We start from the raw sequence: 72,089 nt of genomic DNA on the forward strand, positions 1-72,089 counted from the left end.
CAGCAGACATACACACACGTATACACACAGTCAGGCATACACGTGCACACACTGTCCAGAACACACACATGTGCACATACTGTCCAGCACACACATATATGCACACATTGTCCACCACACACACACTGTCCAACACACACATGCATGCACACTATCCAGTGTGCACATGTTCAATGAACTCTGTGCTGCCGTCTCCTTTCCTATTTGCTCTGTCCTCATTTGCACTGTTTTCCCATTTTTGTGCCTTTACTATAACTTTGAGCAGTGGTTAAGGAGGCATCAGAGATAAATGGTCATGTTACATCCACCAAATTTAATTTTCACACAGAGTAACCATTTTCAAAAGTGGGGTGAGCTTTCATGTCAGCTCCAAGGGTGTGGCTGATAGGGGCTTGGCTTGCCATCAGGCTCCTCTTCCCACCAAGCAATTCCTTCGATCTCTCCCAGTGTCAGTCTCACGTCCTTAAAGCAGCAGGACGGCCCTTGGAAGGTACCTGAGAGGAGGGAATGAGCTGATCCATGGTGACTTCTGCCCAGGGCCTCACACATATTGAGCACTCAATAAGATCAACTGCTTTTATTTTTATAATTCCTTGTGCTACTATTTTAAAGACTGTTGAATTGAGTGAAGAAGCTTCTAGGCAAAAAGATCCTCATGCTGGTGGTGGTGATGATAGCGTTCTGGGTGGAGACCAGCAGAGGCCACAGTGGAATGGTGTGGCTTTTCCATCCTGACACAGTGTGGAGGTGCCTTTGGCTCTTTGAATTGCTCAGAAACCATCCTGTGGCTCTGCACTGGGGTCACCTGCTTAAGATGTTGTCCACATTCACACCTACTGTCCCATCAGTCATCGATGCTGATGCACACTCTGCTCCTGAGAGCATGCTGACTTGCGCCAAGGTCACACATCAAATAACACACATTTTCCTAAAGTTCTAACCAGGTTTACATTTCTTCAAAACAAATTCATCTCCAAGGAAACTTTATATTTTGTGCTTAGTGATTTTCATGCTCATATGTCTTTCTCAAAAAAGGGAAAGGGGGAAGAGAATTTCTTTGTAATTGTTAAATTTAGTAGGTTTTTCTGAGTGGAAGTTAGTATGAGCTGTGCAGAAGGAAGGTGAGAGAGGATATTTACATCAGTGATTAATGTTCTAACGGTCTGTATTCCAGACACTCAGAGTTGTGATTGACCTCGGAGAGATAATTTCCATATGTGGGCAATCTGGGAAGAGTTTTCTGGAGAAATCCACACCCAATTGATCCAGATCTTTTGGACACATGTTAGTATCATGTGAATGATTGAAAATAAACTTTTTCCTCTCCATGTATGAAGAAACACTCCCTAATTTTGGTAGCTTTAGAGAATCAAGACTTGTGTGAGTACAATAAATTATAAAATCTAAAGGATCATGATAACACGATTGTGATGAAGAGTAAGGGCTTGTGGCAGATCATTATGTTAAGATTATGGACCTTCCACTTGTCTTGGCAAATTTTCTCAGTGTCTTAATCTATAAAACAGGGACCTGGTTCTTCAGGTTATGTGGAGATGGATGAGATTACTTAACATATTGGTTGACATATAGCAAGCATTGAATAAAGGCTTCTTTTGATTCTTCTGTTTTCTCTCACTGCCATAGGAGGACTTGGAAATTCTATTAAAAAAATAGTTTCATTTAATACCAACTAACATTTTTTCACTTATCTCAGAGTGGACTATCCCCTGAGTCACTTCAAGCTCCTTTTTTTCCCACTTTTCTTTGTTGTGATCACTTTTCATTTATCTACTCAATTGAGCATCACCCAGGTGGAAGGGGTGTCCCTCACCTGTATGCTACAAAAAAACAAAAACAAACAAACAAAAACATGTTTTATCAGGGTCATTTCCTCAGGTGGGAGCAAAAGAAAGGATCAAAGTTTTCCAGATTCCTATCAATTGTTTTCTAAAGCCACAAAACAGAAATGGAAGACCCATCATTGTCATTGCCCGAATTAACATGAGGTATCTGTTCAGAGAAGGCATAGATCACTGTGCCTTTGACAACGCTTGAGTAATTTCTGTCGAATTTGGAGGGTGTGTCGGGAAAGTATATTCATGCTTGTCCTTGCACAGGAGCCACAGGAAATTCTGTGTGGATGGCAAGACTGTGCCCTGGAGAGAGAGACTTCCACGTTCAAAGGGGAGCTGAGAGGCTGCTGTGAAGTATACATAAAAATATTGGGGTCAGGAAAAGAAATTACTTTTTTGCAACTATTTTAAAAGAGTGTAAAAATTTGGGATTCAAGATTAAAATTTGAGGGATACATGGGCTTAAAAATATTTTCTTTTTTTAAGATTTATTTATTTGAGAGAGAACATGTGCATGTGAGTGTGTGGTGGAGGGACAGAAGGGAAGGGAGAGAGAGAATCCCAAGGTGACTCCCCACTGAGTGCAGAGCCCATGCGAGGCTCAATCTCAGGACCCTAAGATCATGACCTGAACCACAACCAAGAGTTGGACCCTTAACTAACTGAGCCACCCAGACGCCCCTCATGGAGGTATTTGAGCAAATTTTTTGAAGACCAGTGGCCTGGGTGAAAATGACTCAGGCTCTATTTTGAACTTCTCAGTTGAATTTGTGTGTCAAGAAGATTTGACATTTTACCAGGAGGATGACCAAAGGAGTGGCTACTTTGGGTACCCTGTTCCTTGAACCACTAAAGTTTTTCTTGAAGTTGACTAATGTAGCAGTGACCCATGTGCAAGGGGTGGATGGAGACAGAAAGCTGCCTAGGGCAGAAGAGCGCCCAGCCCTCCTCATGACTGATGTTTAAGTGGGGACCACTGTTGTGTACCAGTGTGCTCATTAAGCACACGATGCATTGCAGGCATGCAATAACAATAAACAAACAGTGCTGATAAAAAACATCAGGGCCGGGACACCTGGGGGCTCAGTGGTCAAGTGTCTGCCTTCGGCTCAGGTCATGACCCCAGGGTCCTAGGATCGAGTCCCGCATCAGGCTCCCCACAGGGGGCCTACTTCTCCCTCTGCCTATGTCTCTGCTTCTGTCTGTATCTCTCATAAATAAATAAATAAATAAATAAATAAATAAATAAATAAATACAATCTTAAAAAAAAAAAAAACAAACTACATCACATCCAGGGAGACATTTGCTGGTTTAAAACTGGTCTTGAAGGGCTCACTGTGTAGACCCAATGGCTCCTGGACTCAACTCCAGGTGTTGGAATGAAAGACAATGGCCTCCTAGGTTTCATTTTCCAGAAGGAGAAACTATGAAGATAGTTATTATTTATATTATTTAATGATGTCCTGAGCAATGCTGTGAGGGCCAGGGAGTTGTTTAATAAGTTGGATTTCATGAGAACTTCACAAATTTTTCTACAATTTAAGATCCCAGAGGTGAGGTGGGGGTATCTGTGGAATTTATATGTTCGATAATTGTGCAGAAGGATAAGAAAAGTGTGAACAACTTCTGGTCACCATACCAAAACTAATTAATAATGATGGATAGAAAGGACACAACATTGGGGGCAGGGAATGCTAGTTTTGCCCTCCATTCAAATTGGGACCATTTTCTAAACTACTGTGTGAAATGCATCTTGCTTTGTGAGAACCAGTCCTGCGAGGTGGTGGGATGGTCACAAATGTTGGGATATCTCGCCATCCGGGTCCCTGTAGGAACAACAGTGGCAAATCCCATTCCTTCGCTGGGTAAGGGCACGTCCACACAATGCACACGGCCCTGCGCCATTGGGTAATGAAGTGAAGAGCAGAGGCTGGAGAAAATGTGTGTGCATTCAAACCCACAACAGAAAACAAAAATGAAGTGATGCTGGTGTGAACAGGGTCCTAGTTGGAGCACACCCACACACAGACACACACAAGTCAGTACAAAATTTAATTTTTCAGTACACAATAAAGGTATTCATTGCAGGACCCCATCAGGCAGTCATCCCTATTCCCCCAACCTCAAACAGTACCAGATCAAAAGTACCTGTTCTCTTCCACAAGGTCTTTAACTCCTTTCAACCATTTTCTAAAAATCTTTACAGGGACACAAGAAAATATGAAAATTTATGGCAGAGAAAAGAACAGCCAAAAAGTCAATTTTTTCCCTGAAAGAGGCATTTGAAATCACATTTTCTATTTCTGGCTTTATACACACAATGACAATGAATATAGCAGAAAACACTTGAGAATATCACCGTGGGAGTTTTTACTAGGATTAACCATGTTATTGGTTATTTTGTCCCACTTTTCCATTTATCTCCTATCACTTTTATGTTGATTTTTCACCACTTATGATTAGTCTCAACAGATGTTGACATCCATGTAGAGAGACATTAATCTAACAAACGTAGCACCTGCTGAGTTAGATGTACCCCAGGCACCCCTGGAGAGATAGTAAGTCCTCTGAAACTTTGACAAAGAGACCGTTGTAGGAGAAAAGGAGGCCAATGAAATAAGGAGGCCATTTGGTTTATCCATAATCAAAGAGTATGCATGGTCTGGGAGAGAGCTTCCTGGCTCAGCTTCTAGGAGTCACTGAAGACTTATTTGCAGCCTGTCCCCATCTCCACCCTCCGAGACAGATTAATCCACAGTTTAAAGAGTTCTGAGGCACTCGCCAGCTTCTAAGGCAAAACATCATAAAACTCAAGAAAAGCCGAAAGAAGGAAAGAAAGAAAGAAGAAAGAAAGAAAGGAAAGAAAGAAAGAAAGAAAGAAAGAAAGAAAGAAAGAAAGAAAGAAGAAAGAAAGAAAGAAAAGAAAGAAAGAAAGAAAGAAAAGAAAGAAAGAAAGAAAGAAAGAAAGAAAGAAAGAAAGAAAGAAAGAAAGAAAGAAAGAAAGAAAGAAAGAAAGAAAAAGAAAACAAATGTGGGCTGGCAGCTGGGACAACCTGGTGATAAAAGGCATATTTCTGAAAAGTGTGCAGCCTGGCGTACCCACGTGGTGGCTCGCAGGCTTGATTTTCTCATCTAATGAGAAACCCTTCAGGATGGAGTTTATAAGAGATTAGAGAAATCTGTGTTATTTGTAGTTTATATTTCTGTGCTCATTTATTTATTTGCTCAACAAACATTCGCTAATTACCCACCGTGTGCCTTGTGGATATTTGACACCATCACGTCTGACCAATTGTCACCTACCTTGAGGTTTCCAGAAATTACCCACTTGAAATGACGCTGTGGGGTCCTCCTCTGTGTCAACAGGAGGTTTTGATTCCACGGCAGGCTGTAGGATCCCAAATCCATTCTTTGCAACAGAAGATGGCAGTCCCTTAATACAGGTGCACATTTCAGAGGTGGTTAAAGAAGAAAGGTACATAAAACCTTCCTTTCTGAGTCCTGTTTTACCTTTTTCTTGACTGTGCCTTTTCTGGAGTCTGTATGTGAAGTGTTTGTTGGGGTCCCATGAATCTCAGGCCAGGGCTCTGACTATGACCTGTTTAAAAGACACTGTTGTCTTCTGCTACATCCTCATGAAATAAACATCTTCAATATTGTTCAAAGGGCTGCAGAAACACGATTTGGGAAAAGTTAAAACACCTGATGCCCCCAAAGCACTACAAAGTAAATTTGAAATGATTCTTAAGAATTAGAAAGGTTTCAGAGGAGACTCACAATCTCTTAGTGGCCTCGTACTTACCACTGAACACACAAGACCTAGAACAAGCCCTAAATACACAAATAACTGGGTGCTTTAGCTTTCTGGCTCCCAGGGAAGCTGTATTTAGCATATTCCTCTATATGATTCAGCAAAACTTTATGAAGACAGGAAACTTTACATGTCAATGTTCATGACAAATATGTTCTGAAGTCAACACCCTCCATCCCGCACCTGAATTTTGCCAACTTCCAGCTCTGATCCTCTTGCTTTTGGGAGAAGATCAAAGCATAGTTGCGATTCCTAGTCTTGATGCCACAGGATGACAGCTTCAGCGGGAGACAGATCACTTCAAACGTATGTGCAAAACTTGGATGCATCTGATGAACCTGCTCTGGGTGGCAGAATCATGCCCCCTGCCCCCTGGACTCGGTGTCTAGAAGTCGGTGGAGTAAGATGGTCACACAAGCCAGAGCAGGGCAGTTAGAGCTATGTTCACTTCCATTTCTGCAACATAACACATTGCAGTTTATGGCCACACGGCTGCCTAACTGCCTATCTGAATTTTGCCATGATTAGAAATGTAAACACCTAGAGGAAAAAAGAAAAGAAAATCAGACTAACCTGCTTTCACCGGTGGGAGCATGGCTGGCGCTGGCTGGTCACCGAGTTAATCACAATTGTCCTCATTTAGAAGAGACATCGCCCTGGTCAGCAGTGGGTTCCTTCAGCTGGTCTCTCCGACAGAGTCTGTCTTAGAAATTCAGGAAATTGGGGCCACTGGGTGGCTCTATCGGTGAAGTGTTGGCCTTCGGCTCAGATCATGATCTCAGGATCCCGGGATTGAGCCTCGCATCAGGCTCCCTGCTCAGTGGGGAGTCTACTTCTCCCTCTCCTCCATGATAATCTCTCTCTCTCTCTCTCTCTCTCTCAAATAAACAAATCTGAAAAAAAAAAAAAGAAATTCAGGGAATTAATTACTATAGAATACACACGTGTCTTCATAATCTGAGTAGTTTGAGCAAAAGCAGCCCAAACGTAGGAAAGTAATCTGGTTATCGTGCGTTCAAAGTGCTGGAGGACCTTGTCCTGGCAATGCCAGTGCTAGATGCAAATTATTGGAAGTATGAAGTTAAACTATGTACTTGGTTAAAAAAGGAAATTTAAGCAGCAGCGTGCCGTCGAGCATTCCCTCATGCCTGTATTTATGGAAACGTTGCTTATGAGGTGTGAGGGCACAGAGGACGCTGCAACGTCTGTCCAGGTTCAGAGTTGTGATCAAAATACATGCTTGGCACATGAACTCAGGCTCTGGGAGGACAGGGGCTCCAGGCATCCTCCCTGCCGTCTTGGAATAATGGTCTTGAATACCCAGGAGTCAGGGCAGCGGCCAGGGTTCCCTTGGAAACTTTGGACATCCTGGGTTTCGTCTCTTTACGTACATGGACAAATATTATGAATACGCAGTTCCCAGGACCACATCAGGCCCCCTTCTGAACCTGCCTGGGGGGACGGGTGCACACACACGTTACAGCAGACCGGGGCAGGTGCTGCCGCCCACATCACGCGGGGTGGGCACTGGGCCTCCTGCCTGGCACCCTTGGATCTGTGTGCTGCCCGATGTCTGTGAGCCTGGGGTGTGAGCACCAGGATCCCAGTGCCCAGAGCCGGTCCCCCGCTCAACTGGGGTCAGCCCCCCCACTCTGTGCCATCACACGAGCCCTGGGTCCTCCGGCCACAGTATAGCTCTGCAGTCACCATGCAGCTGGGTGCAGCCGTCCCCGGCACTGCCTGTAGGTGACTAACACCTGCTGTCCAGTGGGTGGCTGGTGTGGGGGTCTCATCTTCTACCGTCTGCTGCTATTCCAGGTGGGATAACGCTCCCTTCCCAGCAGGATGAATGTGGGATGTGGTAACAACTCCTCGTAAGAACAGGAAGGAAAAAGTCCGAAGACCCAGTCTTCGGGGTTCTGGTCCCTTCATGTTCCCATCCTAACTTTTCCAGGATGTTTTGAAGACCCTTGACTTCTTTCTCAGACACCACCGTTCCTCAAACCAATTCTCAGGATAGTGTGGACACCATCCTTAGCCCTCTGTCTCCTTCAAAAAATACCCACATTTTCCAGAAAGGGTGCAGGTAGTGAGTTCCAGAGCATTTTTACCTGTGGGTCACAAGCCATTGGCCAAAACTGAAGCTAGTCTTCAGGGTTCACAAGTGGGAAAGAATGAAACACAGAAAAGCCTCCTTTGCACACACCCTGGCATTTCTAGGACAGGGTTCATTCTCTCACAGATAGCTAGCCATTCAAAGAAGGTCCCCAGGTCACCCCAACCACCATGGATGGTCAGACTCATTAAGGGTGAGGGGAAGTTTAACTCACGTGCAAACGCATTCAAATTCCATCCCCTCTTGGAACAGAACTCCATCTCTTCCTCAGAGTGAGCTCTTTGTCTTTTTCCGGAAAGAAATGTTGGTGCTATTTCATCCACCATTTCACTGTTTCTCCTCTTGGCTTTATGTAGCTCCTATTCTCTGCAGCCCTGTCACTGGAGCCCCTCTCACCTGCTTCCCTGTCCACACCTCCTGCCAAGCCAGGCTTCGGGAGTTCAATCACACAGACTCTTCCCCAGCTGGCTACTGCGGCAATCCTCGAAGCTCGTGTAATTCCCCACATCGCAAACCACTGCATGCACCTTCTGCCGAGAGATGCACACGTAGAATCGGGGGTCAAAGCAGCTCAGGAGGTATAGCACGAGTCCCAGAGACAGGGCGATGACAGGCGCGGTAGTCCTCTGGAGGCTGCTGGGGCCCAAAAGGCCAAGAGAAATGGTTTTTATTACAGCAGGAGGACAAGACCCCTGGGCAGAAAGAGCTGCTGCCTGGGCTTGTAAGGAGCCACTGAATACAGACTTTGGGGTTGGGGGTAGTAAAGATGAGGGAAGTTTCCCAAAAGGACTTGCATATGCTAAGAAGACTCAGGGATCCTGGAGGCCTGGCTATTGTCAAGCTGATGTGGTTTTTCCCTCTAGCAAGGCATTCACTTTAAGACAGTTGGGAGTTTCCTAGAGGAATTTATACCTGGACCTTGAATTTGGTGTACATTTCCTTCTGCCTTTGTTCTCAGCATCACAGGTACCCCTGTGGCACATGAACTCATCCACCCCCAGCATGCTTCCATCACCCCGAAAAGAAGCCTCATATCCACTCTGTGTGCCTCGTCCTCCTCCCTACTGCTGGCTTCCTCCCTAGCTCTCTGGCACCAATGCTCTGCTCTGCTTTCCATCACCAAGGATTTGCCTCTTCTGGACGTTTCATATAAAGGGAACCAAACAATATGTGGCCTTGTGAGTGTAGCTGTTTTTCACTCAGTGTCGGGCCTTCAAAGCCAATCCACACTGGAGCATGGATCAGAGTTCCACATCTTGCTTATGGCTCGAGAGGCACATTTTACTTGGTCTCCAGCCACTCAGAGCTCAGGCTTGAGGGGGCTGCCGACATTATCCGAGTGGGGTCTGTGAGCCCTCTTCCCCAGGAGGTGGGGGGGGAGGCTTGCGTCTGCTGTAGGGGGGCCGTTAGTGTCTGCTGTGGGGCCCATCCACTGTTCCTACAGGACTCCGATGTGGGCACATTCAATAAATTTCTTCAGGCTTTGAATCAATAACTGGACTTTTTCTCTTAATAAGGCCACTTTGAATAATTTCTGTTTTTAGATAGAGCACTAATAGTGAATTACACATTGAGATTGTCCTTTCTATTTGCAGGAGTTACAGTAAGATTGGAGATCATGCTTTGCTTTCAGCCTCATGGGAAGTGCCCTGGACTGACAGGTTATCGCTGCCCTGGTCCAGCTGACCCCTTTCGAGCCATGACCTCCTGCGGGTTGCGTAGGACTACGAGCAGGTCCCTTTACAAGTTGGCATTTCGTTTTCCTTATCTGCAAAGCGGGGATGGGGCAGCAGCGGCTGGAGCTGAAACAGGCTCAGGGTGGTGAGATCTGTCCATGGCCATGGTTGTACCTGTTCACTTTGGGTTTGTTGAAAGTTCCGTGATACAGAGACTGAGAAATAATGGAGTGAACCAATAATGCGTAACAGACTTAGAACAGATTTGTCAGCCCAGCACTCCTGGCAGTTTGAACCCGTGGTTCCTGGCCAGGTGGCATCGTGGGGGCTGTCCTGTACCTGACAGGAGGCTTAGCTGTATCTCTGACCAATAGCACGCCCTCCCTGAAGCTGTGACGATCAGAAATGTCTCCAGACATTGTCCACTGTCCTCGGGGGAGTAAAATCGCCCCCCGTCGGAACCTCTGAGTTAGGTCATTCCACCCTCTCCTGGAAACCCGGCTCTTTCCCATGCTGTTCCCCACCTACGGTGTCTTCTACGCATCACAGCCTGGCACCTGAGACTTGTCCAGAGCATCAGTGTTTCATATCTCACGTTGCAGACATGGCTGTATTCCTTTTTGTGTTTATCCCAAAGCCTGTATTATATTATAATTTGTTTGATCTTATTGTTTTTCAGGTCCTGCTAGACTGTATCAGTAAATGGGCCATATTATGTCCTTAGGTACGTGAATGTTACCTTTCCCAAGAAGTCAGGTGTTACCTTTAAAGTGAGAATGATTATAAAACGATCCTAAAAAGTTACCTCTTGAAATTTGTTATGAACATGAAATTATGAATTTGGTAATAAAAATTGGTGATATTTATTTATAGCTTTTTATATGACACAAACTATGTGCTAAGCATGTTATATAAATAATCTTTCACTTTAGTTATGATCTTTTGATAGATAGGCTAACCTTATAGAGACAAAGTAACTTTTATCTAAAGTGATAATGCTCAGGCCTTCATTGTGGAAATGGGATTTGAATCAAGGGAGTGAAAGCTATCTGCTCTAAACCCAACCTGAGGTACTCATTTCACATGATTTAAAGACATTGTTAAGTGTTTAAACATAATGATTGAGTTCAAGACAGATGAGGAATGTGGACATTGCCCTTTCCTCTTTCACCAAATCTTATCTTAATCTTCCAATGGGAAGTTAATAATAATGACTGTATATAATACATACATAAAATGATAGTCTACCTCCCTCTGCCCATCTCCATGTGTGTCTCTTTCTATCCAAATTTCCCTTTGGTAAAGACGCTAGCCATATTGGAATAGGGTCCCTTGTGACCTCATTTTAACTTGATTACCTCTATAAAGCCCTTATCTCAAAATGAGGTCACATCTTCAGGTATTAAGGGCTAGGACTCACACGTGCCTTCTTAGAGGGAAACAATTCAATCCACAACAGAAATTTTCTTTTTTTTTTTTTTTAAGGTTTTATTTATTTATTCATGAGAGACACACACACACAGAGAGGCAGAGACACAGGCAGAGGGAGAAGCAGGCTCCATGCAGGGAACCCGATGTGGGACTCAATCCCGGGTCTCCAAGGATCACACCCCAGGCTGCAAGCGGCACTAAACCACTGCACCACCAGGGCTGCCCCACAACAGAAATTTTCATAAAACAAATGCAGTTATGAAATGCCCATTCAATTAGCTCCCCTAAATATTTTACTTTCATTTATTTCTATTTTTCTCCATTCCCAAAGGTAAAGTGTTTTTATGATTTTTTTTCAAATGTAGCCTTTATGAGAACTTACAATAAAACAGTGGTTAGGAATTTATTAAAAGCATGTCTTTGCGGCTGATCTGAAGACAGAAGGACATTTACCAAAGGCAGCCACGCAAGAGGAGAAATATTTACAGTATACTGAAGGCATCAGCCACTTCAGAATTCATCAGAGAACAGTTGGGAATGATTTATTGTGGACACGCTTTAATTTGGTACACCAAAAAGCACATTAGGACTTCTGCAGACTCTGTTCCTCAGGTACTAAGGAATAAGTGATTTGTTATTGATTTATCCACTAGATAAAGAAGATTGTTACTGCAAAACCCTATAGCACCAAGAACTTCGAGGATAAGGACAAAGAACACTGAGAATAAATGACAAATGGTTGTTGAGACAAATTTGAACATTTCCTGGAGTCTTCTAAGTATTTGGCCACATTTCTTTAAAGCTATATTACAAAATCTCAAATGTACTCTGCATCTTCTTGAATAACCATGCTATAATTTAGTATTCATATTTATGATAACTGGACAATGATTGGTTTGGTGATTTTTGTGAAACAGAATATAACAGTTCACAGTTGGAGGGCAGGTGTTACTTGGTCTACTCTGGTGGGCAGTTCATAAGTGAAACCGTTCCCTCCATGCTTGAGCCAGGAGCTTCTAGGGGCAGTTGTTAATGCTTTTTTTCTTCCACCCCTAAGGAAAGATATTCTTCTCAACTCAAAAGGGAGAAATTGAGTGCTTATCTACCACATGCCAAAAAAAAAAAAAAAAAGTTGGAAGACAGAAATATTCCCTTCTCTGCATCTAAATGCTGCCTTTGGATGTTCTGTGGCTTGGTACTTGAGTGAATGAAACCAACTTTCTTACAAAGGTAGTTTGATTTGGGCCTCTCTCACTAGTAAACAAATAACTCAAAGGTAAAGAAGACGGTACACAATATATATGAATAATTTTACTCTAAGATGGCACAGTATAAGAAGTATCTTTAAATAACCACACGAATTACATAAGGACATTGCTTTTTTTTGACATTTTAGATTGAAAATTTCGATAAAAAATATCTAAACATTTTAGATATTTTAGATTTAAAATTTTAGATTAAAAATGTGGAAAAGAAACTGTGCAAAGTGAAATTTAATAATAAATTGTCTGCCATATCTTGCAATTAGTGTAAGTATAATTTTATAATGTAACATGGTTCAATTATTAAGTACAAGATAACTATTTCTTTGGTTTTGATGCCCCCATCCTGTAAAACAAACTAATTTTTAATGTATTTATAGATAATGGTAAATCCCATTATTTCTATAATATATTCCCTAATCTGGAGTCTGTGATATATTTTATAAACATCTCAGCAAATAGTAAGATAGGAAATATTTATTAAATGCATAATATGCATCAACACTAGGCTATGTGATTTATACATTTTTAAAAAATTATTTATTTATTCATGAGAGACATACAGAGAGAAGCAGAGACACAGGCAGAGGGAGAAGCAGGCTCTATGCGGGGAGCCCGACATGGACTCAATCCTGGGTCTCCAGGATCCCACCCTGGGCTGAAGGCAAGCTCTAAACGGCTGAGCCACCCAGGCTGACCTATACATATTTTATTTTTTAGCCCAAATGATAAACTTGGCCAAGCTATTACTACTGTGGTTACACATGAAGAACATAGAATTGTGAGTAATTGACGAGGTTCATACGGTTGGTAAAAGCCAGGTCTTGAACTTGTTTTCTGGATCAAAGCACATGCTGTTGACACTCTTCTATGTTAAGTTCCCAAATGGGATGATTATTACTTTTCTGAAATGTATGGAAAATATCAGTTAGAAACTGTTTTAAGATTCAAGATTCTACCAACTGATTATTTTTCAAGTTGGTTGTCCCTTCTATAATGGAGAACTTTCTCTGTAAGGTTCTCTATATTATATCTGTATGCTTCTTCACAATGCTGCCTCTTATGAATCCATTCATAATTACCACTTCCACCATAATTACCACCACTGTTATTAGCACCACCACCACCACAACCATCACCACCACCACCATCAACATCACAACCATGATCATCAACACCAACACCATCACCACCACCACCACCACCATTACCATCACCATCATCACCATTACCACCAACACTATCATCACCGACAACACAACCATCACTCCTCCTCTACCACCAACCACCACCATCATTACAATCACACTACCACCTCCATGACCACCTCTGTCACACAACATTCTGGTGGCTGCTTGCCAAAGCCTTAAGCTGTATGGAGCCCATATTTTATTTTAGTATCATTTGTATGCAGCCTAATTTATTTAAGTGTCAACCTGGTTTCTCTTAGTTCTCTGAATCAATTTTATTCTGCGCATTTCAATCTCCTTCTTCTCATTAGTAAAAGAACGTCCTCTCCCTCCACCCCTCATCCCTCATGATTATGCTCTAAGACAATTTCTTTCTATGGACACTTCATTTTGTGCTCTGCTCTTCGATAGCCAAAAGTAAAATCAATCCTTCCTTGACTCATAATGACAATCCATCAGGGGAGGATTTTAAGTTTTCTAAAGAAAGAAAATTCAAAGTTTTCGCTGGCTATAACCTTTTCCCTAGTTTTTCATAGAGACTTGGAAAAAAGTAGACACCTTAGGTAGATTTGCTCTACTACAACATAAGTAATTAGTAAATAGTAAGTTAGTAAAATCACTGCTCTTTGATAAAAAGTTGGTGAAATTTTAGTAAACGTGGTTTATCTGATTGTATGGTCAACCGACCACGTCTGCATGTGGGAAACGTGGAAAAAATGTCCCCTACAGGGAAATTGCCAGTTGTGGTACCTTTCCCTCTCGTGTCCTCATTTTCTACTCAAGAATATCACAAAACAATAATGCATGCCTATATCCAGTCCTGAATGAATATAGTGTCCATGCAATGTGGAAGTAGATACAGGCGGAGAGAGCCGGTGTTTGTCTTTGACCAAGAGGTAAAAACACCAATATTTTAAGGTATTGTGTTCTGAGTTGTCTTAGATTTGATAGTTGATTCTCCTAAAAGATCCTGATGCAGTTGTGACCTAAGTGAAGACTCAAGATATAACTGTGCCCCTTGGCCGCTGCGGACCATTACTTCCTACCCACCACAACTGTAATTTCAGCCAAATAAACAATGAAGTCAGACTTGTCAAGAGAGTTCATTTACACAGCATTACCTTTGCTTCATAAAGAATAAAACACGAAGCTTTGTTTGTGCCAAGCATGAGACAATGTGATGCATCTGTTCAGTGTCTCCATATAATAACCCACTATTTAAAAACAATCCTGTTAGCATACCTCACAGACCCAAATAACTCTCAAGGAAAAACTGACCGTTAGCATTGAAGCAAGACAATGCAGAAGGTCCTAAAGCAGCATCTCCAGGACTAGCCCTAGATAAAGACAGTTAATTATGCTCACAGATATTTATTACCTCAAAGTGTCTAAATAAAATGTAGCTCTTAAACTATTATCCAAGTAAGCCCAATGATTTTAACTGGTTCTTTTTACTTTGTATTGATAATCTGTAAAGAAAAACATACATAAGCACAATTTCTCAAAACACAACCAATACCAACAAACATAATTTCTAAATGTAAAGAACGTCCTGGAAACTAATGATAAACTCATTTTCTTAGCCAATGTGACCTTCATGAGAAGACAGCTTTTAAAGAGCATTTACGACTGACAATACAAAACTTTGGAGTATTTTTTTTTTAAGAAAATTAAATGGTTTGTCCACTAATGAATCAGCATTAAAATCCTTTTATGCACTTGCATAAAAAATTAACCTTAACAAATAAAACCAAGCTGTGAATCATTTATCTTTGCTTATCTCTTGGATTACCATATATTAATTAAGATGTGAATTACTGCTTAAAATAAAAGGATGCCTGAAATCCAAAAAGAATTAAAAATGAATGCTTATATAGGTAGACAATGAGGAGGGTGATTCAGGCAGCAATTGAAAAATGAATGTTTACTTTTAATGTTTTACTTTGCTATTTTCCTTAAAAGAAAATCTATATAAATTTATATTGTTTGCACTCTGCTGTTCTCTGGTAGTTGGAGAGCAGCTGTTCTACTGCATTGGTCTTTGAATGGCTGGGTGGCAAGACTCAATAATCTGTCGCGGCCCAGGTTAAGTGATGGAATTCATTTAAATGCCCCAGAAGTAATCATCCACAAAGAGTGCATTATTTCTCTTTTATGAATTTTCAAACCTAATACTGATGGGTGGCATGCAATTAAACCTGATCAATATGTAATTTAGGTGGGCTGACATGTTTTCAAATTCGCAGAATATAGATTCTTTCAATATTGCAAGAGCTTAGTGAAATACTTAGCTTTTATAAAATAGCTAAGGCAGTTTAGTACAGTACAGGAAAAGAAATGTTCGGCCGGAAGATATACAGAGAAGTAATTATACCTGGAGACTCTAGGTTTTGAACAGAAACCATAACTAGTGAATTAAGAGTGGGCTTGATCCCATCGTCACCCTGTCTCTATCTCTGTCTCAGTCTCTTCCAAAGAGGAGCCAAGAGCAAGGCTATATCTATGGGATCTTGTGAAGTACCATCTTGGTAATTCTCATGTGCAAGTACTTTCAGAGGCATTATAAATACTAATTAAAAACTTGCAGAACCTGAAGCTGTATTATAATGAGCAAAAATTACATATACATCGATTCACAAGCTTTATCTACCAGGAATCAAAGTGAGACCAAAGAAAAAGAAAATAAAAAGAAAAGAAAGAGAGAAGAGAAAGAGAAAGAGAAAGAGAAAGAGAAAGAGAAAGAGAAAGAGAAAGAGAGAAGAGAGAGAGAAGAGAAAGAAAGAGAAAGAGAAAGAGGAGAAAGAGAAAGAGAAAGAAAGAAAGAGAAAGAGAGGGGCAGAAATGAATGCCTGGGGAAGGTGGGATTACCATAATGACCCTTTGTGTTAAGCTAATAAACAAGGGGTAGAACACTGGCTTGTGACCCCAAAGGTGAAGGGCACCTCTCTCCAGTATTACTAATTAGCTCGCTGTCATCTACACAATAAGAATTACACTTGAGTTCCTATGATTTGACAGGATTCAATTTTAAATTTCATGCCTGAGGTCTTAAAGTGCTCTTTCACCCTGAACATTTGCATATTATACCTGACCCAGCAGATAGAGCAGGCCTGTCTGCCCGTGGCTGGGAAGAGAGGAGGCTGGCCTGCCCCATGGGCTCACCACTGGTGGCACAAGCTCCTGGGGCACCGCCCTCACGCAGGCTCCTCGGCCAACCCAGGCCTCCTAGCTTATGATGTTGTGCTGTCCTCTGGACTTTGACCTATCGACAGTGCATTTTTTGTCAAATGTTTACTTAATGTTCATTAAACCTACTACTCATCTATGTGCACATGATCTGTCTCCAGTGGGTGCCCCTGGTCTCAGGGACCATCCCTCCTCCCCTGACGTCCTGCTCTGCGCAGAGCCAGTGCACCTGCCACCCACCAAGTTGTGAGAACCTTGCTCCTGCCTGCATCTCAGGCCGGCATCCTACTGGGCAGCAAGGGCATCAAGAAACCTCTATCTTTGATTGTCCTGGCTCTCAACTGCTTCCGGGAGCCACGCAGCCCCAGCCTCAGCCTCGGGGAAAATTCAGAAAGACCAGGACACAAGGGCTGGCACAGCTGAGAACCTGAGTCAGGGAACATGCCACCAGGGTGCTCCTGCCTGCGGTGGCCCAGTTGTGCTGGTGGCCCCAGTGAAGTATGCAGGGCTCCTTGCAGTAGGCTCCACAGGCTAGGACAGGTGCCCGACCCCACATTATTCCTGATGTGTGCCTGGACCCCACGTTATCCCTGATGTGTGTGCCATGGTGCTTGTCTGCATTTGAAAGATGCCTTGAAAATCTTAAGAGTTCCCTTTTGAAATCTAAAAAAAAAATCTGTTTTTACTATTGTGGAAAAATTTAGGCCAACAGAAAAGGAAAGGCAATAATGTAGTAGTCACCGTGTACCTAGTTTTAGTTTAGTTAAAATTCAAATATGTTTAGTTAAAATTCCACTTGGGCCCTGGGGGCCCCTTTCCTGAGGGTCTGGGTGCAGAGTGGGCCAGGGGGAGGAGAGGGGCTCAGGAAGCCACTGTTACTTTAATATTTTAAGAACAGGGAATTAGTAGTGGACCTCCCAAGTGAATCCTAGCCATCAACAAGTGCACACTTTCCATATTCACATAGTTTTCACATGAGGTAGGATGTCACAGATCTATGTGAGCCACCTCTGCCCCAGAAACCCCACACTCTCTCCCAAGAGACAGTAATTATTCTAAAGTTGGTGGATGTTCTCGTGTATTAAAGGCACTAAAAAGAGTCCTGCCTTGTTGACCAACTGGCAAACGAAGGTCAGGGTATCGGCAGCAGATAAAGCAGAGGGTGAGCATTGAGGACACGGTGCCGGGAGCATAGGTGGCGAGGAAATGTCCTCCTCCGCTCAAGTTCAGAGGACCTTTAATGCCATTGAAGGGACATCACAGAAGCATTCTGGTCCAGAAGGCAAAGTTGGGGACATGCTGGCCCCCTGAGGGCAGCAGGTGGTGTGGTCACCATGGCACAGGTGTTGCAGCCTCGACCAGATGCAGTGGTCAGATCCCACGGCTGTGTTCTCTGGGCCCGCGCCTGCAAAGACTTCATCCCGAGCATCACGTCCTGGTGGCTCTGTCTGGGCATCAGCATCTGACGTAGTGTTATTTCCACTTGCTCACCTGTAAGTTCATACACCTGTGCGCACATATATGTATTCTTCTCTCTCTATTGAACCCCTATGAACAGCGTGATAGTGCCAAAGCATAATCTCACATGTGCCAAGGCTTCTGAAGACACCTCTTCTGTAGGTGCCTCCTCCCGTACAGTTCCTTTCAGAGTCGGTCTTGTAGGGTGTTCTGGTGGTAAGACATTCATCAAAAATCCATTCTAGCCAAACATGAGATTTCTATAAACATGTCAGAGTTATTGAAATATGTGGATTTCTATCCACATTTAGAAGTTAAAAGGATGCGGCTGTGATGGCCAAGCGGTTAAGGCGTTGGACTCGAAAAGTTAAAAGGAAACGGAGGGAAAAGGAAAAAAAAATCACATTAGTTTCTAAAAATATTCGTGCGCAGGCTCAAGAGACGTTGCGCACAGAAGGCAGCTAAACACTCCGTAAGGATGCAACCAGCTTGCCACGCACGTAAGCGAGCTCCGCGGCGGGAAGGAAGAAGAGCCGGGTCGCAGCTTGTCACGCGTGGGACTGACACAGAGGCCCCGTGGTGCAACCCCGCGACCCCCGGGAAGTCTGTCTTCCTGAAATGCTAACGTGTTATCTTGAATGTGTCATTTAGAAATGCCTAAAGTGATGTGAAGGCAGAGACGTTCTCTGAGCTATTTGCTGGTTACTGGGACAGAAATGACAAAGGATTCTGTCCATTAGTTTTTCAATACAGTGCTCAATAGTGGTAGGAAATTGATGGTGTGGCTGGGGCATCACATCGAGGAAACTTATGATGCGGACAATAGCACTTTCAATAAAAGGGCTTTTGATTTTCTATGTGTCAAACTGTTTTAATATTAGGGCATTTCTAGGTCAACGAAGGGTTAATGTAGCATCGTAAATCATATCTAAACAAGAGCCTTAAGCTCACTCTACATAGAAAGTAGTCTGTTAAGGTAGAAAAAAAAAAAAAAAAGCATCCTCCTCCCCGGCGCCCCCGCCCCGGCCCCCAAATCATCAAATGGTAGGTCGCTAAAGCCACGTGGAAACCACATTTATTTCACTGGCCGGGGCATCGGCACAGCATACTAAAGAGACTGAATAATAGGCGAATTAGAAATTAATGATTCTCTGCTATGTAAATGGCGTGAAAGGACAGAGTCCCCCGCAGGCGCGGTCCCGAACCTCATCTCCATTTGTTGTTTATGGGGGAGATTCAGAACCTAAAGTAAATGTTGCAGGAGCCCCACTCGGTCTCTACTGAGAGCTATCATCTCCTCTCCATGTAAAGCCCCAAGTAAACTGGACGTCGCACCCATTCATCCACCTCAGCGATAGGATTTCAACAATTACGTTGTGCGGTTAATCTTTCGGTATGAATAAATAATGACTGCTCACGCGAGCCTCGTCCCATACATTATGCCCTCCGTGTTCTGCAGCAGCATAGCTCAATAACCCACATTGATTCCCACCCGGCACATCCCAGTGTTGCCCTCTCTGAGCTACACTGTTGCTGTTGTTTCCAAGTTCTCCCTTCTCTGGAAAGCTCCAGAAGAGTTGTTCTCTGAGAAGGGGCCAAACTGCCAAGTTTTTAACTCATTAAAAAAAAAAAAATCCTTTCAGCACCATTATTGGGAAGTGCAATTAAAAAAGATGACAAATTCAATAAGATTTAATGAAGAACAGAAGGAATGCAATGAAAGAACACATTTCCCATTTTGTTTGTGCTTTTAGTCTAAACTAGCCACATATATTACACCTTGCATAGGGATTGTTTGGGGGGCAAAGAGCCTTTAAAATATGCTCTTTGAGAGGAGAAGGATGACGTGGAGAAATGGTACTATAAAATCCGCGGTGCCTGCTGGAAACAGCAGGTGTGCGCCTTCTCCTGTGGACGATCCCCTCTCCTTAAAAGCCACACAAAACCAAACCCATGCGAGCTGGACAGGATGCAACTCTGAGAGCAACGCAAACTTGGGCACAATTTGTCACTTAAAATCTGCAAATCCCTGCAATATCGGGTGCTCGCATGTAAAACAAATGGGCTCTGGGAGGGCAGGCAGCATTGACAATCCGGCAAAGAGCAATCTTCTGTCATTTAATGAAGGATGGAGAGAGCGCTTGACAAAGTGCCCGCTCATTACAAGTTTGTTTTTGTGTGTGTGTCTGGGTGGCCGACGGAGAGAATGTGCATGTGTGATGAAAAGGTAATCTCCCCAGTTCAATCTTCTTAGACAAGTTAGAATTGTTAAAGGCAATCTTATTTTATTGTGAATTCATTTGGACAGTACTGAACAAAGAATCAACTGAGCCAGCACCCTGTTGGTATTTCTTTTTAGCCAAAACAATACAAAAATAATTGTGTCGTTGTAGATTTTCAGGCTTGCTTTCAACTCTGTGTGACATAAAAATTATGTATCTCTACCTGTGCATCTACTTTTAGAAAAACTTATAAAAGATCCAATTAATTCAAACCCTGTCCAGTCATAAATACAGATGAAATGTGTTTAACAGCTATAGAATTTCTATTCTAATATTCTGTATTAGGAAAAAAAACACATAACACAGAGATGGGTTATGATACCCCAATGACCATTACATGTAATTTTGCCATCGATGAAAAAAATCTAGCTGAGACTGATAAACAGCTCACCAAGTTCAGCTACATAAAAACATAGATTTTAATGTTTCTTAGATCAGAGGTCTAGAAATCAGTTGGATAAAATGCAAATATTCAATGATTTATGAGTGTTGAATACACAATTCTTCCAGTTTTGTTAATTTGAACTCATGGGAAAGGATCAAGAATTTCTCTTTCTTTTGTTTTTAATAAGTAAGATCTTAAGGAATGAGGTTGTCATCAGATTGTGTACCGAGCAAACCAGTAGGTTTGCAAATCTCAAGAAATGTGTCCTAACCAGGTGCTTGATAAGGTTATCAAGAAGATACAGTGAAATCCACGCACAGATGTTGTGGCATCACCTGGGTGTCATCTTCAGATCCTTGCACAGGTTCCCATATGAGTAACACTGAGTCTATAACAGGCTGCTTTGTGTGAGGACAGGGAGGGGCCTCCCACTGCAGGGTGATGGGCACACTAGGTCTGGAATGAAGATGCATGGCCTGCATCCTCCATCCACAATAAAACCTCCCCGCCTGCAACTGCGCGGAGTTTAGTCCTCTCGAATATCCTGCTTTTCTCCCTAAGTTTCAAGCCGAACACAAATGTCCCTGCAGTTTCTGTTACTGCTCTTCAGAAAATGAAGCGGGGTGTCCGCCGCGATACAGCCGCCTCGGAGCCGCGGTGGTACAGAGGCGTGACCGCAGCCAGGAGAGCGGGGCGCTGCCTCGTTCTCAGGAGCAAGGTGGGACTGACGGAGGGTCCCGGCACAGCTCCGCGTTTTACTGCCTGAAATTGAGAGTTCTGATCAATGCTGGTATCAGAGGTCACGTACCCAAAGTCTTCATGCCCACGCCAGCACCAGGAGATTTATAAAGTCCTTCTCTGATGTAACACGCTACAAATCCTACCACTAGCTTTCCAGCAACGTAGCTTTCACCGAGCTTCCATGACCAGGGACGCGGTGATGACAGCGGGTCCAGGGTCGGGCTCAGGGTCGAGGCCATTTTCTTTCATAAATAAATGGATCCCACACCCTCTCCAAGCAAGTATTTGTGTGCATAGGAATTTGTTTATGATCCACGCTTGTTTGATTTTACAGGGAATTTCTGTAATTTTAGGGAATACTCTGTGTGTGTGTTTTTTTTTTTCTTTTGTGGCTGCCTTGTAGGAAGGATAGAACAGGACACCTGTCACTTCGTGGATCCGTAGCTGAAAGGCTCAGCTTTCAAAGCAACTTGATTATTCCAAAAACATATAGTGGATTTTTTAAGCGTGAAATTTGTTTCAACCACAGAAATTTATGAAAAACATAAGTTTTTTGAGATTGTTTTTTATTCTCAGAACAATTGAGAGGAATGTATAAAATAAAATAAAGGAAGGGTAAGGTTATTTGCAGTAAAAGTATCAGCAACTCAAGGGCAAGACGCGGGTTGTCTTCACTGTTTTCACTGTAACTCACGGTCTTATTTAAAGTAGAAGTTCCTAAACCTACTTGTTTTCTTACTGAATCCTGATCACAGTGATAATGCATGGCTGAAAAAACAGTGCTCCTAGGGAAACAGAGGTGTAACAGACTATTCGTACATAGGGTCATTTTTGTTGGAAAAGTTATCATTTTATACGATGTGTGTATCCTAGAATTTACCTGTCATATCATATTGTATGTAGGTTACATATGTGCTTTAGATTCATCGTAAAACAGGTAATGACTGGGTTTATAAAATGAGTCAAGACTTTAAGGGAAACGTTGGTCACCCTCCGGCCCCGGGCAGGTAGGTGCAGTCACTGCCTCTCCCCAGGGCCAGCCCTCATGACTGTGCTGCCCCGAGTGACCCGAGGCCTGTGTCCCCAAACCAGGGGCAGCCAGGGGACCCCACCTCACACAAGCCCCCACGCGATCGCCTTCTGGCTCAGGAGGTTGAACTCAGAAACGCAGAGGACAACGCCTTCAACAAGGAGCGAGAACACAGACAGCATGGCCCGAGAACCACTCTGAGGAGCATGTTGGCAGGTGCGACGGCTGGGTTGGTTTCTTCCAGGACAGAAACCATTCCTGAGGGGAAGCTGCATCAGGGAGTCAGGAGAGGGACAGCGAAGGAACAGAAACGATATCCATCCGAGCCCTTGACCTGCAGGCCTTTGGAGGGTCATGTTGTGGCGGGTTCTGGGTGCAAGGCCCCGCAGTGGAGGATGCACTGCTTTAGTCCATTGCAAGAGCACAGGTGCACAGGGTCTCACTGGGGTATCTTCCAGAGACAAAGCACAGCGTTGGCACCAATGTCAACAGGAAGCATAGTATGGGCGTGGGTGGGAGGCCTGGGAGGATCCGGGGTCAGGACAGACCTCCCAGGATGCGATTCCGGGGCTCCGCTCGGAAAAGGCAGGGGACCAGGGTCGGGGCAGGGATGACATTCCCTGGCACAGGGGGCAGCTCCTCTACAGGAAGAAACCCAGGCTGTGGCCGGGACAGGAGTGGGGGCAGGATGAGGGCCATAGAGCCCCGGAGGGTGTGAACCCCCAGGCAGAGACCCCCAAAGGTAGAGCCAGGCCCTGCCCCAGGGTGAGCCACACTGGCCATCTGGCAGGAGAGCCCTGGGGGATACTAGCCCACGCGGAGCATCCACGCTTTATTTCTGTGCTTTGTGCTGCTGGGAGTGGGCAGGACGAGGGCCCATGAGGAAGCAGAATACAGACACGCGAAGCAGCAAGATGTGCAAGTGACAAATATAAAAGTCAGCTTGTGGATCTGGGGGCACATTTAAGTGTTCAGGATTTAGGCCAAATGAGGATCTCCTGACTTCATATTCCTGACGTTTTATGTCAGGCCTGACTCAAAAGTGTGTACCCCAGTCCAACCCACAGAAGACTTGTTTGCCCCTCAGCAGAGAATCAAAATAAGGGGGTTTCACAACAATTAAATAGGAACTAGGTTTTCTAAACACAAGACAAATCCCTCCAAACCACCTTCCTTGACATCAGGGTCCTTGCATCACGGCGTCCCTTTGGTCATCATACTTGCAGGTCTCGGGCAGGGAACATTTCCTCCCTTTGGGGAGAGTTTAGAAGTCTTTTCTCTGGAAAAGTTGAGTATGAATGTGCTCTTGGCACGTGGAGAAGAGCCCCCCCTCCTCCCCCACAGGACTGTCTCCTTACTTTTGAACTTCTTTTCTTGAGACAAGCCACCGTCTGGGAGCCACGAACTGCTTCTGCACGTAGAACGACGCCCCACTTTGTTAATCAGGACCCTACTGATTGTCTTCAGTGGTGGTTTGCTTTATATGGAAATGAACATTGCTATTAATAAATCCTTAAAAAAGGAAATAAGAGCATAAAATAACAACAGTGTTTCAATGGCAGTTGAGTGAGGTCTCTCCAGCATGAAATTTGGGGGCCACGGGTAAGACCATGAGCCATTTTCTGTAAATGCAGCTCAAAGTGTGTGTGTTATAATCATTCAGCTCCTCTGATCTCACTATGGTGTTTTGGGAAATGTGTTACAGCTACACACTGACCACAGTGAGCTGGAGTTGTGATCTGCAACAAAAGCCTCTATAGACAAGGTATTTTCAGAATTTTCTTGTCAGTCTAGGCGTTGCATACTGGGTGTACGATTGCCTACTTCTGCAGTTTCTCAGCTATAATACACATCACCTCCCTTCTCTATAATTAAGCTGGTTTAAAACACACACACACAAAAATAAAAACATCCTCTATTTTCTGAGAGGTCCTTTCCATGGAATTGCCTGGTTCGTTCTGTCAATATCCGTATCAGCGTGGATGTTTCTGATGCCCTGATCTTACAAACAGGTGATAAAACATTCTCTAACTCCCTCCCCTCCCCTCAAAACAACACAACAAAGGAAATAACTCCCCTCACACAGTACAGGCAAGGAATTAACCAAAGGTTCTGCAGCTCCTACACAGCGTCTGGAAAGCACCCCCACGATGGCAGCTTTCCTGGTGTAAATACCAATCTGATCAGAATATAGTATATTATTGGATTTCTAATTTTCCGTGAAAAGCCCAGGCTGTGTTGAGCAGCCTTTAGCAAGCTGTCACAGATGAGACCAATGAGTGCATCCTGACTTTACACACGGTGAGGTTGCCAAGGATACGCTGCCGAGGGACCAGGGTCAGGAGTCAAACTGACCAATATTGAGTAAATTGCATTGGTTTGAATGATTCCCCCTGAGCTAGTAATGATATGGCAAGCACATAGTTAGGTCTGCAGACAGATAAATACTACGTTTGAAGATCAACCAAGCTATATTCGGGATTGGCATATGTATCTGTGTACGCATGTGGTTTGTGCGTGAAAAATACAGAAACATCTACACAGCAGCTCACGGGGCACCAAGTCAGGTGGACAATGAGTCTGGAAACTACGACAACGGTGTGCATCCGTCTGTCCACGCCGGACTTTGGTGGATGCTGAACCGGTGCTCCACACAAAGCCATGCATGGATAGTGGCTCAATGTGTACTAGTAAAAAACCCTGTGCTGTATATTTTTCTATTTTGACTTTCATGGTCATGAATATTATTATTATTATTTTTGCCTCAAGGTGTGTCCTGATCTTCAGAGTACAACAAAACACAGAAATCTTACCCCAAGTCCTGCTAACTTTGTGTGCCACCCCCTCCCACTGTCTCAAATGGATGACACACAACACTTGAATTATCAGCTTCCAGAAGCCACATCAAGCTCAAAAAGGACAGACAAAGAGGGTTGGCCGCGGTCTTCCTAATAAACATCCTTCCAGCCATTGAAACTAATACTTTCTTCTTAAGGAATCAATTCATCAATCCATATCGCCGCCCTTCCATCATTAGGCTGGCTAATTAAGAAGTCGACATGTTCTCCAAGCGTGGCTTGCTATCCTTACCAGGCCCTGTTGTCACTGGCTCTCCTCACATCACCTGCCATGGTGTCTGTCATAACTGAAGAGTCAAAAATCATGCATTTGACTGGAAATGGCAAGAGCATGAAAGCCTGCCATCCTGCCTCCACAGCTCAGAGCACAACCTGCAGGAGCAGAGTCCCCAGTGTTTCTGAGCTGGGACCCAGTTCCTTGGCTCCTTCCTGACCCACCACTGCTCACCACCGACCCCTCCGACATAAAACTACTCCCAACCTTCCCCGCGTCCCCTGGTTCCTGTGAATACGTGGCCCAAATTAAGTGGAAAGAAAGAGTCAGCTGTAGATAATTTCCCAACAAATCAACTTTGCTTTTTCCCAGCATATAAGTCACATGGTTAAAAATCAAAAGATTCTACCACAAAGTGGAGCAAAGAATAGGGAAAATCAGAGCAAAAAGAAGGAAAGGGTAAATTGTGCTGGATTTCTTCTCCCATGGAAGTGAGGTTTGAAACAGTTTGAAAACACTATAAAAGATTTATAATCTCAGAGAAAGGAGGAGCTTCTTCCTCTTTAAATATCTTTTTTCATGAATGTATGTTTTCCCAAAATGACTTTAAACCCATTTTCTGTCCCTTGGTACATACGATTTATACACTGGGGCTGAGAAATGTTCTCTCTCATCTCTCCTGTCTTCCCCATCTCTCCCATCTCTCTGGTCTCTCCCGTCTCTCTCCTCTCTCCCGTCTCTCCTGTCTACACTTGCGCAGGAATCCTGCATCTCAGCGCCTTCGGCAGTATTTTGTTATGTATCTAAGTGAGTGGCCCAGGCTATATAATTTATTTCTTTACAAAGTTTCTTTGTTCCAGTTTTTTAAGTTAGGGGAAAAAAGTCAAAATTGGCTGCTTTAAAAGAAGGAATGTGGTGTGATACTCTTTCTAAATCTAAAGAAAAGGAAAAAAAAATGGCCAGGATGTTTCTCGATAGATGGTTAAGAAAAGAATCATTCTGAGTCTGGAGCAGTACATTTATAAAAACGCTGAGTTTTGTCTCTGTTCAATCGGGATACTGACCAGAGGAAGCCTAGAGGCAAGATAATTAAGTTTCCTTTACTAATTTAGTTCTTTGTAGCATCTCCCAGAAATGCCTGCTGCCCCGCACGTCAGCCTTTCATGTTGGATTGTCTGCCAGGATGAGAGATGCCGTCCTGCAGCCTCGGTGAGAGGGGTCCCTGCATCGCCTCCTGAAAAGGGGCTGCTGAGATATTTCAAATGCGCTTGTTTTATTTCACGTATGTCCCACAACCTACACTAATTGCATCGTGATTTCAGGATGCATTTCAATAGATGGGTGATTTATGAAGAAGATGCTGGGGAAAGTCTATAGCAAATAATAGGAAGGAAAATTAATAAATCACAGCCCTTTTCACATAAAGAGAGAAAATTCTTTGTAAGGTGAACTATTTAAAACACAATTAGCTCATTCAAGTCCTGGCAGCAGAAAATACTGTTTTTAGAGCTGTGGTGAGCAAGCGCGCGCCTCACTTGAGATTTAAACAGATGGGCGAGAGGGTATGCGGTCGGGACTTCTGTCCATACCTTCCCAGGTGACGTGTGCCCACCTGGCTTCCCAAGCCCCTCCCCACCCACCCCGTGGGCCGTGGTGCCCGAGGGCAGGAGGCCGCCCACCCCTGCTCCGGACTGCGGTGAGAGCATGTCAGGGAAGAGCGGAGTGTAGCACCCACCTGTCCCCGAAGCTCCGTCTTTGGGAGCAATGCACCTACTAGTTTTGGAAAATGCCTTAGGGGGAAGATATCTCATAGGTGAATATTCTAAGCCTGCAAACACTCCATCGAACGGCCTTTGCTTGTTGGCTTCTGTCTGTCTGGTTCTTCCCTGCTGCTGCTCTGGTTCCAGCCTGGAGTCCCCTCTCTCACCCGGCAGCCTCACCCCTGCTCTGCCTCCAGCCAGAGCCGGTGGCCCAGGACCCCAAGGCAGGACCTCCAGCCCAGGCCTTGAACCAAGGGGGAAGGGAGGCAAAACAGTTTAACATTTTCAGGGAGCAGGCAGTGACAGGTCATGTTTTATGGCTTTCCCGTCACCCGTGGAAATGCCCTCTCTGCCTCTTCCTCTGCGCTGCATGCTCCTTCCACCATGGCAGGGAGCACTCTCCTCTCTTTATCCACAGGCCTCAGTCCAGAGACTCAGCCATTTTCCGGGCTCCTCTGAGCTCTCTTCTAGAAAAGAAAGAGAGAGATGGGAAGACAAGGGATAGGAAACGCAGCTTTAGTATTTCAACAGTTTGTACTGCCCATGGCTCGAGTCCATCTGCACTGTCACGCTCAAGCTCCACAGGTCCCCGGATTTTCATTTCTACTGCACAAAACATCATGGATGAGCCAAAGTTTCTCTATAATATATTTACCCCATCTATAATGATGACGATTACAGATCATTTAAAATCTGCAAGACTGAAGAATCGTTAACAATTATGGTAAATGCATATTGTGCAATATTATAGGATATTAAATGAATATACAGGAGAACATTAACTGGCATGGAAAAAATATACGACGCTTTCATGTTATGATTTAGTATATATTCACATATATTTAGATCATATAAATAAACTGCCTCTGCACAATTTATGTTTTATATATAATCTAAACTTATATATAATCTAAAGTTATACATTATCTACATTTCTGTGAAGGAAATTTATTTATACCACAAATGTCGCTTGGTACCTTTTAGGTATCAAGTATTGTGTTATACGATTCTTACATAGAAAATGATGGAACAAACAAATACATAACATTTAATATCCAGTGAACGTATTAGAAATAGTAAAAAAAACAAAAACAAACCAGTGGTTATCTTTTAGAAGCTATGGTTTTAGTCATTTATGGTCATTTTTTAAAAAACTTCTTGTTTGTGCTTTGCTATATATTGCAGAGTGCATAAATGTGTGTTAACTCTATAATCACAAACAAAAAATAAAAATTGAAACTCATGTATATTTCCCTCAAAAGTGTTCCTCACTGGATTCTTCTCCCCTGTTCCTAGTTAATACTGTCCCTTCTGCATCCCCCACCTCCCTGAAATCCATTTCTGATTGATCCTCGCCCCTGCACTCTCTTCTGGAAAGTCTCCTAAGGCCGTGGCTTCACCAGGTCTGGCATCCTTCTCTCCTCTGCCACTTGAGTCTCTTGGTAACTAGAGCTTCCAGCTTTACTCACCTGGAAACCTTCCCGTTACCTCATCCCTAAAGGGAGAAACCATCCTTTTGCCTGAATAAGACTTGGAGCTCCCTTCTTGCCCACCAGTGTTGTTCCATGGGTCTCCATAAGCTTGCCACCCATGCAGTTTCCTAGTTGCCATCACTGTGCTGGCCTGAGTGTCCCATCGACATGTTGGAAACACACCTGTTCTGTCCCTGCTAAAGTCTACCTTCTCCATTGGTTTGTCCCTGGTCTCTTATGTGATGACAGTCAGCTCCATGTGCATGGCCCCTGTGCAGTCCCCCATCCTTGCATCAGGTGGACATGCACATGCCGAGCTCTCCTTTGTTTGGTTGTAAGCACTTACACCTTGGGATCCTGCCATTGCTTTGTCTCTGAAGTCCTAAAATTTACCTGTGGGTAATCCATACCCAGCTACCTTCCTTTCCCTAGATGTTCAGGGTCGCTCTCGATGCCTACTCACCTGTCTCGCCCAGAGAGGCTGGCCAGATGGGCTTCATCTGTGCACTCAGTGTGTCCGTCCCTGCCACCGAGCAGATGGGGACACTAGGAGCAAGGAGGGTAGAGTCAGGGTATTTAACCCTTGGCTGCCTCTTGGGGGCAACAAGGCAGCCCCTTCAGTGAGAGCACAGTCCTTGAGGGCTGACCTTCTCCCCATCACTCCACGCGGGTCCTGTGAGTTCTTCCCTTACTTGGCTTCACAGCTTTGCAGAGAAGACAGCACCTATTCCCATTAGCCCATGATGAGCTGTCCCTTGCCTTCCCACCTCCCTGGACGCACCTGTGCAAACAGGTCCCCCTCAAACTGACCTGTTTGAATGAGCCCTGTTTTTCTAGCAGGAAAGGTGACCTACAAAGTTCCAGCACATACTAGAAGGTGGTCCGTTCTGCTGGGTGGGGGAGGAGAGACGGTAGGTGAGCAAGGATTCAGAAATCAAGGGTTTTGCAAGTACGCTGCTGATGGGTATTTTTAGAAGGTGTCATCATCACTTTGCTTCAAAGACTCTGGATTTCTGGGGTGTCATATATATCGATATTCAAATATAAAGGCAAGAATTCCAGTCTTCCATAGATCAATAGTAATTATTTTAGAATAGTCGGATACATTGATTTATCCGCATCTCTGACCCCTTCCACTAACACAAATGAGCAGGAACCGCACGCGTGCATGGTCACATATACGCGGGGCATTTCATTTCGGGTTTAGGTAGTGGCCGGACAGTGTCATTTGTCTGATAACGTGCATTCAGCCTCTATTCTCTAGGTTAGTCACTCCTCATTGTTCCCCAAATCCACCCTGGTGAACCGTTAGAGAGAACACGGTTATGGCAGTTTATTTAATTGTGTAGAGCTTATAGCACAGGGCTTCATAACCACCTGCTTTATTACCTTGCCATGTATAAAATCTGTTCCATCTAAAATAATTGTTTCTAAATCTTCCAAAATGACTAAATTAATGCTTAGTAGAAGCTTTGGAAGAGAGGAGCGGTGGGCACCTGTGTACATGGAGGCCACGCAAGCAGAACTGGGGCAACTTAACCAGCAGAAGAAGCGATTTGCTTCATGGATGGTGCATTAGTTGAGCTGCACTTTTCTATTGATAAAGATCAGCGTTTCCAATAAAAACCAATGCAAGCCTGGCCAGGAGAGACTGTATTTAGAGGAATGACTGCAGGGGAGCCAAGGATCAGGGCAATGAAAGGCCATGGCAAGTGGGTCTGCAGCAGGGAGGCTGCTCTGGCTAGGAGAGCCCACGTGTCTAGGGTCAGGCCCAGGGGCTTGTCTTGGAAGGAGGACCCGCAGGCCGGGGGTGTAGGGGCCAGGGCAGGGAGGGGGGCAGGGCTGGCAGGAGGGCAGGGTGGCTCCGGGAGTGTTTCATCTTTGCCTTGTGGTCTCTCAGGGGTGGGCATGTGCCAGCGCAGGCTCGGGGCAGGTCCAGCTTCAGAGGCTGGGGGAGGACAGAGCTCAGGCTGAGGTCAGGTACCTACGACTTTGTGGGATCAGTCAGCGGGACCAGTGGTCCTGAGGATCATCGATGAGACCCAGATGGGACTTTGGAGGGTCTGCATTTAATCTACTCACTCAAATATGAGGTTAAACTCTGTGGTTCTTTTTCCCCTGACCAGGAGCACTGATGTTTTCAGAGGGGATCACGAGGAGATAGAATGAAATCCCCTCTGCTCAAGATCTCAAAAGATCAGATAAATTCCTACGTTTCTACAAGTGTTTAGACTCTGACCACCTAGAGGAAGAACTATGCTTTTTGGAGGCTTTGCTTTTTTTTGAAACACCGACTTTGGATTCAGCCTGGCCATCCCCTGCACATGCCACATCGGTGCAGCCTGGGTCATGATGCCTGCTCCCCCGGAGGTGACGGACACAGCTATGGGGTGGGCTGTGAGATTGCTGCCACGGTGTCTGGCTTAAATTTAGAAGAGCCTGATAGGGGATCCCTGGGTGGCACAGCGGTTTGGCGCCTGCCTTTGGCCCAGGGCGAGATCCTGGAGACCCGGGATCGAATCCCACGTCGGGCTCCCGGTGCATGGAGCCTGCCTCTCCCTCTGCCTGTGTCTCTGCCTCTCTCTCTCTCTCTCTCTCTGTGACTATCATAAAAAATTAAAAAAAAAAAAAAAAAAAAAAAAGAAGAGCCTGATAAAGGGGGACCAATCCCATTGTTAAGGATTTGCTCTTAAGGGAAAACAGTAGAATAATGAGTTTTCTTTCACACTCTTAGTGCAAAGATAAGAGAGAGCACAATGTGAAAGCCATAAAGTAGGACGCAAAAAAATATGATTATTATGAAACAAGCTAATCATATCAAAGAGTTAGACTTTTTTTTCTTTTTTCTTTTCTTTTCTTTTTTTTTCGATCATGCTTTAAGATTTAATTATTACAATTGTTAAAATCACTTCAAGGCTTTAGGTCATGTGTCTCAGGCGGCATGCTCCCCCAGGACCAGCTTATGAAAACATCGTGACACCCAGGCGGGCGAAAGCGAGCTGCGTGCACAGAAGACATGACAGCAAGGTCTTTTCACAGAATTTACATCTCAAATTGTAGAGAGAGAATACAGCACACAGGTTGAAAAGTCAGTTAGTTACCCTCCCACTCCTGTTACTATTAGAAATGAAACACCAGAAAACATTAGAAATGTTGTGATTCCAAAGACGTGTTCCTCATTAACTGTGCATTGGCTCTTAAGTACAGTACAGGCTGCAAATGTAACTGTATCCTTATTACAAGAGGTAATGAGGCCGAAAATTGGGGAAAATTTAAAGACTATAGTATTTTATTGGTATAACTTTCCAAAATGATGGCTCACGAAGCTGTTGAATGGATAATGCATCAGAACAATAGAACACAGAAACCACGGGATTGAGAGTAACCCTTGGCCCTAAAAGTCGTCCCCGTGGTTTTCTGGCTGTTTGGTGAGGTCGGCCCTCCAGGCTCCCTGGGGGCAGCCCTGGGACCAGGGTTCCCCACCCTGTCTTCACGTGCCACCAGCAGGCATCTCCCACCTTCTGTGCCAGCGGCTCCTGGAAGCCCGGCTGCATCTTGCCTCTGCATCTCGGGGAGTCAGCGTCTTGCCCGGCATGCAGCAGGGACTCAATAAATGTCTGTCCAAGTAAATTTATTTCAACATTTCTTATGATAAAAAGCCAAACTCTATACTGTAAATCAAAAATCAACGCTGGAGGATGTGAGGTTTATCGTGAAGGGAGAGCAGCCTTGACTGGCAGAGATCCTGGGGGTGAGGGTGGGGTAGCTGCAGAGCTGCAGGTGCCCTACAGAAGGGAGCGTCCTGGGGCCACAGGGCTCAGGACAGGACTGCAGGGCCCTGGGGCGGGGACATCCCTCAGCAGGAGCGGGGCATGGCCCAGGTGAGGCCCTCGGGGACGGGGGACCATACATCACAGGCATGAGGACAAGCAATCCCTAACACTGCCCGGAACCCCTCCAGGTCCTTCCATGGAATTCCGTTAGTGAATAGAGTTCAGGAGATTCCAGAGGAAAGAAGAGACTACCCTGGCGAGGTAAGAAGAAAAGGAGGAGGGCAGCTTTGCCAGACCCAGGTAGACAGCGTGGGAGGGAGGTGGTATCTGTGCGATGAATAGCGCCCAGCAGGGGGTTTGAACGTGGAGTGGATGCCTATAGCAGGCTTGCCCGCTCAGTCCTTACAAACCAATATCCATATAAATGATGTAAAACAAGGCTTTCACCAGGTGCTCATGTGAGAAGGGAAAGTTTAGGGCTTCGGGGCAGCATTTACAGGAGAGGGGATTTAAGGCCATGAATACAGAGGCCCAGGAGCCCCGGGGCTGGGGCAGGGGGCTGTAGATGGGAGCTGCCAGCTGGGGGTGGGCACAGCCACAGATCTACCAGCCGACAAATCCAATCCCTGGAGCTTGTCCTCATCCTCGGGGCTAGAAGATGGCCTGGGACATGTGATAACCTCGTGCCCTGGGTCCTCGCTCTCAGGGACAGACGCACGGGTGCAGTCCGGGCCCAAGGGTACAGATGCATGGGCTCTTGCACCGCCCCAGGCTCCTCAGGCATCCGCAGTGTGGATCCAGGCTCACCCTCCCTCCTGCAGGCCCTCTTGGACCCTGTCTCCACTCTCTACTCCTTTATTCTTCCTTCCCAGGGATTTGCACCCCACAGCCTTGAAATACCTAGAGTCCCTTCCTCAAGGTGGGGGGGCAGTGGTGGGGGTGAAGTATGTCCTTAGTCCTTAGTATTATAACAACAAAAATCAGCGGATTATAATTCCTGGCTAGTTCTTCCAAGTTTTGCATTTTCAGAAGGCTGAGGCTGAATCAATCCGTTCATGTTGTTCCAATATTCCTTAATGATTTGCTTTACAAAGATTTGTTTTTAAAGAGTAAAACCCTCTTCAAACAAGCACTGCTAAGTATGATTTCCCGGAGAGGCCGCCTGTACGATCCCAGCAACCGCCCTGGGCTAATGGCACACGATCCACCCAACCAAGGATGTGTGAGAGACAGCAGCAAAATATGGCTGGGTTTTGTCTTTATGTGGTTATGTAAACTGGTGCTAATTTTTTTTTTTTTAAGAAAAAAGGAATCCTATAGCAGAGTGACAGAGAGAGGCCTCAGCAGCAAACAAAATGAATACTTGCTTTAAAAAAATGTCAAAATGTGGATGTGCCTCCAATCATTTAAAAAATAGGAGGTGATAAGTTGGAAATGTCAGGTAATTGGCAGACAGATAGAAAGTTAAACTGTGTCCTCAGTGAAGAAAATTAACCAGCAGCTGCCAGCAGGGACCCCAAGGTCATGTGAATGCCAGAATCAAGCAAAGCCCAATCATTCAGAAGGGGCTCTCGGCGGATGTCCCCCTCCCTGGTCATTTCCAGATCTCTCAGGAACTGCCCTGAACTACTGCCAACATGTGTTCATTTCTAAAAATTACATAGATTGTGATTTATTACCCATCACACTACAAAAATCCACTGTGAATTAAATCAGCCCTTTGTTTAAATTGCTCCTCGGCAATACGTATCATATCGTCATAAATGACATTGAAGTTATAATCTGCAGTTGCCGGCCTCAGCCACTGATAAGGCTCCACCGTGGGACGATCAATACTTACTATTCATTTTTGAAATTATCTTCACATTGATCCCTGAACAAGCGCCAGCAACACAGAGACACAGCGCCTTTAATACAATAATTATATAAAGGTTTACAGGCTCATCCTCCCAGCCAATAAAAGCTGTCAACTGGCAGGGACAGTTACAATCCCATAATCCATCAAAACCCTGTTCTCTGACCTGTGGGCTTCTGGGCTTTCGGGAGAGCACGATAAACACGCACATGGAGGGGAGGACAGTGCACGGGCAGGCCAGACAAAGGCAACGAGGGATATTACTGATTAACGCAAAATCCTCTGAGTGGCCAGAGCACCTTTTTTTTTTATATATATGATAGGAACAATGCAGGGTCATCTATTCATCTATGCTGATTGTAATTCAACCAGGAGGAACCCAGCCAGCCACTTCTCTGCTTTTATTTTTGGGTCTTTAATTTATCAGGTTTGATCGTGTACCAGATGATTTACAGTAATGAAGTAAGCCCATGGAAATCAGAGTGGAGACAGGTGCCTCAGGACAGGGGCAAGCCAGGGTCTGAGACCAGAGAAGGGGAGACAGATCAATGGGTATGGGACTCAGGCTCAGGGCTCTGTCTCTCTCTCTGTCTCTCTCTCTCACACACACACACACACGCAGTTGGACACATGCACATGTGCACACACACACATGCAAACACACACAGGCACACAGACACACACACACGCAGAGACACATACATACAGGTACACAGACACACACAGACACATGCAGGCACAGACATACAGGGACACACATGCACACATAGACACATGCACACACAGAGATACACACATGTAGAGACATATACACATAGGCCGAGACACACAAACACATACAGATTAACAAGAACACACACATACATCCAGATGCACATATGCACACATGCACACACATGAAGACACACAGGGGCACATACAGGCACATAGGCACATGCAGATGCACACATGCATACACATGCAGAGACCTACACATGGGCAGACACACTCATAGACATATGCAGACACACACAGATACACAGGGACACACAAACACACAGACACATGCACGCAGAGACATATACACACGGGCACACAGACACACACACAGACGCATGCAGACACACAGAGACACACAGGGACACACACAGGCACACAGAAACACATGCACATGCACACAGAGACACAAGACACACATATAGAGATACACACAGAGACACACATGCACACACAGATACACGTGTGTAGAGACATATGCACACATATACACACAGGCCCAAACACACAAACACATACAAACTCACAAGGACACACACACACACACACACACACACATAGAATCATAGTAAAAATCTTCCCAGTTGGACAGCCCGGGTAGCTCATCGGTTTAGCGCCACCTTCAGCCCAGGGTGTGATCCTGGAGACCCGGGATCGAGTCCCACATCAGGCTCCCTGCTTGGAGCCTGCTTCTTCCTCTGCCTGTGTCTCTGCCTCTCTCTCTCTCTCTATCTGTGTCTCTCAAAAATAAATAAATAAAATCTTAAAAAAAAAATCTTCCCAGTCAAGTCTGAGTGGACGTCGTGAATTATAAGAAATCCTGCAACTTTCTGTACCTGTGTTTTGCCAGTAATTAAAGCAAAGTCATTTACTGAATCTGTTTAATGTGTCCTTGAATGTAACCTTGTTCAGGAAAATAGACCGAGAACAGCTCACAGGGTAGACCTCGAATCGTCTATGATTTTCAACTGTTTTTGGGTGTGATTCGAGATGTGAATTTGTGCCGCCAGAGGCCTGGGCAGGCTGGCTGGGGCAGGCCGGCCGGGGGAGCAGTGGGTCCAAGGCCGTGTCCAGCTGCAGATGGTGGGCTTCCTCCCCGTCAGCCCCTTGAGAGTGAGGGCTGGGCAGGGGGTGTCACGGGAGAGCACACACTGGAAGAGGGACAGCAGAACACGCACCCGGGCTTGGGCCTTGGGGATGCCCGCCGCCCCAGGCTGCCCTCAGCTCTCCCCGCCTGTTCCTTCTGTCTCAAGTCAGCTTCTCTGAGGTGGTATCGATCTTGGTAGTGTCCAGAATGACAAATTACTGGCTTTTAATAGATCTTTTGGAAAATTTGTTATTATTTACAATTGTCAGCTTTACAGTACTCCAGAGAAATGGTCACCTGGTATGGAGTGGGCCTACTTTCAGGGTTTTTTTTGTTGTCTTTTGGGTTGGAATAAGTTCCTATGTTCTGAGCAGGAGAACAAGGCTTCCAGCCAAGAGGACGAGGGCGCTGGCAGGGGGAGTGTCCGTTGGGGGCAGGGCAAGCAAATTGTGGGGTTGCACGCAGTGGGAAGGGTGTTGAGTCTGCCAACTTCATAGGAGTGTGATGGATGTGGGAAATTCTAAAAAGTAAGCATCAGGTCTGGAGAGTTATCAGCATTTGTGTGAGGCCTCGATGTCTTCCAATTCATTTATTTTTATTTATTTTTAATTTTTATTTAAAAACATTTTTTTAAGTAGGCTCCATGCCCAGTGTGGGACCCAGTTTGGGGTTGGAACTTATGACCCTGAAATCAAGACCTGAGCTGAGATCAAGAGTTGGATGCTTAACCCACTGAGCCACTCAGGTGTCCCTGGCTTTATTATTATTATTATTATTATTATTATTATTATTATTATTTAAGCTGCATTATGTGCCCATTAAGGCCAGTCAGTGGGGGCGGAAAAGTCAGTAGAGCAGGAACCCTGCCTTCCAAATGCTCCTCAAGGCACCCTGAAGATCCCAGGGGGTGCAGAGAGGCCCCGGGGAGAAACGGGGTATGGGCAGCACATCCCAGCACCCAGAGGTGCCTGCACCCCGCAGGGTCGCATCTGCTGCCATAGCTGTCTCGTTTGTGCAAGTCCTTGGGCAGAAGACCACTTGGAGAAACAGAAGGGAAAAAACACTTAAGAACATGGAGAGGGAGTCAGAGAAGCCTCCCGTCCACACAGACTTTTGGGGATGACGCAGTCACCTTTCCATTTCGAACCAAAGAAAGTGTCCCTGTGACGGTGACCCAGGCCTGCCAGGTGCACCAGTGATATCGTCTGCGACGGCCACGGAGGCAGGGGCATCTCGATGTGGCCGACGGGCCTCCTATCCCTCGATCCTAAGTGCCCCATTAGCGACACGGGCCGAGGCAACAGACAGGCCCCCAGGAGAGACCTCAGCATCCCCCAGGGGCACCAAGGAGTGGGTCTCTATCCTGGGTTGGGGGCAAGGGCTCCAGTCGAGCTTGCAGTGGGAGCTGTTAGGAGCAGATGTGATGGGCACATGTGGAGCAACGGTGAGCAGGGGGTGTACAGACAAGGGGGCCGCGGGGGTGACTTAAGACATGTGGGTTCATGGAGAAGCACAGATCCACGTTGGAAACGTGTGTTTCATGTGGGGAATTTGTGTGCCCCACCTGGTGTTGCCGCCCCTTCCAGAAGGAGCTCCCATGATTAACTCAAACCAGAAAGCCAGATGCCAGCTGGCGGCGTGCGGGTGGCAGCCCTGGTGGGACACATGGCGGCCCTGCTGTCCCCTCTGCGAGCTGTCCCCTTCCCTCAAGAACACGGTCGGCGTGTCTCAGTCTGTCCAGCTGCCGTAACCAAGTACCACATACTGGGTGCCTTATAACCAACAAGCAAATAATTTCTCACCGTCCCAGAGGCCGCACATCCAAACTCCGCTGCCAGAGCGCTGGGGCCCTGGAGAGCCCCCCTCCCCTGAGTTGCAGACGGCCTACTTCCCATTTTCTCCCCACGCAGTAGAAGGAAGGCAATTGAGAGCCCTGTCTCAAATGAACCCTGGGATTTGGGCTCCCCCCTCATGACCTCATGAATTCCCAGAGGCCCCACCTCCTAACACCATCCCCTTGGGGGTTGGAATTTCAAAGGGGGAATATTGAGGGGCAGACACATTCAGCGCATTGCAAAAACTATAATATTTTCAACTTGCAAATCTGAGGGCGTACCTGTTAAACGCCACTCTCCATCCTCCCGCCCCCACCCTGGGGCCCTCGTGGCACATTCTGTGTTGGTGAATTTGACTCCTCCGGGGACCCCACGTATGGGCAGGCAATCACTCAGGGTTTGCTTTACTCAGTGGCGTATGCTCACAGCACATCCACGGGGTAGATGCACAGAATTTCCTTACTTTTAAGGCCGAGTAACATGCCTCTGCATGGATTAACAACACTGTGTTCACCCTTTGATCATCGATGCACACTTGCTGCATCCACCGTTCGAGTACTGTGAACAACCTGCCAGGAACTCCACGAGGCCCTGCTTTTGGATGAATCCCTGGGAGTTAGAGTGGATAAATCCCCAGAAGTGGGATTGCTGTGTCCCATGGTAACCCTATCTCCTTTTTTTTTTTTTTTTTTTTTTAAGGAACCACAATATGCTTTCCGCAGTGGCCACACCGCTTTGCATTCCCTCCCCCAGCACGCAGTGGTCTCCTTTCTCTACGTCCTCACCGGCATTTGCTCTCTCTGCCTATTCGGTCCTGATAATGACTGTTCTATGAGGTGTGAGGGGCTATCTCAAGGAAGCTCTGATTTGCACTTTTGATGATTAGTGATGCTGGAATCGTCCAGGACTTGTTGAGTTAGAGTTCAGTGAGAAGAGTCTTTAAGCAGCAGGACACCCATAAGGCTTTGAACCCCTGTCCCCACTCTGGCCTCCTTCCAGACTCGCCACCATTCTGTTGCTTCACGTCCCCGTTTTCCAGCAAACGATGCCTCCCTGCTTGCATACGCCATGACTTCCTGCCTGGACACCTCTGCTTGTGGTCTGTTCTGTCTTGTGCCCCCAATCCCGCATTCCCAGACACGTCTCCATGTCAAGGATGAGCTCAGATGCTTGCTCACATTGGAAGCCCTCCCAGGCCAGCTGCAAGGGGAACCTTCTTATGTTCTTCCTTAAATTTTAGACTAGATCAGGTTTCTCAGTCTCAGCTCTGTTGACATTTTGAGTCAGATAATTCTTTGTGACAGGAGCTGTCCTGTATATTATAGGGTTTTTAATAGCACCTCTTACTCCCACCTAGTAGATCCCAGCATCACCTTCCCCCCTCCCAAATGTCTCCAAGTCCCCCAGACATCACCTAGTGTCCCAGATGGGGTGGTTCCCCCTAAAAACATTCTTCATAAACAGTGACCCCAACAGTGTCAGGATCCTAACCTTGGATCTAGAACTCATGTTGGTGGCTTCCAGTATTTTGGTCATGTAAACTGCTCACCCGCTCACTCAGTCAACACTTTGTTTTCTCCTTCATTCCTGGGCACAACAACCCAGAAGCAACACAGACACATGGGTGGAGATGATCCCAAAAGCCAGGGCCAACAAGACTTCTTTGAGAAGTCAAATCAAGGGCTGGTCATACTGCCCAGAGAGGTCAGGCCAGGATTAGGGAACAGGATCATAATGTGCTCGCCCGAGGCCATCGCCACATGCCGCACAGCACCCTGGTGTCACATGACATGCCACCCCGCTGGACTCTGCTCTTTGAAGACGCAGGCACGCGGGGGTGCACTCTTCATCCACACGGGCACGTACTTCCAGGAATTTCTTGAATTCTTTTTTACCAGTCAAAGCCCAGGATGACCTCATGTACACCGTGTTATTTCAAAGTTACTATGCAAAGTAGTCTTCAGCAATCATTTAAGTTTTACAATTATCTGTGGCTGTGAACGGAGGTGAGGAAGCCTCACAGTAGTGAACCAGGCAAGCACCTTGCGCTATTACAACAGAGATATGAGAGGAAGGTCACTGAAACGGGTCATGTCTTCAGGAAGACAGGTGATCCGGCAGGTGGCCTAGCTTTCCAGTGGAGGTTTGCAGAGAAGGAAGGACAAAGGGATATTAATATTTGGTAAGCCCATCCTAGAAAAAAAATACCACATTATCCCATCTTTTGTATGGTTGCTCCATACAACCTGGCCATCCTGGGGTGGATGGAGGAGCAGCGAGGTCCCCATCCCATGAGTAAGAATGGCCTGGCAGATAGCCCACAGGGAGGACCAGGCCTCAGTGAGAGGAGAAGCTGAAGGTATTTAAGAGAAGGTATGCAGCAAGCAAAAGGCCATGAGTTCCAAATGGAGTGATGCGGGGGCTGGGAGCCTGGGAGGGACCCAGCCCTTTGGAGGTGGGCATCTGGGAGTATTGGGGCCCTGGAGGGCGGACCTGTCGTGGGCTTCGACGTGTGTGACCTGAGGGGGTGTCCTGCTGTGCGACACATGGTCCCCCCTGTGGAACATCCCCAAACCACCGCATGCCCCATCTCACAGACAGGAGCAGCTCAGCAGCCGATTCTGGAGCAGGAACTGTTTCCAGGCTGCAACCATGGGCTGGCAGTTGCGCAGTCACAGGAGGGCTCATGGGCCTGAGAGGTCACCACCCCTCCCACCCCGCCAGCAGCTGCTGGCCTCTGTCCCCCAGCATGGCCTGCGGGTCCTCGCAGCATAGCAGCCGCCCATGGAGCCGTAGCAACAGCACCAGGCGGTAGCTGGGATGCGTGTGCCTTCCTGTTTCAGAAGTGAGCTCGCTAATTTCCACAACAGCCTGTTAGACACTTGGTGGGCTCTACTGGCTGTGGGAGGGAGGGGACCATATGTGACATGGTCGGGTGGGAGCACTCCCAGAGGCTGGTGACCTGACTCTGCATGTAGGTATGTGGTCACAGGGGCTGGTGTATGTGTGCGCACGTGTGTGCTCCTACCGTGGACATGCATGTGGGGAGGTGGCTGGTGTGATGACCTCTACTGGCACCCATGTGGATAGTCTCCAAGCAGTTGTCCTATGATATGTGTAATCTATTACCACGGTTCCTCTTAAATACTAACTGGTAAGCCTCTACCATTGGAGCAACCATACAAAAGATGGGATAATGTGGTATTTTTTTTCTAGGACGGGCTTACCAAATATTAATTACATTTATGTGTGTACAGGGACAGGAGGAAATTGAGCAAAGTAGAGATGGTGCCAACACATGGGATTCACAGGGTTCCTTGACAAGCAGGTTCACACTTATGGAGAGCCTGTTTCTCGAGGCCACCATGCGGAGCTCCTTCCCTGGCATCCTTGCCAATGCCCCGCGTCTCCCACCCTTAGGGTCTCGTGCAGGCATCTGGTTCTCACCTACCACCAGATAATAGCACACATTAGTGCTAAAATACGGCCACATAGGGATACATATGAGATTCTTGGGATACTTGAGATGCCTTAACTTGTATTTTTATTTAATTGCTTTCGACTTATAACAATGGAGAAGTAGTGAGCTGTGTAAGGACAGCGGTCCCTACGCCGTAGACGATGTATCTATTATCTGGCTTGCATGAAGGTCATCGACCTATGACAGTTGGAGTAGCGGAAACATTAGAAATCATGTGCAATTTAATCTTTACACAAATAAAGGAGAAGTATCACAATGCCTGAATAATGAAGACTCTCACGGAGAAAAAGAGAAGTCTGTCCCCGAGGAGAGGCCTCATTTTCTCTGCTGCACCGTTCCGACGCGCACACTGAGATCCACTGTCGGGCTGACACTCGTATTAATAGAATTTTGGCTGGGAGAGAGTCGATGTTCTCCGTGATTGCCCTGCGCAGCGGTGACTCAGTTCTTCCGCACCCGCTCATCACTGCCCCGTGTCAGCGCTGAGACCATTGTTCGCTGGAAAACTGTCATGGGGGCTGAAATTAACTGTTTCCCTCCTGTGACGAGGAACAACAACTCCTGTCCTCCCTTTCCAGGATACGCCTGCTGCACCTTTTAGAGAGTTACCAAGAAAGGGAACACCTAGCCTTCACCCAACGTGAAATAAGATGAAAACACAACCCTGAGACCTATAAATGGGGGGGGGGGGTTGGTTTTAAGGCGGAAATGAAATGTCTAGGTGTCATGTCTGTGAGACCGGGAATGTTTACCGCCTCTGTACGAGCTGCTCCCGCCGATAAGCCCGGTTCTGTTGGAGAAGACCTGTGCACGCAGCACTGGGCTCTGGCGCCCAAGGTGGGGGTGTCAGGACGGCAGGAACCGGGCAGGGCGTGGACTGTCACCTTTCCTTCTCATGGTTCCTTCACAGGGACCTCTCCCAATTGTTGCCGCGTCAATAGAACCAGGGATAGAGAAACACACCGGGAAAGGGAAAAAGAAAGACCCGCCTCTGAGAAGGGAGTTCCTTTTTGGCTTTACCTTCTCACATTCAAGGGAAATTTTCTATTGCAGAACAACGTTCAGTTTGCAGAATTTGCAAAGGACCGCGATGAGTTCCTGGTTATGCCCTCCCGTCTCCCTGGCGTCTTTGTCATGACTGATGAGCCAGCACCAATGCTGTCTCAACTACACTCCATCCTTTATTTGCACTTCCCCGGCTCCTCCCTGCTGTCTGTCCTCCTGCCCCAGGACCGCCACCGGGACCGCCATCACTCGTAGGCACATGGCCGCTCGGGCTCCGTGGAGGGTGTTTCTCCGCTGCCCTCGCACCCGGACCCCGGCAGTCCCAGGTGCACGGGGCAGGTGCCGTGTAGCACGCCTCTCCCGCCGAGCTTGCCTGAGGCCGTTCTCATGATTAGGACGATGGGCTTGGTGGGGAAGACCACAGCAGTGCAGTGGCATGGTCACACCCGCCTGCACCCTATCCGCAGGACACACCCCTGCTGCTGACTGACCTGTTACCTGGCTGGGTGTCCTTCAGGTGCCCCATTCCCTTTCCTTGCTGCTCTTTTGGGGAACATCTCACTAAACTCAGGCCACCCTTCAGGCTGTTCCGTCTACTCTGGGGGGAGTAGCCACATAGATTATTTGGAATTCTGTTATGGAAACTTGTCTCCTTTCTCCATTTACTTATCCCATTATGTTTTGTTTACCACTACGAGTTTATGGATATTTATGTTATACTTCAGTTTATAATCCAATACCACGTTATTTATCTTGTTGCCCAAACTGTTTCAGCTTTACCCTCAGGGAGCTGTTTCGGCAGCTTCGGTGTCCCCAACACGCGCCACCGCTGCGGGCGCTTCTCCTCCCCGGCGCCCCACCCCGGCAGGACGCAGGCTCACCCTGGGGGGGGGGGGGGGACGTGCTGGCTGCCCACGGGGCCGCTGTGTTTCCACGTCCGCTCGGCGGACACAGCGCAGACCGGCATGCGCGTGAACCTGCGCTACGCTGCTCTCCATCTCTTCTGCAGCCCTCCCTCAACAGTGAGAACCCCGGCTCCCACCGCCCACCAGCGATTCTCTTACCTGTTTAAGTTGGTACACAAGGGCATTCTCATGGGAAAGTACCACTGGCAGATGCTGTGGCGACTAGGTTCAGGGGCCCGCCCTTTCCCCACTAGCTCTCAAACCCAGGCCCACGCGGGAGGCTGTGGCGCTGGGGTCATGCCGGCTCCCGGAGGGCGCCTCGGGACTGGCTCTGTCTGCTTGCTGCTTGCCATTTCTGGGGGGACAGCCTCTGTGGACATGGACGGCAGGTGAGGGGGCCTCTGTCCCAGAGGCAGCCCCTGAGCACAGCTGCGCAGCACCCAGAGACCAAGAGAGCTCCCCTCGTGGATGCCCCCAGCTCCCACTCCGCATGGACTGACATGTTCACTTAAATTTCAAATAAATAACCTTCTAAAACTAAGCATTTTTTTTATTTTCTGTTTTTTTTTTGTTGTTGTTGTTGTTTTGCTTTTGCTTTGTTTTTATGCTGTGCTGTTTTGAAATTACCTCTTTCTTGAAACCAAATATGAATTTAGGGATTAATTTACCAAATAAAAGTGCTTTTTGTTTGTTACATTTTGCCTCTATGAAGTGGATGCTCCTCGTGTGATTGGGCCACAAGAAATCCGTCTGTGGCATGCCTGTCTGTTACCAACGCACATCCGGTCTGAGGGAGAGGAATTTCATTAGGGAGACTTTCCATGGAAGCACCGTGCACACACCTGTCTGTCTCCATCGGCACTTGGAAACACCTAATTATTATATTAAATGTATGTCATTAGCTACTTGCAGCCTCTCGAGCATGGGAGAATGACACTTCAGAAAGTGAAAAGCTTTGTAGAGCAGCTACTAAACCAAATGTGCTATTTTTCGTTTGTTTCCAAATAATCGTTAATCAAGCAATGCTTTCCAGAGAGCATATCAGTCCTGCTTTCTTTCCAGCTTAAGAACATACATGAAGGATATTTCTACCAATGTCGATCAGTGCAATCTTACCAAACGTGATAAGTGTGCACACGGGCAGTATCAGAAGCTGTTGGCACCACCTGGAATATCAGAATCCATCATGAGCCCGGAGGGACCAGCCCTCAGGCCGTGTGCGGCCTGCCCTCCTGGAGTCCTGGACACACATGGTAGGTGTGACTTCCCAGCTGAAGACTTTGACACTGGATTACAGTTTCATTGAATGAGTGGAACATGGTTTATCTCCAATACATTATTCTTGAAAGAAGGAAACTAGAAATTCTGAAGTGTGCCTTCTCTCGATGATCCTTGGAGATGACGTTTGGAATGCTTGTCTCCATTTTAGCTTTGAGAAAGCTTACCATAACAACCAAGCACTAAAATTAAGTATTTATATTATAGAATTAGATTAATATTTTTGTTTCTAAAACATGGTTGCGTCTGATCAGTAAATTCTGGCTTCGAAGCATTCTGTGCTCCCAAGCAAAACAAGGGAAAATAAGATGAAATGTAAAAAGACTCAGAGCAGAGACACGTCTGCTTATGGACCAGAAACTGGAAAGAAATGGAAATCCCAGCGCAGGTGGAACCAGGGTTCTGCTGGTCTCCAAGGCACTGGCAATGGCACGTCGGGTTTCAGCTCTGGGTGGACTCATGTGAGCAAACGCTAGAAACAGAAAAGGACTGCAGACTCACTGCTGTTCTTAGTAGATGTCAGCCTAAGATGAGAACCCAAAGAGAAGCCACCTCTTGGTCAATGGCCATCTGACTGGACAAAGACCCCTGGGTGTCACCCTTGCAGACACCCTGACCCAGCCTGGCCTGGGCAGGAGGAGGGAAGCAAAGGGCTCAGCAGGTGAGAGAGAAAACAAAGGCAGAAAGAAAGGCAAAGCCAAAACCACTTGCTCAAGCTGAGAATCCTAATTCTTGAAATAAATTAAAAAAAAAAAAATTGCATGCTGGAGAGAAGGAAGTGCGGCCAAATTTTAGAAGGAGCTAGAAGGGGTAATAAAGGAGAGCCCATGCCCTGACCTCACACTGGGTGGTCCCCCCTCAGTCCCTGGGTGGCAGCCCATCCTCTGCCTCCCTCATCTCTGCAGCTGGGGGCTGGCGAGGCCCTGAACCCAACAGCACGCCCTGACCCTGAGTCCCAATGAGCTCCCTGTGCCAATCTCAGTAGCATCGTTTCTTCCCGAGTTGACCACATACCATGTTCACATTGTGGATGTCTCTTCTCCATCCAGTGAAATCTGGCAACTGTCTTCCACTAGTCACACTGTCAGCTTTTAGGGGGTTTTGGTGTCAGGTTATGGCAAATAAGGCTTTGCTCTGAAGGCTTGTTCATCCACTGGGTCATGATCCCACATTTGGTTGATCTTCTATGAGTGCTTCAGTGTATACAAAGGAATAAGCCCTGGTCCCTGAGACGTGGAAGTGAGGATATGCTTCTTTAGGTTTCCAAGGATGGTCCACCACCGAGCGCCCCCCTCATTTGGGATTTCTCCTTCACTGGGCTGAGCCGTGCTGTCTCTTCTTGTCCTATGTTCTAGAATTTACCACAAACACATGTCTCCATTATTTGATATAAAGGCTCAAATTTAATTGTGTCTGTTTTAATACAAAACATCTCTGGAAGAACATAGAGCATGATTCATTAGCCGTGCTTCTCCCTTTGTGTCTCACCCGGACGCGCCAATTAAAGAGGACGTTTCCAAACATAAAGCCTAGCTTCCAGGACCAAATTCCGGATTTCCAGCTCTGCTAGCTGGGATATAACCCAACTCATCAGGCACCAAACGGGCTTGCTTTTGTTTTTTTTGTTTTTTGTTTTTTTTGTTTTTTGTTTTTTATTATTGTTGTTGTTGTTTGTTTCCATTATTTGGCAGGATCTCTTTTATCTTTTACCCCCTCACATTAAAGTCACTTTTGTTTTCATAAATGGAATGGCAGTGCAGGATCAGCCAAGGACAGGAAGGGAGGGTGGGGGTCACATTGCAACGTAGTCAACTGCCACCCGATAATGTCCTTGGCATCCCAAACAGAAATTTCCAACGGCAAATAACCAAGCATGCTTTAAATACATAACTATGTGCTCTGCCTCATTGCATTTTCTACACGACATTGTTTCTCCTTGACACATCAAATCAATGCTGATAGACACAGGACCCCTCTGGCTTCCCGGGTAATCTAGTATTTCATGTGAGAGTACATGCTGCCCTAATTACTCTTTCTTTGTGCAAAATATTGTATGTGGTTTGGTTAAGCTTGCCCAGATCTTGCCAAGTTGCTGTCCTTAGGAAAAAAAAATAAGCAAGCATTCAGTTTTTCAAATATCTAAGAATGACTTCTCACGTGAAATGTAGATGGACATGGTCTCAGGAAAGTGCAACATGGACCACAGGGATTCACAGATGTTTTCAAAACCAAGAGCTTGCAAATCTTACCTCCTGGATGGTGGTGTTTGTACCACAGTAGGATGGAGAAAGGAAGGGCGTGGGCTCTGTGGGTGGATGAGGCCCTCCAAGGCCCCAGGCTTGGCCTATGTCTACACCTGCAGTCAGCTCTTCCTGAAGCAGGGCGGAGAGCTGTGCACACACCACTCACCACCTGGCAGGCCGAGGGATCGTGTTGCCTGCTCTTCCCAGGGGGTTCCCAGTGGAAAGTCCTAGGAAGGGTCATTAATGAGTGTTTGGAAATGGCAGAGTTATGGTGTCTTCATAATGAGATAATGGGATGGCTAACAATGGGACAGATGCTTGCCAGGGCTGCCTGAAAGTCCTGGCAACATGTGAGGGAAGACAAAGCTGTGCCACCAGCAAGACCGTCCTGGACACCCTGAGTTTTCAGAAGCTGGTTACACAATCCAGTCTCTGAAATAGAGTGAAGTGGGGAGCTGTAGCCCTGGCCGGTGTCACCCGGGATCTACAGGTGCCAACAACAGAAACCCAATCCTGCTATTTAAGTGGGAACGACCTGGTGCCAGCGGTCAGGGCCCAACAACTGGGACTAGAGACCACCCTATGGGAGGATAGGTGTTGCACACCACGGGCAACGCCAGCCTCGGCCTCTGCCCGGCCGTCATGCAGAGCATAGGCAGTGCGGCCCCTGCAGCCAGCGTGGGACCACGGGCCAGCCACATCCTGCCGAGGGCCCAGGCCACCACTTGCTAGCGAGCTCTGTCTCAATCAAGGTTGGGCGGGGTCCCAGGACAGGATGGGCACCTGGGTCCCCAGAAGTCCACGTAGGGAGGTGGAGACACTCTCCCCCCTCCAGCTGCTCGGGGAACAGGGCTGCGGCAGCAGAAACCTGATCAGGCCATGGAGCAGCAGCTGCAGATGCTCCAGGGGCTCTGCGCTGGGCCCTGCAGGGCAGCAGTGCGCTTGGCCGTAGGATATGCCATGTGTGTGTGCTTCCGAAGGCCCAAAGCAAAGCTTGTCCCTCGGGCACATGGGCAGGGCCATTTGTCATCCTCAGGCTGGGCTCCAAGCTCCAGAGGGCGAGCTGCCCCTCCCGGGCTGGGTTGCGCTGCCTTCCCGTGGCGACCTCCAAGGGCCTGTCCCCTGAGCACGTGTGTCCTAATCTCTTCTTAGACGGATGCCAGGCCGATTGGATTAAAGCCTACCCTACTGACCTCATTTTAGCTTAATCACCCTTTTAAAGAGCCAGTCTCCACGCACAGCCACACTCTGAGGTCCTGGGGGCGAGGGCTTTAACTTGTAGATTCAGCCTGCAACACCAGCTTTCCTGCTTCTCTGCCACCAGGAGAGCACCCTCCCTCAGGTGTGACGCAACCCAGGGCTCAGCCATTGTGGGCACCCCCAACCCCGGCCTTGCACGTCCTGCAGCCTTTCATGTCAGAACAAGGCAAAGTCACAATGCTGTCAGAAAAATGTAAAAGCCGCACCACTTGTATGACGCACGTTAGCCCTGTAAAGACAGGTAGGACCATTTCACGTGCGACCGAGTCAGTGTGTTGAGCACGTAACCAGCAGGCAGGACGTGGATTAGGTCCTGTAGACAGACAAAGTAGAGAAACACTAACACTGACGCCACGGCATTTGCACAATCTGCTGTACGCTGAGCTGAGCACCCTGCTCGGTTCACAGGCTTTTATTAGATCACATTCATGTTTTTTTCTCTCTCTTTTTTAAAAAATCTTATTTTATTTACATTCAATTAGCTAATGTGTAGTATATCATAAGCTTCAGGTGTAGAATTCAGTAAATCCTTAGTTACACTGCATTTATTTTTATCTTTATTTTTAATTTAATTTTTAAAGATTTATTTATTTATTCATGAGAAAGAGAGAGGCAGAGACACAGGCAGAGGGAGAAGTAGGCTCCCTGCCGGGAGCCAGATGCAGGACTCGATCCCAGGACCCCGGGATCACTCCCTGAGCCGAAGGCAGATGCTCCACCGCTAAGCCCCCCAGGCATCCCAACCACATTTATTTTTAAAGATATGTCCACAAAGTGTGAGAATCTGAGAAGGACTTCACTGAAGGACAATTTCTGAACTCACCACAGCTTTATTCATGGCACTACCCACTTTTTGGCCACTGCAGGCCAGCCTCATGACACGGGGTTCGCAGCAGATAGGTGGGAGAGAGGAAGGTGCTGGGTGTGTAGACTGGCAGTGAAGGAGGCCTGCAGCTTTCAGCCTTTTTCTCCCCCTCCTCTGGGGCTTCTCCAGGCCTCTAGTTATAGGGACCACAGACCCCTGGATGGGCCACCGAGCCTGGCTCGCATGCATCACCCAGCACCACGGAGATCATGGCAGCCTTCGAACCCCGGTGTCACCCCCAGGACGGCGTTCAGACCCACGGGGAAGCCCGTCTCCAGCCCAAGCCCCTGCCATCAAAACAAAGTTGATTTGGATTCAACTGGATATGCTAACATTTCTACAGCAGGAGAGGGTGGGTCCGTCCTCCCTCCTTCCCTCCCTGCCTCTCTTGGTCTCTGCTGGAACCAGAGGGTTTAAGAAGGATGAGATTATATCTTATTCCCTGATTTTTGGCTCTCAAAATCCCCTGTGAAAAATGGAGAAGGGAGATTCAGCCACTTTATCTTCTTAAAGAGATAATTTTAATAAATCAAGTCACCTTCTGGAAGCGTGTCACCGACATTTTGTTCTCCTGTGTTATAAGTGACCCATGTTTATTTTTGAAACTCAAGGTTTCTGTTTTAAAGAGAATATTTCAGTAACACTTCATGGAATGATCCTGGTACGTATGCACCTTCCTACCCCCCTCACCAAGTTAGACCATCGCAAACGTTGGAAGGGACTTGGCCTTGATGTAACTTCAACTTTTCCTCAATGTTTTTTTCATGTAGAAATAGCAAACACTTCATTTTGTGGGCTTTCATGAGTTTAATTTTGAAAAATAATTAAGTATGATGGGGCACCTGGAGGCCTCAGGGGGTTGAGGGTCTGCCTTCAGCTCAGGACATGATCTTGGGGTCCTGGGATCGAGTCCCACTCGGGCTCCCCACAGGGAGCTTGCTTCTCTCTTTGTCTATGTCTCTGCCTCTCTCTGTGTGTCTCTCATGAATAAATAAATAAAATCCTTAAAAATATATACTTAAGTGTGGAACTAAATTCTATGGTGTGTTTGGTGGTCCTCAGCAGTTTGGGCTCTTACTGTCCAGTGCACACCTGCCCTGCCCCATCCTCACCTGAGCTACAGTGGCAGGGTTCACAGTCCAAGCTGTTTCTAACTTTATCCAAACCGAGCCTTTGACCCCTGCAGTCAATGGCTGAAGTTATAGATTACAGATCCTTTACCTCTGCTAATGGGCTTTCAGATTGCAGGAGCCAGCCTGAAGGGCCAGAGACGGCTCGGGCATCGACAGTCTGCTCTTCCTGTTACACGACTCAGGAACCCAGCCTGGGGGCAATTATCCAGGCTCCAAGGAGACATTGCATTTCCCTGGGAGCCCCTGATGGCGCTCAGTGCCAAACGAGGCCTCATGCAGGATGGCAGGAATGAACTCATGCTTTCTCCTGGCGGCCCCCTCCCTGGGCCAGCACACCATCCACCCCTGCTGCACCCAGATGCCACAAGCCGCAGTGCAGACTTGCCACCGCCTGATCTTGCCGTTGCTCAGACCCTCACTGACCACCCTGTCACCTCAGAGCAGACCGAGAAAGAAAATAATAAACACCATTTTGGTATAAACTTCTTATTTCAGCACGAGACAATCTTTTTCTCACACATCAAGGGTCAAATGGTTTGCTTTTATTTTCCACTTAGCATCATATCGTGAATGCTGTGTGTTTAGTGTTCTCAAACAGAAATTGCAGTGTCTTCAGAGCTAGCCAGTTCTTGCGAGCACCTCTCCCATTCCCTTCACATTGCTCCATTTTTCAGACAATCTCTGATTATGGGTGGTGCTGAGGTGGAAATCACCATATTGTGTATGGAAACACTGAGTAACCAAGCATGCATACCTTTAAGGTCTTGACGCGTATCTATTACCAACCAGCCCTCTGCAAATCCCATATTCAGTAGTACAACAGTTCCCGGCACAACTTTGACTGTGTGTTTTCTGTAAATAACTCCACTGGAAACTTAAACCCATTAAAAAGTCAGCCTTCTGGCTAAACTTGGACTTCTTTTATTAGAGTAGAGGTTAGACATTTTAAAAATACGTGATTTTCTTCTGTAAAGTGCCTGGGGGTAGGCTGTGACCACTTCTTAGGTGGGTGTCATAGTTTGGGGTCCTTAGGAGAATAAATGTTGAAATTAGATCTGCTGAGGTTGTCAGCCCCTTGCTGCATGTGACCACAGGGAAGTTGCTGACTCCCCACGCTCCGGGCCTCTTTCATCTAAGAATGTGAACGTTTCTAACACCTTGTCGTGAGGTTCCACGTGCGGCGTCTGTGACATGACTTGCCATCTGACATCAGTTAATTTATTTGATAAAAATGTATTTAGGTTTGGTTTTGCTGCCAAACTAGGAGCTGAGAATGGACTGGGAAGGTGAAGAAAGCTACCTGCACTGTGACTGTTTCCTTTATGAGCAAGATTAACCCTGATCTATTACTTTTTAATTTTTTTCCTAACACGATCTTGATTTAATGATCTGTTTATTTATCAGTTTACCTAATCTTCCTGTGGCACAGAATATATGAAAATGGTCATTTGGGGGGCTTGGGGAAGAAACCCAGCTGGGTGGTCAAGACGCACAGTAATGGGACCCCGATGTGTTACAGCAGAGTGGCCAGTGTGCGCATCACGACAAGGCTGGTGTGAGTCCTCTGAAGACGGAGCCCATCTGTGCACCCCCGGTGTCTAGTACCACAGCAGACGCCCAGCAAATGGGGGAGCTTTGGGACATATGGGGCGTTAGGCTCCTAGGACTACCTGGCTCCTTGGGCAGGCGTTAGCTCTGCAGGTGCACGATGGGTACTTCAGTGAGGGGTAACTCAGCATTTCCACGCCTCGCTCTTTCCAATGATGCCGCCGTTTGAGGAAGACTGTTGTACTGAGGAACGAGTGCCCCGTGAAGTATATGCAGGTGGTGATGTCTGTGCTGACGCTGAGGCTCAAGACGTCTGGCAGGACATGACAGGTGCAAACCCCCCATCTGTTAGTATTTGAAGTTATTGAGGAATGAAATCAAGTTTTGATTTTTTTCTCCTTTTATTATATTTACTATATTTTCAAATGGCTGCAAAGTAGTTATGAGGCAAATACTTGTGAGGTTCTTTGGATCTACCTAATGTGCCAAACTGGTGACTGTTTCTTTTGGCCTGGGGCACTTCAGAAAACGTTGCTGACCCACTGAGCGCACCATGGATGGAGAAAGTTTGGGAACCTCTTGAAATAATCTAGTCTGGTCATTCTTAATGTAGGGATTTTGCCCCTTGGGGGACATTTGCCACTTACTGATGCCAAATATGAATTCCATTATCCAGTAAAACTCTTAGCAATAGAGGACTCAGAGTGTGCACATTGATTACTTTTTGACACTTATTATTTGTGTATGACCTGAAGGAGCTCTTTATTAACAAATAAATGAATAAGCGGAACTGTAGGGAACCACACACCTGTAAGCTATTGCAGAAAACGATACTGAGGCAAACATCTGTATGATAATTTGCCCTCAGCTAATGGGAAGCACATATTCTAAGAGTGTCAAATCCCGAGGAAGACATTTAAAGTATAAATAATAAAAAGCAATGTTTCTGGCTCCGAATTGGCTTCTCTCTGATGAAAGTGGAGATACGAAGTCAAGGTTTTCCTTAGGGCTTCACGGAGGTGTGATGTCTGTACTTTGTAACAAAGAACGATTTAACCCAACATGCTTTACATGATCCTGTTTGGGGCCTCGGGCTGATAAGAAAAGCATTAATCATAAATATGAGAAACTAATACTTTAAGTCCTCGCTCTGAGGATCCCACTCGACTCCTGTCCCAGAACTAATTACGTACAGTCGAGGAGGCGCATTCATGTAAATAGGTCTTTGGTCGGTAATGCAAAACCTGATCTGGCTCTAGAAACTTCCATTTACGTGCAAAATGTATGTGGAATCAGGTCAAAAGGACCATGCTGAGCATCTCTAAGGAGTTGGCGGAGAGGGGACAGACCCTGCATCCCCTCACTCAGCTTCCCCACCATCTTCATTAAATACAGGAAAATTTCCCAAGTGTAATACGTTTGTGAGATTTTAAGAATAATTGTTTTGTTTTTTGGGATCCCTGGGTGGCTCAGTGGTTGAACATCTGCCTTCAGCTCAGGTCATGACCCCGGGGTCCTGGGATCAAGTCCCACATTGAGCTCCCCACAGGGAGCCTGCTTCTCCCTCTGCCTGTGTCTCTGCCTCTCTCTTTGTCTCTCTCACAAGTAAATAAATAAAATCTTTTAAAAAAGATAATTGTTTCTTCCAAGTCACAGTTTTCTATGAGAATCATAAGAATACTCCTCTCACTGTAGAATCATAACAATATTATTTATTATTCACTTCTATTAAGAAAAATGGTTTAGACCCATCCCTGGTCTGGCATATTTATTGAGGATACTGGAATGCCTCCTGAGCTGAGGTGGAAAACGTCTGTGTGTGGGGCAGCCACGGGGAAGGGGAGGGATGGAGGCCATGCCTCAGGCACCCACACCACCTGGTGGCATGGAGACTGCATCACCCAGGAACCTACGAAGGCAGACCACACTTGTCCCTCCTGCGAGTGGGGAACCAGTCAGTGAAATGCTGATGGTGGGGTGGTCATGGTCCACCCCACCATCAGCATTCCCCCATGGTCCTAGGGGAAAGAGATGGTGTTCAGGCCAACGGCTGTACCAGAAGCCCCTCACTATTTGTCATATGGTGATGAAATCCACGTAAAAGAAAACCATCAAAAAAAATAAAAAGTAAATAAAATCGTAGTCTTAACTGCACTAAGGCATCCTAATCAGTGGCCTTATTACATTCCCAATGTCGTGCAGCCTTCACTACCATTTGGTTCCAGAACACTCCATCACCACTAAAGGGAACACCATGCCCATTCACCAGCTCACTTTTGTTTGGACTTGTCTTCATGAAAAATACGATTTATTTACAAAATACTCCACTGAACAGCAAGCTATGCTATAAAAACATTCTGCTTCATTCAATGTACTTGGACATTCTGGATTTGAGAGTCACACAGAGTTAGTTTTAAGATTGTACTGAGGATAAGGTCACTATCAAAAGACATTAGTGGTCTTTGCTTTTTATGGATTTACATGATTGGGATGAGATGATCTATAACTGACAAGAACGCTTAAATATGTCTGGGAAGCAAACAGCAATATACCAGGCTTACGATGCAATATTACAGACTGCTTAGCAGCTAAAGAGGGTTTACGCTGAAGAATGCTGGATGTAATTTCTTTGAAAAAATTATAAGCAAAAGGATTGAATTTAATCTAATATCACCACTAAAGCTTGCTGCAATCTCAGGCAGCATTTGGGTAGTACCTAGGGCCAAGAAGATGATCCTGAATTAGCATAGCATACAAATCAGCTTTTCGATTTTTATCAGATTATCTGCATTACTGGCTAATGCTGATGTATTCAGTAACATGCAATAAGCACTCTCAAGCATCATATTTCTGTGGTGTAAAATATCCTCAAAGCACATTTTAATTGTTTTAACAAGATAAAGTATGCTATTTTTGCATGAATAATATTATCAGTATTACATCAAATCTCTTCATTTATTATCACTAATGCTACTTAAAAGAGATGTTAATAGAGTAATTCATTCTCATACCATGACCTTGGTCAGGAGTACATGATGGTTCATATTCATTATGCTGAGCTAAGAGAGGGCTTCTGTTATAATATCACTTAATTTATATTCTGAAAAATGCTCCAGGGACGAGTTGCTCTGCTGCATTAGAGTTCCATCTAAATCACAGTATTTGAAGACAAGTGGGGATGCCACATAACTGTTAAACAACTCCTCTGTGTACTCTTGCCTCTTCCGAAGCCGCACACAGAAGAGCTAAATCCAGTGACCTCATCTAAACACACAATTTACCTGTGCAAATTAGGATGCATTTACAGGGCCATACATTGGGATTTACATTAGGTGGAGAGCTTTGGTTAAATGCCGGAACATACACCAACCCTATGACCCATCAGAGTCATGCTGTGCCTCCATCACTAGGCCAAGGAGATATGGCCAACAACAACCTTTTAAAAGTGTGAGCACCTATGGTCTTTGGTTACATCTGCCCTTTGTCAGGATACAAGGTGCATGTGCATGGATTAGTTGTAGGAGATGCATGTGACGAGATGTGCATGTTCAGAAAAAAAGTTCCAATCTTTTTAGAAAAGTAATTCAAAATAAATCTCTAACTCAGTATATCACAAAAATGGGCATATGTACAACACAATTAATAACTTTGAAGGGCCAATATAATTTACAACAATTAATTGGATTGGACTTTGTTTTAGTGTAATATAATTCCTTAGAAGTACTTTAAAAATACTTTAAAAGTGCCTGGAGACATTGTAATGAACTGGATAATTTTAATTTATAGCCTTCACAGAGGAGAAGATATTTTTGGGACACATGACAAGTATACATCTTAATTTCAGACCTAAGAGGGACACGTTAAGTGTATTTTGCAGAGAAGTAAAACCAATCCCATGGACTAAGTGGCACAGCAAAGTCACTTAACTAAAAGATAATTAATGAAATTCATAATAAATGCATAATAAATATGTTTACAACTCGTGAGTTTAGTATAAGATGTGTTGAGAGAGGGAGTATGGCAATTAGGGAGAGCATTCATACATGCATAGTTCATAGGGTCACAGCATGAAGTCTAGTGTTAGGTCAAGTATTTCCTTTGTTGCTTAAAATGTTGAGTGGGGGTGCTTATGCAGCAATGTAGATGGTGTTGTTCGTGCTAATGTGGTGTGTTGGTGGTGGTGATGGTGGTGGTGATTCTGTTGGTATTGCTGATGTGATATTGGTTGTGGTGCTGGTGGCATTGGGTGGTAATGGTGTTGGTGTTGGTGGTTTTCCTGCCAGTGGTGTTGCTGATGGTGGTAATGGAATCGGTGATACTGCTGATGATGGTGGTATTGGGTGTGCGTTGGCAGTGTTGGTGGCTGGTGTTGGTGTTAGTGGTGATGCTGTTGCTGACAATTGTGGAGCTGGTATTGATGGTTGGGTGGTTATAAAAGATTGTGGAAGGTAACAATCTAAGAAACAAAGAAGTAAAAGCTTTGTGGTTTCTGACAATGCCTCTAATGAGCACCTGCCTTTTGTTTGTAGCCAGTGTCCTCTGAGGGAGATGGGCTCAGGCAGGGAAGGAATAGTGATTCCTCCACCATTTTGTTCTGCTTATCTGCTTTTGAACCCCTTGTTGATGAGAGAATGGATTCACACAGTCCACATCTTCTAAAGAGCTAAACATTCAGAATTAAAAAAAAAAAAACATACAAATGTGCCATAGATAACAGTGAGAAAGGAAATGCATATTATAAACATGAAAGGATAAATTCTCAAAACACCAATCTAAAATCAACTTCAAGGACTGATGTTTCTGTAATATTAGCAGGCAAGATTTTAAAGTCAACATCTCATCAAGTCTTTCTGCTTTTTTCAAGAGTTCAGTATATTATTGAGGGTATGATACTATAAAGAATAGATAAACCCTTCACACTAAGCTTGTGTCCTCCAGGAACCAGCTCGGTTACCCTGACCACAGGTAAGAGGTAAGAAATAGAATTATTTTGCTCATTGTTGGCCTCTGGAATAAGACATCCTGGGCTCCCAATATCAGAATGGACACAAACTAAAACAAGACTACATTATTGATCATTCATAATTTCGATATTCTTATCATAAAAATTTGGGACAACACTATTCCACCTTAAAGATGGAGCAAGAATTCTTGGTAAACAAGAACATGGATTTCAGTGTTTATCATCACACCAAAAATGAGGAGTGTATCCATAAATGATAATGTTCCCCCTTTCCTGATGGGGAATCCAAAGAGACAGACAGGCAGCTTCTCCACAGTCATACATCTAAGCCAAAATAATGCAGACCTAGAGACAGCATTTTTTCAGCCTGCCTCGATTTTGAACATATTACGCTTGGCTTCAGTTTTTTTAATATAATAAAAATTATCAATTAGTTTTACAAATGGTCTTGCAACAAGAGTTTTGTCTGCTTTGAGAAAAAAATTAATCCAACAAGCCATCTGTATTTGAGTTGGTTCATTATTTTAATTTCTATACATTCACTTTAAGTTTTGTTCTTCTTTCTGGTTTTTAAGGACATTGATATTTTCTGCTAGATCATGCTTAGGGGGGAAAAACCCATGTTGACATTATATATTTAAAAGAAACTGTTTCTCTTCCTCCTTTAAATGTACTCAAATCCCATGGACGCTCCAGCTCAGGGGCCCTGGAAACATGGTAGGTTCTTGGTCTTAATAAGTCTGTTGCACTGAATCAAATTCAATTGAATATGATAAAGAGAATATTTTAAATATTCTAGCACAAATATTCTAGCACAAATATTAAATAAATATTTGTGCTAGAAATGATTTTAATATTCACAAAAGCAGGCAAATGTAACTATATTGTTATAGTAAACCATACTTGCTATTGACCCCATAAAAATTTGAAATATGCATTTTGAAAGGTTAGCACTAATAGAAAATATCCAAGTTATGATTGTCCTAATTTGCTATCAATGGGCACACATCCCCTGGTCAAATTATCATGGATACATCATAGTTACACATGATTGACCACCATGAGGAACATCAGTCCCTGACAACTCATGAGAAAAAAAAAAAGTTAATGTTCAAAAACAATACTTCCCAGAATGTTGACCTTGCTTTGGAAATTATAACTCTAATTTGTGTGGCTTGTGAACACAGAGATGCCGGATGGTGAGGGGATGTATAGTGCACTTATGAAGAGCAGATGTTTTAGGGGGAATGAAGAGCACGCTTCTGCTTAAAAGGCATTTCATAAGTTTGGTTTTTAGTGTTTTTAGATCTATTGAGTGGCCCTCTTTGGGGACTATCTGAAAATACATGAAAGAAGACAGTGTGAGCCTAATGGTCTTCCAGGGAAAGGAGCAAGTGGCTCTTCTGAGGTCTGGGGGCTTGAAGAGTTATGTTAACCCTTTCAAAACCCTTGGGCAAAAGTCCTTGACTGGCGTTAGAAGCTTCCTGACCTCAAACTTTTACAATACATTTCCCAGTGTGATCAATGACTCTGTTAAATCCAGGTCCTTGAGAGCTGGTTCTGTTTCTAGGTCTGCAAGAAAGCACCTTTCTTTTTCTGCATTTTTCCCAGAGTGTAAAAATATATATACTCCAAACATCCAATACTCAGGAAAAAATATTTTTATTTTGTGCTATTTCTATGCTCAATCCTGTCATTTTAAAATTGTTTCTTTGATGAGAATGTGCTCACCTTCAAAGATGCTTTTAAATGAAGGTATGTAGGTCATGTAATTTAATGCTTTCCTGATCACATACTTTCAGGATATCTGCAACTCTCTGTATATTTTAAGGGGGAAAACATGACTATTAGACTCTTAAAATACTACCAACTAGCTAGGCTGATAAAGAATTTACTTAAAAAAAAAAAGACTTTATTTATTTGAAATAGAGAGAGCGAGAAAGCATGAGTAGGGGGAGGGGCAGAGGAGAAGGAGAAGGAGACTCCTCCGAGAGCAGGGAGCTCGATGTGGGGCTCGATCCCAGGAACCCAGGTCACAGACCTGAGACGAAGGCAGATGCTTCACCTACTGAACCACCCAAGTGCCCCTCAATTTTCTGACCCATAGATCTGTTTGCTGACCACTTGTAAATATCCTGAATAATCTGAGCTGAACACTGGAATATGCCTTTCTCTGCTGTTGCTTTATTTATGCTATTCTTCAGAGTATTTATTATAACATCACGATAAGTAGTGGCCAATCAGTGCTCTGTTCCACATACTCGGCTGTGGACATGGACAGCTCTAAGGATCCTCTGCCATTCACCCTTTCTGTCTGTGTCATAATAGACTTATTCGGATAATCTCGGCCTTTGTTAGATTTTGAGTCCAGGAAGTGAGGGTTGTTCCTTAATTCATTTATCTATTTATTTATTAAAGATCTTATTTATTCATGAGAGACACAGAGAGAGGCAGAGAAACAGGCAGAGGGAGAAGCAGGCTCCCTGCAGGGAGCCCAGTGTGGGTTTTGATCCTGGGATCCCGGGATCTCTACCTAAGCCAAGGCAGACACTCAACTACTAAGCCACCCAGGTGTCCCATCATTTACTTTTTAAATTTTTAAAATATTTTTTTAATTTAAATTCAATTTGCCAACATATAACCCCCAGTGCTCATCCCATCAAGTGCCCTTCTCAGTGCCCATCACCCAGCCACCCTATCCCCCAGCCCACCTCCCCTTCCACAACCCTATGTTTTTTTTCCCAGAGTTAGGAGTCTTTTATCGTTTGTCTCCCTGTCTAATTTTTCCCACTCATTTTCCCTCCTTTCCCTTATAATCCCTTTCACTATTTCTTATATTTCATGTATGAGTGGAACCGTGTGATGATTCTCCTTCTGTGATGGACTTACTTCACTCAGCATCATACCCTCCAGTTCCATCCATGTCGAAGCGTATGGTGGGTTTTGTCCTTTCTAGTGGCTGAGGAATATCCCATTGTATATATAGACCACATCTTCTTTATCCATTCATCTGTCAAAGGACATTGTGGCTCCTTCTACAGTTTGGCTATTGTGGACATTGCTGCTATAAACGTCGGGGTGCAGGTGTCCCGGTGTTTCACTGCATCTGTATCTCTGGGGTAAATCCCCAGCAGTGCAATTGCTGGCTCATAGGACAGATCTATTTTTAACTCTTTGAGGAACCTCCACAGTTTTCCAGAGTGGCTGCACCAGTTCATATTCCCACCAACAGTGCAAGAGCATTCCCCTTTCCCCACATCCTCTCCAACATTTATTGTTTCCTGCCTTATTAACTTTCACCATTCTCACTGGTGTGAGGTGGTATCTCATTGTGGTTTTGATTTGTATTTCTCTGATGGCAAGTGAAGTGGAGCATTTTCCCATGTGCAATTGGCCATGTGTAGGTCTTCTTTGGAGAAATTTCTGTTCACCCATCATTTATTTTTTTAATATGCTTTATCGTTCCATCAGCAAGCCTACCACCATTTACAGATGAAAGTCCTTCCATGCAAATGAATGCACAGCACTATTGAAATCTTTTAGAAAAGAACTAACCCTTTTTACAAATATTCGTTACGGCATGTTTCTCTATGTTTGGGACATAGCTGGGAACAAGGGACAGAAGTCCTGGTCCTCAAGACTCTTAGGTTCTAGTGGGAAGAAGGCTGGCAGTACGTGAGTCGGGCACATCACACACATGATGGTGAAGAGCACTAGGAGACAAACAGGAGAAGTTGCTTTAACTCACCTGTACCTGTAACAGGGCTCCATCTGCTTCTCCGTCTGCTTTTTTTAGATGCCATAGATTTACTTCCTGGTGATATGATCTTGGTCCAATTCTTTTCCAACAGGAATTTCAGCTAAAGCAACACAACACAGAAATACAAATCAAAACCACAATGAGATACCACCTCACACCAGTGAGAATGGGGAAAATTAATAAGGCAGGAAACCACAAATTTTGGAGAGGATGCGGAGAAAAGGGAACCCTCTTATACTGTTGGTGGGAATGTGAACTGGTGCAGCCACTCTGGAAAACTGTGTGGAGGTTCCTCAAAGAGTTAAAAATAGACCTGTCCTACGACCCAGCAATTGCACTGCTGGGGATTTATCCCAAAGATTCAGATGCAGTGAAACACCGGGACACCTGCACCCCGATGTTTCTAGCAGCAATGTCCACGATAGCCAAACTGTGGAAGGAGCCTCGGTGTCCATCGCAAGATGAATGGATAAAGAAGATGTGGTCTCTGTATACAATGGAATATTCCTCAGCCATTAGAAATGACAAATACCCACCATTTGCTTCGACGTGGATGGAACTGGAGGGTATGATGCTGAGTGAAGTAAGTCAATCGGAGAAGGACAAACATTATATGGTCTCATTCATTTGGGGAATATAAAAAATAGTGAAAGGGAATAAAGGGGAAGGGAGAAGAAATGTGTGGGAAATATCAGAAAGGGAGACAGAACATGAGAGACTCCTAACTCTGGGAAACGAACTAGGGGTGGTGGAAGGAGAGGTGGGCGGGGGGTGGGGGTCACTGGGTGACGGGCACTGAGGGGGGCACTTGATGGGATGAGCACTGGGTGTTATTCTATATGTTGGCAAATTGAACACCAATAAAAAATAAATTTATATAAAAAAATAAATAAAGCAACACAACACGGACACGGCTCACTTTTTGGTCATGTTACCTGAACCGCACTGAAGTACACTCTACTCTTAAGCAGACCTGTTCACACAGAGGAGCCTTGATATCTTTCCCCTGGGCAATATTTTCCGGCATCATCAAACATCAGACACTGTGGAAGAGAGGGCACACCACGTTCCTATCACTGTGTCCATGTGGCGTCCCTCCCCGCAGCATCATGGCGAGCTAGAGTGCATGGACTGGCCTTGGACCCCACCTTTGCACCTGTCACCCCCACCTGTGTCCCCTGCTCTTTGCTCCCTCAGAGGATGCTCTTTCTGGCACCAGCCATCACTGTTTATGCCATGGGACACTGTGTCTTCAGGTATACCTGTGCCCTGTGCTTATGTTAAAAACTTCTTTCAGGGGCACCTGGGTGGCTCAGGGGTTGAACCACTACCACCCACCCCTTCATGCATGTCTTCAACACAACTGGAGAAGCTCTCTTCAGCCCTGAATCTTATACAGGTCACGTTGTCCCTGCAGCCTCTAGGAAAGCGCTTGTCACCTATCTTGTGACAGTCGTGTTCCCTCTTGCTCCTGTGGTGGTGAGGTCCTGGGATTGGGGCCCCTGATCTTGTGCCCACGACATGTGCATGGCAAGTGTGGCGTGAGTGCCTGTGAGTGGGAAGGCATCAGACGTGTAGGCGCGAGGGTCCACCACGCGGTACCTGCGGACGAACAGCTGACGTCTCCCTTTAAGGCCTGAGCCAAGGACCCAAATATCTTTATACGGCATATGGAAAGGTTACCGAACACATTATCTTATCAAATATAAATACATACATTCACACTCAGGTGCTGTAGAATGATGGTAAACACCAAGAGAAAACAGGGTGGTTTGACCAGTCCAGTGTCACATCTCACGTGTCATCTGGGGGTAGCAAGGTGTCTCGAACTGAAGCAGAAGGTGAATTAGGGAAATTTGTTTAGTTGTTATTGACTGGAGGAGGAGACATCTGAGGCAGTGGTTTTAGGATGGTCTTAGGATCCAGCAGTGGGGTGTGGAGGTCAGAGGTGTGGGATGCTGGCTGTGGGCCTGGATGTTGAAGCCTCCCTGGGGCTTGTAACCTCTGGCAGAGTCACCCGGCCACAGGCGAGGCTGGACACACAGGGACCCAGAGCACGTGGTCCACCTGCAGAGGGGTGGTCAGCCTGCCAAACACAGGTCATGGTTCCATCTTGCAGGTACGAACTGATAGCATCCGCTGAGAGGATAGACTCCATCTCCCCTCAGCAGAGAGACTCTCAAACTAGAATGCAGGTTTCCAGACTCTGATTTCGTGTTTCTTAATCATGGAGTGCTTCCTGGAAGGGAAGAGTGTCACTTAGAAACTAAGACAAACAAAACAAATCAAAATCATTCACTTGCATCTTCAGATCATATACAAAGCCGTTAGGGGACATTAATCCAAGCAGGGTCTCCAGGAATCCACAAAAGTCAGTCCACGGTCCCGTGAGGCATAGACATTTCATAATGTTTGGTATTAAACCTTATCAAAGACTTTTTCTAAGTCTCAGGGCATTGTGTCCACAGCTCTCCTGGTGTAGCCCATCTACCCACCCCTTCACCTAACACCAGGGACCTGTGCTGTGCTGCATGCAGTAGGGGCACTCAGCACCCAGACAGGCACTTAAGACCAGGCCATAGCAATAGCCAAGTGCTGCTGCAAAGCATGAAGAAGGGAAGGGGATATGGTTAATGAGGAAAAAGGTAAAATTGGGGCAGAGGTGGGAGAGCCAGGGGCGTGAGCTCCAGAGGATACAGGACAGAGAGAACGGAGGAACAGGGACCCTCTGCTTCAGTCCTGGAGGGGCTCCAGGGTGGGGATGCCTCCTAGGCTATGCCCTTTGCAGGGGGTGCCCGTGCCATCGGAGAGCACAGGTCCCCATGCCCATGGCCAGTGTTGCCTCGCGGAGGCGAGTCCTAGACTGCAGCTATCTAGCTCCACAAAGAAGCTGGTTAATCATTAGCATATTTACAGTTACTCCCACAAGTGTCTGCACAATTAACCCCTTTGCAAGGAAAACAAAATTATATTATCAGATAATAAAGCTTTCCTGGCTTTCCGAGCATCTGATCACTTTACCTATTGATCATCTATGTATGTGAGGCCCGACCCATCTCCCCTCCGTCTATGTATCTATCATCCAGCTATCATCTGTCCATCGACTCTCCCTCTCGGCTGTCTATGATCTATCGCGGCTATATTTCCGTCTCTGCCTTCGACGATCAAGCAGATGAAGAGACCAGATGCCGGGTCTACCAGGACTAAGATCACCGTAGCTCCTGCAACAGCACCTGGCACACAGCAGGTACCCGACACACATTTGCTGAAGGCCCAGGTGGCTGGTGGCCTCTGTCCTTGTGGAGCACAGATTCTTGCTCAGAGCCTGAGAGACATGGCCCATGATGCATGTCCCTGGCCGCACACTGCTCCTCTAGCTGCACAGGTAAGCAGCAGACAGACGTCTTTTGGGCCTTGCCTGCATTCCTCCGTGAGGAGAAAACGCAGGCGAGCGTGAGTGATGGGGCTCAGGAGAGCCCAACCCCGGCTTCACATAGGAGCCAGCGCTCACACGGTGGTGGCCCGACCCTTCCCGCCTCCTTGTTACGGGACATTTCTTCCCCCCACACTTCAAACATCTCACATACCTGGCGGTGTTCTGCATCGCCATCCTGTGATGCCCACCATACCCTCATTAGGTCTCTAGGATCTCTTGTCCTGTCCCCATCTTCACTGTTCCAGGGAGAGCATCCTGCAAGGGAACCACATTAGGAAAATTGGGCCAGCTTTCCTCATTGTCCCACCTCTCATTGTTGGAAGAAGGGAACTAAGCGAGAACATCCGAGAGGGTTTCATCAAGACCAGCCTAGGGGGGGTGGGGGGGGGCACTGACTCCCTTTGTCACCTCAATAAATTCCTCATGAGGAAATCCCAAAATTATGCTGGAAACTGTAGAGTTTTGTGCATCTGTTTTGCCACATAGCCTGGAAACCCATGTGAATGGTCAGAGAGGGTAGTTTAAGGACATAGGAAGGTGCACAGGAAAGAGGTGAGCGAGCATGTGGAACTTGTCAAGGCATCAAGTGTAGGTACCACGGTGTGAGTCACAAGATAAGAAGCGGCAGGGCGCCCCATACTCACATAGAATGTCAGTGCCTCCCTGTATTTCATATTAAATCAAATATTATTTTTCGTGACAAGTGTTGCTTTTCTTTGACTATTTTTAGTTTTTGAAATCCAGACTTGTAGCCTGGAGACGTGGAGATACACAGGCGGGCGGGCGTCCCTGTGTGTGTCGACCACCGTGCACATGGGGCGCATCCGGGTGCACCCGAGGGCAGTGCAGGCAGTCTAGAAGGACAGGTATCCAAACGACTCTGACCGATTCACTATGATTTATTGCAATGCGGCCGACGCTCCAGAAGACGTGATTTAGTAGTCACTGGTTATTTCAATTTACTCTTTTTGCGTTTTTAATTAGTAAATGAATCCCTCATGGTCAAATGATTAATTGCACAATAATTCACCACAGTACTTCCTTTGCTATTTGTGCAGAGCACAGTGCATGGAGAAAGTGCTCGGAATATGGGCTGACATTATAAATCACAGCCGCGCTCACCCTGCTCCGATGCAGGTATGGTCAGCACTTTCATTATAAACTCCCATTTTCTAGGTGTTTAAAACTAAGCTGGGAAAATTCATTTTCAGATGGCAGCTGGTGTAGGCGATGTCCACCAGGGAGCAATGTTTTAAAACCAGATTTAAAAATTTACTCAGCCATTGTTAAAACTGCCGAACAAATAAAGTTAGCAGTGCGCCTTTCCCAACCAATTCTATGAAATGAGATAAAATTAAGATGAAACAAAAGGGCTGCTTTTAGTGGCGGCGGCTCTAAGGCGAGCCCTAAAGTGACGTGATTTGCCGGGCAGCCCATTGTTGTCCTTCATCTTTGACGGACTTTATATTTCAGAACAGTTTTAGATTTAAAGGGAAATCCAGAAGCTGGTGGAGTTACCACGTATCTGTACCTACGTGACCACATCAGAGCATCTCGCTTGAGTGTGACAGGTTTGTTACTATTAGGAACCAATATCGATATACTGTCATTAGCCAACGTCCCTACTTTTTTTTTTTTTTTCTTCAGATTTCCTTAGTTTTTACCTAAAATCCTTCTTCTGACCCAGGATCCCAAACAGGATCCCACATTACATTCAGCCACCACACTCCCTGAGATTCCTCTGGGCTGTGGGAGCATCTGTGACTTCCCTCGTGTCTGATGACCTTGGGGGTTTTGGGGAGCACTGGTCATGTAAGACACAGGATGACCCTCCATGGGATTAGGATTTACAGGACTGGGGAGGAAGGCCGCGGCAGAGAAGTGCCACTCTCACCATATCCCCCCAAACCTGCCTTATCACTGGTGGTGGGACCCGCGTCACCAGACTGAGGTCAGGCTTCTCCACTGTAAAACTACTGATTTTTTCCCTTACTATTGTACTATTTAGAAAAGAGTCGGCATGCACAGAACATATCTGAGAAGTAGGGATTTAATTCCCACCTCCTTTGGACACAGTGCCGACCCACATTATTCGGAATTCTTTTGCGGGTGATATATGTGTCTCCTCTCCCTCCAGTATTAGTGTATTATTTTTTTTTTTATCACCATGGACTCTTAGATATTCACTTTATACCTCAGCTGTAATGCAAAGCTCTGCTATTTATTTTGTCTCTCAAAGTGTCCCAGCTTCAGCTATTTCTTTTTATTTTCCTAGTATGTGGTCGTAAGGAGAACGTACTCCCTCAACATGCTTAAAACAGGATTTGCTCCTTATAATGGAATACATGTCCTCAGTCTGTGGGTGGCCCGAGCGATGGTGACAGAGCTCAGGCCCCCAGTGCTGGGCGTGTGATACAAGTGTGACATCAAACTGACACAAAGCAAGCTCACTCTTTCTTTGGGGACTCACATTTTCCCCTTTTAGCCAGAACTGCAAAGCAGCAGGCTAACGAACTTGCTCTGGAAGTTCCATGATGTACTAAAATGAAAAAAAAAAATAACGATAAGGAAGCACACCAGTTAGTGTGGTGCTTACTTAAGGCCGGGATCAATGGTATTGTCTCCCGTTCGAGCACGCAGGCCCTGGGCCCCAGATGGGCTGGTTTCAAACCTTGCTTCTGAATCCTTGAGTGACTTGGACAACTTATTCCAGGACTTCGCACCCGCTCGTGGGTCAGCACAATGTTAACAGTCTAGTTGGGGGGTTGCTGTAAACATGGGATGTAAACCAGGGCTGCTCCATGCAGGGCTGGGAGCGGGGCTGGGACCACAGGTGGCTGTGCAGGCAGGAGGGAGACAGGTGATGTGTGTCCAGGTAGGAGACTGAAATCACCCCGGGGACACACTCCAGGCAACATCATAGGACATGCAGATCTTCCGAGCGCAGACCTAGGCGGACAGGCAGCGAGGCAGGCAGGCCCAAAGGGAGCGTGCAAGCTGGGCAGGAGGTGCCATGTCCTGTGTCTGCAACTCCCCACTGGCCCCTCAGGGCAGCAGGAGCCCCCACCCTGCATTCTTCAGCACATAGAACCCACAGGGAGGGACCACATTCCAGGTTTGTCTCTCAAAGTGACCGCGGATAACACTTTGCCCCACAACAGAACGACCTGTGGCCTCACAGGGGCTCCAGGTCCTTTCGTTCTGGACTCTTGTCGTTCCTCCACCCTCCCACCCTTGACTTACCAACCCGCCATCATTTAGGGCAGCATCTTTGGTACTTCTCCATATCCCCTGGTGTCCAGTTACTCCACTCTCATCTCAGGAATCCATGTGATAACTGCACACCATTCCTGCAAAAAGCGCTGGTCATTTTTTAAATAATAATTTAAATAATCATTCACAGTAACTTAATACATTTAAGTATAAAACATTTTAAACTTACAGAAAACCAGAAATCTGACTTTGCTTGAGTCAGTTCTGTGAATGTCCAGTTTTCCTTAAAATATATACAAATTGCTACATGAAAATGATGCTCAACACATGTATGCTGACTGATGTTTTACATATATAAGGTTCCATTTTAATATATAAACATCTTTATATATGAAGTTTATATATATATATTAAAAGCTATAAGGTATATGTAAGTATCTTTGTAGAGAGAGAATATACAAATTTCTTTATGAATGTATAATTAATTCATAGCATAGAATTATAACATTTTCTTATAATCTTTAAAACTTCCCAGTATTCCAAACAATATGCATCACGTACTCCCTTATCACACGGAAATATAAATATTAATATATGTTTGCGGCCCCTTCTCACTTTTCCTAAACTTGCCCATTTTATTACTTGTTTTACACAACCAGGTTTTAATAACATTGACCTCTCTATTTTATCTCTGTTCCCTATTGAATCATACTCTCTTCTTAGGTTAAGTATTTCTTACTTTTATCCTTTCAGGATGAGTCTGTCATCATTTGAACTTCTTGGCTTGGTTACTGGGCTCATCAATGCTCTTTCTTTTATTCTAATGTTTGCATCTAAGTCTTTATTTTTTTTATAATTATTGTTCACCTGCATCCTAGATATTGGATACGATGGTCATTTTTTTTTTATCAGTTTCTTTGTGCAATTCTGGCTACTTTTAATATTTACATTTTGAGCTGTGAGCTTAGATCCAAAGCTGATCAGGTTGCATGGATCTTATGAAGTCCTTTGCTAAAACCTGCGAGCGTTACGTAATGTCTTCCTTTCTTAATGTCTACTCTGTGGTGGTAACATAGTTATGATGAGCACAGATGCTCACTTTCCTTCCCCATCAGATGTTCTGGGTCATTGCACTTTATATCATCTCTCACAAATAGCACAGAGCTGAACTTTAAAAAAGGTCCAATCTGAGAGTCAATCTTATCAGTTGGTGACCTGAGTCCCTTTCCATTTGCTACAATGAATACAGTCGAGCTTCTTCTAATTTTCTTATTTGAAATAATGCTTTTATTTACTTTTCTCTGCCTTTGTTTCTTTGCATTCCTTCTTCTTTCTTTTGGGTGACTGTGCTCTTCCTTTTCCTTCTACTCTTGGAAAACTAATCATTTTTGTAATCCTTAGAAGTAACAAATAGCATTCTCGTGCATTCATGATTAGCAAAATCTAAAATTAATGTTTTTATTTTCCTGCAAGGCAATCAGCCTGATTTCTCTCTGAAATCCTTTCTTATAATATGCTACCTGTTTAGTATTTCTGTTCTCTTCTGTGTGGATGTTCATGAGCATGGTCACTGCTTCTGTCATTTATTTGTACTGTTGGCATCACAGTGGTTCCACTCGCAGAGGTACCGGCTTCCGTGTCCCCACTTCTCCGTGCACCCCTAGCACCCCGCCCGGTATCCTGTCCCTTCTAGTGAACCACATCCTTACTCGTTGCTCCACCCACGTGTGGGGGATGCATTCTCTCAGGCTCTCTGTGATTGGTTTTCTCGTTTCTTCATTTCTCTTTGAACGAGATATAGAATTCTTCCTAGGGGGTTGAACTGCTGCTCTACAGCCCATGGCCGTGCCTCCTGTGGAGTGATGCGTGCCTCTCTGTCCTGTCCCCACCCTGTCCTCCCTGAATGCTTATAGTTTTACTACTAATCTTGAGCTCCTGTAGTTTTTCCTGACAAGTCTTGCTGTGGATCTACTTTCTCGATCTTTCTGTGGGCTTATCACACTTCCTGAATCTCAGACCTGCAACCTTTATGCATCCGAACGTCACCTCATTCTCTCTCATCCCACATTTTGGCCAGAAATGGGACTTTGGCCTCCTCCCACTACATATTTTTAAGCGCTTGTCTTGTTGGTATTTTCTCCCCTGTGTTCTGTCTACAAGGAAATGCCTTCACATCGCAGTTTGAAGTTCTTGATTGTCTTTTGAGATTTCCCTTATTTGATATTTAATCTCACCATTGAAATTTTTATTCAGTTTTTATTAATTTACTTACTCCTAGAAGCTTTTATTATTTTCTCTGTCATATTTATTTCCCTGAAAGCTTATTAATTCATTAAATTTTCTGATGAATTATACCAGATGCACTTATTTTACATTTTTTGAGATGTCATTGATAGACAATAAATACAAGGTTGATGTGGGAAGTTCTGGTGCCCGTGAAGGCATAGCTGCTATCCAGGCATGGAGCACAGTGACCGCCCCCCAGAGTCCCCCTTTGGATTTTAGAATCAGCTTATCAATTTCTACAAAAGGCTAGTTGGGATTTTGACTGGGAATGTGTTCAATCTATAAAATGATTGAGGAGAATCAACATCTTAACTGAATTGAATCTTCTGATACACAATAATTGTGTAACTCCATTTATTTAAATCATAGAATTTTTCTCAAAAGCTTTTTCAGTGCACAAGAATTAAGCACCTTCTGTCAAATTCCCTAAGAATTTTATTGATATTATTGTAAAGTATATTTTTATTTCATTTTCTAATTGTTCATTGCTAGTATATAGAAATTCAATGAGTTTTTGTATATTGATCTTGTATCCTGCAACTGTACAAAAATGATTTGTCCATTCCCATTACTTATTGGTAAACTCCACTGGGTTTTCTACATACATGATCATGCTGTCTTCAAAGTTTTACTTCATGGTTCTCACAGGGATGACTCTTATTTCTTTTCTTGACTAGAACCTCTAGGACTATGTTGAGTAAAAGCAACAGAAATAAAACTGTCTCTGAACAGTTTTTTTTATTTATTTTTTGAACAGTTATTTTAAATTTATTTTATTATTATTATATTATTGAGAACTCTTTTGTGGGTTTTTAATGTTGTTGGTTTTATCTGCTAAGAACTTGCTATATTTTATTGGTCTCTAGTGAATTTTTCAATTTTGGCTGTAATTTTATATCTGAAGGGTCTTCTTTATTCTGCACTAATTACTTACAATGTGGATTGTGAAAATGCATCTCAGAAAGTTTCATTTATCATGATATTTTCTCAGGTTAGTGAGTAGAAAAATACAAACACCCAATCTATAAGAAATTCCAATCCATGGATTCCAATTTCCAGTGGTATGCTTTGTTTAATCTTCACCCACAGCCTGGAAGGGGCAGAAAACTCCCTTATGGTTTTCTGAGTCACTTGTTGTATTTTTTCCTAGCCAACATAAATTATAAACTTTTAAAGGTTCTGGCAAATGGAATCACCTCAGTTCCAACTCCCTATCTAAGCATGCCAAAGACTTTATCATTTGTATCTCCACAGACAAAGAAAACTGTATAATAACCACTTTTACCACCACCACCTCCACCATCACCTCTGCCTCCATTCCCACTGTCACTACCTCCACCATCATGCCTATCTCCATCCCCACCATCACTACTTCCACCATCACCACTTCCACCATAACCTCTGCTTCCATCTCCACCATCACCGCCTCCACCATCATGTATACCTCCACCTCCACCATCACTACCACTACCATTACCACCACCACTACTCCCACCACCAAGAGTTCCAGCACCAACTCTCATACTGAGGACTTTATTTCTAATTCTTTCTTCTTGCTAGCACTTGGGGAGTCTCTTTTATTTTTGTAAGATTGGCATTAAAATTAAAATAATATTGTCTGGAATTTTATCTAACATTTATAGGGGTCTATAGTAGGACTATTTTTATATTATCTTACTCCAGCAGATAATTGGAAATATAAGTACTACAAGGCTTTATTGGTAGTTTACATTCAATAAATGTTGGATGATAGGTAATTAATTTTGCAAATATGTCATGTATAAATTATCTTATTTAATTTTTTGATAGTTTTAAATTTGTTACAATAATAATATCATCTGATTCGCAAAATTATGCCTCTTTCACTCTGTTTGGTTGTTTTATTTCAAAACCTATCATGAATATAATGATATTTTTATCCTTTTATTTTCCAGTATGTAAACTCAACTAAATGGAAATATTTTCCCATCAAGCTGTTATAAGAATTTGGTGACTCTTAGGTATTTTGCCTTTGCTTGGAACAGATCCTAATAGAATACCTGGTATTTGTGAAAATATTTCTAAGAAAAAAATAGGTCAAAATTTCATCACTGTGCAGTGAGTCGGTCGACCTCAGGTTTGGGCTGAGAAGTCATTCAAACAAGTGTTAACTCATTCCCTGAAGAGCATTTTTCTATGAATTACAAGGAAAAGAAAGATTGCATACATGAAAGGGAAAGAGAATTGGCACCTAAGATAAAATAGATAAATAAAAATAAATACAGCTGCAACAGAGAGAAAAACGAGAGGAAGAATTAGAAAGAGAGAAACAGAGACAGATGGAGACAGAGATAGGAGATGGAGAGAGACGAACAGAAGACCCATTTTCAACACAAAAGCCACATGCAGTTGAGTATCTCAGCACTTCGATGCATTGTGAGTATTCTGAAAGACAAAGAATCCTTTTTAAACTGATGAACCAGGTTTCAATTAATGTATACATTTAACTTTTATATTTTATGCCGTATGTTAGAGTCCCTTAAAGGAGGATGGCTGGTCAATTTTTACTCTAGTGTTTGTTTGTTTCTTTTTCTTTTCTTTATGTTTTCATTTATATTTTTTCCAAGGCTCATATAAATCATCTCTGCATTTCACTGCTTAATGTAAAATCATAAAATACAACATGTTGATGTTTTCACTAG

The 72,089-nt window shown here is 45.2% G+C and overlaps 3 long non-coding RNA genes across 4 annotated transcripts; 1 reads left to right on the forward strand and 2 right to left on the reverse strand.

The window, feature by feature from the left end:
- Window positions 1–562: 562 nt before the first annotated feature.
- On the reverse strand, window positions 563–6,514 carry LOC111092037. Of its 2 annotated transcripts, XR_005353268.1 has the most exons (5): window positions 6,239–6,514; window positions 5,365–5,522; window positions 5,158–5,287; window positions 4,003–4,052; window positions 563–2,200 (listed from the first exon to the last, which is right to left on the reverse strand). It is a non-coding gene; the product is annotated as an uncharacterized LOC111092037 (long non-coding RNA). The 2 variants fall into 2 exon arrangements; XR_005353267.1 differs by lacking the exon at window positions 4,003–4,052.
- A 20,948-nt stretch (window positions 6,515–27,462) lies between these two features.
- LOC119870622 lies at window positions 27,463–47,301 on the reverse strand. The gene is made up of 3 exons (XR_005352982.1): window positions 46,951–47,301; window positions 29,190–29,272; window positions 27,463–27,721 (listed from the first exon to the last, which is right to left on the reverse strand). It is a non-coding gene; the product is annotated as an uncharacterized LOC119870622 (long non-coding RNA).
- Window positions 47,302–47,316: 15 nt separating this feature from the next.
- Window positions 47,317–49,530, forward strand: LOC119870623. The gene is made up of 3 exons (XR_005352983.1): window positions 47,317–47,434; window positions 48,269–48,445; window positions 49,199–49,530. It is a non-coding gene; the product is annotated as an uncharacterized LOC119870623 (long non-coding RNA).
- Window positions 49,531–72,089: the final 22,559 nt, after the last annotated feature.

Source organism: Canis lupus, chromosome 1 (assembly GCF_011100685.1).
Source record: "Canis lupus familiaris isolate Mischka breed German Shepherd chromosome 1, alternate assembly UU_Cfam_GSD_1.0, whole genome shotgun sequence".
NCBI lineage: Eukaryota > Metazoa > Chordata > Mammalia > Carnivora > Canidae > Canis > Canis lupus.